The sequence below is a fragment of the Lolium rigidum genome, chromosome 7, assembly GCF_022539505.1.
Source record: "Lolium rigidum isolate FL_2022 chromosome 7, APGP_CSIRO_Lrig_0.1, whole genome shotgun sequence".
Taxonomy (NCBI): Eukaryota; Viridiplantae; Streptophyta; class Magnoliopsida; order Poales; family Poaceae; genus Lolium; species Lolium rigidum.
Genome location: NC_061514.1, coordinates 1,245,008 through 1,310,039, shown reverse-complemented (window position 1 = coordinate 1,310,039; position 65,032 = coordinate 1,245,008). Strand labels below are relative to the sequence as shown.

The 65,032-nt window shown below is 44.8% G+C and overlaps 3 protein-coding genes across 3 annotated transcripts; all 3 read right to left on the bottom strand.

Moving 5' to 3' along the window:
- Window positions 1-7,184: 7,184 nt before the first annotated feature.
- LOC124673830 (mannosyl-oligosaccharide 1,2-alpha-mannosidase MNS1-like) lies at window positions 7,185-13,786 on the bottom strand. The gene is made up of 14 exons (XM_047209865.1): window positions 13,624-13,786; window positions 11,435-11,482; window positions 11,146-11,319; window positions 10,942-11,054; window positions 10,136-10,201; window positions 9,828-9,999; window positions 9,448-9,537; window positions 9,037-9,161; window positions 8,761-8,826; window positions 8,539-8,647; window positions 8,337-8,435; window positions 8,166-8,246; window positions 7,887-8,057; window positions 7,185-7,798 (listed from the first exon to the last, which is right to left on the bottom strand). Exons 1-14 carry the CDS (start codon window positions 13,783-13,785, stop codon window positions 7,565-7,567), a joined length of 1,710 nt encoding a protein of 569 aa, XP_047065821.1. The 5' UTR covers window position 13,786; the 3' UTR covers window positions 7,185-7,564.
- A 1,783-nt stretch (window positions 13,787-15,569) lies between these two features.
- LOC124679269 lies at window positions 15,570-46,510 on the bottom strand. Its single transcript, XM_047215063.1, has 17 exons — window positions 46,436-46,510; window positions 44,933-45,457; window positions 43,984-44,834; window positions 43,689-43,857; window positions 43,290-43,614; window positions 42,791-43,046; window positions 42,479-42,699; window positions 41,580-41,599; window positions 25,742-26,091; window positions 25,048-25,575; window positions 23,460-24,663; window positions 22,992-23,345; window positions 22,505-22,742; window positions 18,212-19,232; window positions 16,762-18,133; window positions 16,520-16,659; window positions 15,570-15,897 (listed from the first exon to the last, which is right to left on the bottom strand). The coding sequence occupies exons 1-17, from the start codon at window positions 46,508-46,510 to the stop codon at window positions 15,570-15,572; spliced, it is 7,977 nt and encodes a 2,658-aa protein (XP_047071019.1).
- A 5,617-nt stretch (window positions 46,511-52,127) lies between these two features.
- On the bottom strand, window positions 52,128-53,504 carry LOC124678945 (venom phosphodiesterase 2-like). The gene has a single exon (XM_047214795.1). It carries the CDS (start codon window positions 53,502-53,504, stop codon window positions 52,128-52,130), a length of 1,377 nt encoding a protein of 458 aa, XP_047070751.1.
- Between the last annotated feature and the right edge of the window lie 11,528 nt (window positions 53,505-65,032).

Below are 65,032 nucleotides of genomic sequence, written 5' to 3'. Positions count from 1 at the left end.
TTTTCCGTGTTTGGATTATGGACAGTCTTCACTAGTGTAGCCCAGTTAGGGTAGATGTCATAAGCAAGATAATATGGCTTGTCATATTCATTTTTTATTGACCTCATAGCTCACCCAAGAAGTTTTGCCTTGCATAAGCCTGTTGAAAACCAGTGATCGGTGCAACACATTGGTGTCATTGTTGGAACCGGTCATGCCAAAGAATGAATGTCAAATCCATAAATCTTGAGATATGAATGCTTCAAGAACAGCAATGCATCCCATCCGCATGACCGTTGTATTGTCCCTGCCATCTTCTTCCACTTCTAGTGCATGCAATCTATGATGCCGATCATTCCTGAGAACCCTCTAGACTCGTTGATAGACAACAGCCGCGTTGTATCCTCAACTGTTGGCTCCCTACAGTAATGTTCTCTGAACACGGCAATCACAGCTCGTCAAGACCTGTACATGGACCCAAGGCAGGTGCTCTCACCCATTCAAAGATACTCTTTGAATATATCAGCAGCCATTTCATAGGATAGCATGCGAATAGCTGCGGAACATTTTTGGTACGAGGTGAAACCTAGCGCATATGCATGTTGCATCGGTCCTGCATTGGAAGTAGGGATTGTAGTCTCTGACGCCCCCTAGAATGACCATGAACAGGTCCATTGACATCCTGTACCGACGCCGGAACATTTTTTTCGGGAACACCGGATATGTGAGGTGGAAGTATTGTCCTTGTGGAGTCGGAGTGCCCTTCCACTCTGTTGTGCGGCGGTTTTTTGAGCGGCCCTTCATAGAGCCCCGGTGCACTAGCATCTGGCTGGCAGTGTGCTCTAGGAGGATGGAGGCCGCAGCAGTGGCCATGGTATGTGTCGTCTGATCGGGCTCTTTGTCGGAAGAGGAGTCATCAATGACCTCAGCGTGGAACTTCTCCAGCATCTTCCACATGTCCATCTGCGTGGGTAACAACTGCGGATCAATGATCGCCCATAAAAGCGTCCAAAGGATGAGTAAGAAACCTACCGGCGCAATTGACCGAACAGGTTGTGGGTGGTGAGGCCGGGTGGCGCAACCGGCAGATGTTTGGCCCCGAAACACGCGACAGGTGTGGCCTACAACCTACCCGACGCGGATCCTGTTCTCTGGCGCGGCGAGGACCGAGCAGATGGCGTGTACTGTGGCGGTGCGGCGGGGGCGAGGTTGGGGTGGTGCCATCGCACTAGGGTAGCAAAGAAGAAAAAAGGAAGCAAATCCGCGTGGTCGATTTCGCTGTCCCTAACGTGCGGGACCGGGTAAGTAAAGGAGGACCCTCGGCGTGACCGCGCAGCGTCCACGAAGACGAAACGCGCGCATATTTGGGCCGCATTTGCGTCACCGGCGGATGACCCGGTCACTATGCATCCTCGCTGAAACAGGGTCCAAACACATTTTTCGACCGTTTGTGTCGCCCGTTGGAGATGCCCTCAGTTTCGAGCATTGCTTTTGCTACGGAACGTATTATCAACAGAAATAAACAAAGTGGGTGTTAAGTGTAGAATTCATTGCTTCACCAAACTGCACATGCTAGTTGTTGACCTTTTTACTTTATGTTTTGAAATGTTCAAAAATTTGAAGCAAAAATTTCGCACGTATATCTTCATGTGCTACGCGCTTACAAAGTTATTTCGTGAATAATCAACTTGTCGTGTGGCGTGTGTAAAAAGACAAAATTCGGTGCTAAAACAAAGACTTGTCTAAAACTTGACGAACACATATATTATGAAGATGTACATGTAATTATTTTGTCAATTTTTTTAACATTTAGAAATATGTTTTTATGGAGAAGGATCATACGCACCCGGGAGCCGAATTAAGTTTTTGTGAATATAGTCGTTGAGAAACAAACATCTCTAAGGTGCATTATGGCTTCTCCAATGTTATCAACCTCGGTTCTCAGGCCTTCACCAAACTTTACATGCTAGCTCGATCTTAGTTGTGGAAGCAACAATATCTCGGGGAAAAAAAAACAATAGTGCGATAATACGGTCACGGACTTGAAAAGTAAAATGTCGTGTTCCCAATTCCTCTATCTATCGTTTCCCCACTCTATACGGTCATGGACTTGAAAAGTAAAATGTCGTGTTCCCAATTCCTCTATCTATCGTTTCCCCACTCTTCCTCATGTACACGTTCGTTCTTCTTGTCAAAATATTTCAACGCGTTATGGTTTGTAGCCTACGGGGCAGCGTAGCAGCAGACGCGCTACACAAATCCCAGTGACGCATGCTATCGATCGATGATACATGCATCAAATTTCTGACGGAACCTACTAGGGCTGCCAAGATAGTCGCATACACCGCGAATTTCCGTTTTAGGCCAAGGGCAAGACAAAAGGCCCGATCAAGGCTAGTGCGTGCATGTCGTGGAGCGAGCGAGGCGAGCATGCAGTTGGAAGGAAAGGAACAGCTACTGCGGTACTGCCTGGAAATTTGCATTGTTCGTCACACGGCAGCGAGCACGTTTGTTACAGCAGCGCGTTCGAAACGGTGTGAAAGCACTTCACATATTGTTGGTCTTATTGGGCGTGTTTGGTATCCGGGCTTCCTCTTGGCTCGATATCGGGTCATATTTTTTAGACCGTTTGGTTTCCTGACCTATCTAGCATTGTTGTATATTATATGGTTCTTAAAGCACTTCCGACTTAGCCGTTTTCAGCGAGCCATCTTCGTCTCTGTAAAAAGCGACAACGCCACATTCCCGTAGAGCCACTGAGGGGAGATGGCGCGAGTTCAAGGGGAACGGCGAAAAATCGACAATGATGAATTCGGTCACCGCCCTCAAAATTTCGTCATCGTATATAGGGATGGCTCACTCGTCGCCAATTCCAAATCCCCCATTCCCCTCACCCCCACCCATTTCGAGCTCATCCACCCTTCAAGATATAGCGACATGACCGACTTGTCCTCAACCAGAAGGTCGGCGAGGTTGGCGGCAGCGACTGGCCGCGGCTTGTTGTCTTCTTCCTCTGCGTCGATCACTTCGGTTGTTGTAACCTTCTGCAAATCTTAGCCTTAGATCTGTTAGAACTTGTAGGTACACTGGGAGATCCGAGAGCCTTCATTGTAGGACATTTCTTTGTCGTCGTCGTCGGTCTTGGGTTGGATCTGGCTCTACCATGGGGATGGTTGTCGTAGTTGGATCTGACTCTAGCACGGGGACGATTGTGTTGCCTGCTTCTGCGCCATGGTCTCCTTCTTCCATGATCTCGGTGCTGCGTGTGGATCATGTGACTGTAAGTAGGCTCTTTCTATTGTGGTTGTAGGTTATGGTGATTCAATGATGTGCAAATGCTTATGGATGGAAATGTCGTAGTACATTGATGTGCAAATGCTTACGGATGTGAATGTAGTAGTTCATTGATGTGCAAATGCTACGGATGTGAATGTGGTAGTTCATTATTCTGCTAATGTGAATGTGTTGTTATTCAGTTAGAACTACTGGGTAATCTCACCACTCAAATGAAAGGGGTTACCACAGCACGCTCATGTCTGCAACCAAACAAAACAATGGGGGTTGTCTTCCCTCTTCGGTGCAGAAAATACCTTCGTGAGCAACTAAACAACATGTCTTTTCTAGCTCATCGTATGGAACACGCAATGTGTTCCATCTCCCTAACGCAGTGGTACCCAAATCGGGCCCATGCAATCAAACGCGCCTCTTGTGCATGCGGCAGATCCACCACTTCTGTTAGTTGTGCATTCGCGAGCTAGAGAATTCATTGCACATGTTCTTCGGGTGTCCGAGGCAATAGAGCAGGAGACCTCCATTGCTGACATTTGGGGCGCGTTTGGTAGCCTGCATGAAAGTTGGTAGACTGCATGGGCTGAGAAAGATTCCTATTTCCGTGGGCAACCAAACAACAGGGCCCAAAACTACCTGCACAACACGAACCTTAAAGCAGTCAAAAAGGGTCTCGGGCCAGGCTCCACAGCTACGTCCGAATCGGCAGTTTCTCCGTGGCCTGGCCCGTTGCAAACGAAAACGCGTGAGGATTCCCTTGGTTTTCAGTGCCAGGTTGTTGGACCCTCAAATGGCAGCCTCACATGCATGTAGGATGCAACCACTACCAAACACCCAGCCCAAAATTTCTTCCCAGCCTAGGATACCAAACAAAGTGGGAACTACGTTTTTTGCACCGTTTCCACCCGGTCAGGCTCCACTGGACCAAGAACGTGCGTTGTTTCGGGTCTGGCTGCACGAAAACGTGAACCAAACGCGCCCTTGTGCTCGATGAGAGAGAGGCGGAAATATCTGGTCAAATTGCATTCATCGTGTGGCATCCTCCTGGTGGTCATACGCCGCTGCTGGCATGGTGGCATGGCGCCCCCGCCAGACCTTCCACATACCATCCACTGCCACCTCTTTTTCCTCGCTGACAAGCTCTGTGTCTGACGCGGACCCGTTGGCCACTGCCCACGTCAGCTGTTCTCCTCGAGCGCAGCGGAACCCCTTTCTGCTGGAGCTTGCACATGCCCGTGGGCCGCCCGATCGAGCGTGGTCGAAGGTTTCGCGGTCTGCACCATCAGCCCACCTATGGAAGAGTGGTGTGGATTCGCCCCATCCACATTTGTTCCATATGTTCATGTGTAGCTTCTTGCGGCATGACAATCGTAAGCTGTGAGCGGCACACGACCAACGTGGTTGCGGCCGACATCTTCCAGTCGACAGGGAAGGGGTGTGCATCGTCGGCTGCGCGAATTGGGAACAAACGCCGTCGGTAATCAGGACGAGACCGATGCGGTCGGTCAAGGAAAGAGGAGAATATTGGGGGGGGGGGGGGGAAGGTGGGACCCAACGGTTAGTGTAATAGTAAAAAAAAGGAAACAAAATTTAATCCTTCTCCTATAGAGGAGGTAAAATAGACTCCCAATTTCTTCTCTCCTTTCTCCCAAAAAACATGTTTGGAGTTATTTTTTCTCTTTTTTGCTAGAGATGCTTTAAGGATTCCAATAGAGCATCAACTAGAGGGACAACTATGTTGATTTTATGTTGGAGTTGTTCATGATATTTATCTCTAACTGAAATTTCCAATTCATCCCATTTCTAAATGGTGTGTCCGTTCCCTTACTTCTACATGCCAACGTTGTGCATCATTGCCTCACACACCTCAACTATTATATTTGAGCACTGCTTATGCCACACGAGAAAGCTGATTATTTATAGACTGGATGTTAAGTGAGACTTCATTGTTTCACCAAACTACACAAGCCATCTGCTACATGTGTATTTTCTTTCTTATGGGTCTATGGTCTAGTTGTTATCGATGAACTAACATCTTCAAGGTGCATTATGGCATCTCCAACATATGCAGCCTCACAGCCCTCCCTTCGTGTGTGCGCGACACCTACGTGACACGAGTACACGACGAACTTCATTTGGGCTCCTCCTTTTCTTTGACAAGCACTCAATCAGTATCACCGACATCGAACAGCCTCTCACATGTTCACACAACATCTAGGGAAGGTATGCTCGTATAAATGAAAAGGTCAGCTCATATACCCCACAAATGCATGTAATGTATATTCCTCCTTTGTAAAGTGTGAGGCATAAATAAATAAAGTGTGGCCCTTATCCACAAATCAGCGTGACATGACCGTGTGCATGCATATCTTTGTATCTATTCCAGTCCAATATCTCCTCTATGCATCCTAGGCTTCTCGAGAGGTTTCCACAAACATGATCATGTCGAGGACGCCTTCAGTCATTGAGGAAACAAACATCGAGAGAATAGTCTGATACTGCGAGGTCCGTGCTGATGTGCCGGGTTTAGCGCATGATGCATACCGCCGGCGTGAGGGGCAGCGACGTGGGGGTCAAGACAGGCAATGATGCCATCAACATACCCCATGAGAAGATGGTTGTGAAGGAGTGGAGTAACTTGCGCATGGCAGAACAGGTAATTGTCGCTCGTCAATCTGATGGAGATTAACGAGGCAATGGTGACGGGCAGCAGTATGTGGCTAGGGAAGAACACTTGCTGACTCGGTGGTGTCGGTGAAGAACCGGAAGCTAGTGTTGGCGTAGAACCATAGAGCGAGGGCGGCACCATCGGTGAAGGGTCGAACCCTAGCATGGGTGCCATAGGGTACCCGCTTGAGGGATAGTATCCGAGATAGCCAGCCATGGGAGAGTACCCCAGCGAGAGTGCAAACCCGGTGCTCCGTTCAATGGACGCCGCAACCAGAGCAGATCGCAGCGGGGGATTCTCATAGGACGTGATCGGATTTTCCATCTCAAACTTAAATTCCTAATGCCTCCCATTTCTAAAGGATGTCTCCATTTAACTACTGGTGCCGCACTCATTGTGTTGGCCACTTTTGCGCTCCTCTTAGACGTGTCCGTATTGCCACTATGCCTGATTACCTCACACATCTCAGTTGCAAGCACTGCTCTGCTACGTGAAGATGCTAGTTATTTATAGCACGGGTGTTAAGTGCAGACTTCATTGCTTCACCAAACTTCACATGCTAGTTGCTGCATTTTCTTATTTTCTTTCTTGTGAGTCTAGTTGTTGTTGAGGAATTAACATCTACTTATAAGGTGAATTATTGCATCTCCGCTATCTGTAACCTCGGGCTTGTCACAAGCCTTGTCACATCTTGGTTGTGAAAATAAACATGGTGTGATCGTGCTGTCACGGGCTAAGAATAAAATTAGCTTGTCCCCAAGTCCTTCCTTCTGTCTATTGTTTCCCATGTCTTTCTCATGTAAACGATTAGTTCTTCCTGTCAAAATAGTTGCATGCCCTAATGCTCTATGGGTACCCGTACGGATTTAAATGGCAGCAACACTAGGCCAAACCCTAAATGGCGTTGGATAGAAAAGAAGGGAAAGAAACTTTGCAAATTGAGTCAACAACGGCACTTCTTGGGGTCACTAATTTCCATCTTGAGCAGCCACACACAAAAAGTAGACCCATCAACAAACATGTGTATAAATCAACAAAATTTGACAAACCCTCATAGATTAAAAAAAAAATGTCTGTTTGCTTGATAACGAATGACCGCGTATGCATTTTAGTTCTTACCACATTTACTACATAGTATATATATATACGGACATCAAGTAGAGCTCCGAAGCATCTCCAAATACAGGATTCTGAAACATCTCTTTTGAATGCACTCACTGCCTCCAAGAGTCCTAACAAGATGTAGATGTTGAAAGGAAACGCAGCCTGTTTTTATATATCATATAACCAAAATAATGAGGATACAACTCCACAGAGCCCTAGGCAAGCAACAACATATTGACACTAAGATACATGTATGTTGCAAATCAATAACGCGGGGAGTGTAAGCAAGTTCAAAGATGAAATGTTCCGTGGGGCCGCTGAACCTCAATTTCACCCCCAACGGACCAGTATGCCCCAAGATTATCTCATCGTGCTCTATCTATGGTTTTGTAGCCTAAATTGCCTAATGCCGAGATTTGCAACCCTTGCCACTCCAGGAAACAGTTCCCCTCTTAATCTAACATTCTTTACCAGGCAGGTCAAAATCACATGGCATGTCAAAATCCGCTGCTCTACTATTCAGGCTTACCCCTGTTTCCCTTGTTTCCTCCCGAACGGTCGGACCACTGGCGTTGCAATGTCAGTTGAATGGCCTTTGCTATCATGTACGGGCGCAATTCTCAATGGGTGAGCCTCGGTGTTGAAGACCCACTCATCGAAGGATATGACTGACGGAGGGGAGAACAGCAGATAGAGGTACTTGAGCGTCTCTGCTAGGAAGAAGCTCTGCATCTTGTCGTCCTTTTCACCACTGTTCACCTGGAGACCAAAATGTTGCAGCAAGGTTTGTGTAAGTCTAGTGCTTTCAGTAGAAATTCAAGGACAGTAAGTCATCGTGAAAACTTACATCTCTCAATCCCACATATCCAGATTCTATGCGCGAGTTCTTCTCAAATGCCTGGAATATGTCCCATCCCCAATCTTGGTACGTTTTGTTCCCCGTAAGGCGCCAAAGGTACATAAGTGATTCAACGGTCTCTGGTCTCAGAATATTCCACGATGTGCCCACATTCATATCCTATAAAGTTAGAGTACAACTTAGTAGATGAAACTGTTTTACGAACATAATAGTCGATGGCGTGCTATGGAATTACTAGAAACAAAAAGGTAAGGGCTGGTAACCTACCTGTCCAGGATGGAAATAATAGTTCTCTCCAGCCAACTTCGTGGGAGTTGATTGGTAGAAGTTATAACAAGTTCGAGCAAGCTATAAAGAGAATGAACAAAGAAATCAGATTGACAAACATATAAAATACCAGGTGCAAGAAATTTAAAATTACAAATATAGAGGATTTACCTCTTCTGCAAGATTCATAATTTGTTTAGCTTTTTCAGGCCCATATCCAGAGGCTCCTAGTGCCAGCATACCAGGGGCAAAACATGCAAGTTCATCCATCTGCACCAGTTGCAAGTTAAACCAGTCAGAACTTTAGTGAAACAATGTAAGATAAGCTTCAAAAGGCAACCTGCTGAACAGTTGGCAAAATTGGGAAGCTTACCTTGTCAGACAGTGAGCCACCAGTCTTCTCGCAGATGTATGAATAATTAGAGGGTGTAGTTTTCTTGGTCAAGCTTATTAAACCTTCCATTGATGTTTCCCACATTTGTCTGTGTCAAGCACCACAAATGGAAATATTAATCATGTCAGAAGCAGAATGTATGGGCCTTTCACTAAGCATCGATGACAAGGATAATTATAGATTGTGAAGTCAGGCCTGAACCTGTAGTGTTTTACGCTCTCAGTTTTATTCCCCTGAATCCAGACCTTAAGCAGGTACTCGTAGAAGCTGAAAAGTGCATGCAAATGTTAATCCGCTGTTAGCTTTTGAGGACAATATCAACTAGAGTATCAATGAAAACTTAGCAATGGTCCAATAAGATAGGGCAAAATGGCTTAAAGATTTGCAACAAATTACATGGTTGAATGGCAAAATAGAGCACCACCATTTGAAGAAGAATATAGCCTGGTTCAAATACAAGAGGACAAAGAACATTACCTATCTCCCATAGCACCGAATGTTATTGTTGAGTATGATGATGTTCCTGAATGAGGATTTATGTAGATAGGCAGTAAGCCATCACTTGGATATATCTTCTGAAGCTGACGGATGACATTTTCTGCCTGAAATCATACTTTGGGAACTTCTATGAGAGATCAATACTAAGAAAAAGGGATCTAAAAGAAGACATCTACGACGGAATTGAATGTACAAGCATGCTAAAGATACATGTGGTTTTTACTAGCTAAGAATAGCACTAGATTGGGTCTATGCATCCAACAAGAAAACTTGTTATTCTTGAGTGCTAGGCCAGTAGCTATGTTTTGCACAAAACTAGTTACAACCCTCACCAACAATGAATTTATACAGCTAATTACATAATATTGGAAGGATGCATGAATTACTAACCTTCAGCTGATACTTGGGATCACCAGTTCTCTGGGACAAAGCTATAAATTCAAGTTGCTCCGTTCCAGAATCTGCAAGGATACTATCACCCTGCAGAATATACAAGCATTTGTTTCATCGTCCAGTAGTCCAGGTGAAATAACTTAGAAAAAAAAAAGAACCCATGATCTAGTGATTCTCAAGGGTAAGTTGTACTGCAGAGACGAATGCTCAGTAGCATGTTAATGATTTGTGTATTTGAGCATTGTGGCTTGAGATGTATTTCGAAGCCTTGGTATAAAAGTGAAGCTTAATGGGGATGCTGGATTGCTGGTAACACATTTCATTGTAAGTTGCAATGGCAGCAAGTGCTCAATAGAAAATATATATCAGTTACTCACATTGGTCCATCCAAAATTATGGGCTCGGCCATGAGCTAAGTTGATTGAATTAAATGGGATGCCAGATGTTGTATCCCAGGCAGGTAGCAATCGATCGGCAATATCCTTTGCCTTTTCAAGAAAAACTTTGTCACCCGACATATCATATGCACTGAGGAGACCTCCAACAACCCTGGATATGCACAGATAACAGAAGCTTAGACAACTTAGCTATTAAACCATAGCGTGATACGGCTACATGCCATATAGACCTATGCAGCCAAAAATCTGCAAGGATACTATAACAAAGATAAACCTTGTAATGCAACCTTATGGTCGTTTCAAAAACACTTGCGTCATAATCCTTGTCAAAGCTTAATGACTCTGCCACCCAGCTGTTATCATGAAACAGACACAAATCATGTGAGGAGTATGACATAAATCACAACAAGGTATTGAAATGGTCACAAGGAATACTATGATGCGAGGTGATACATAAGAAAATGAGAGTACCGAAGATAGTACAATAATAAAATAGAAATCCTTTATCACATGAATGGAACAGGTGAAAGCCATGAAACCAATAGAATGGCCAATAAAAAGAGAATCAACAGACTCTTCTAATTATCCTATACCATAGAGGAAATAAATGAGCATATGCATGGACAAAATATCTAAATGCCCAATGAGCCCTGTCACAGCCCTGCGCCTACCTAGAGAACGTATCCTGATTAGTTAGATCAATATCTTTATGTTCTGATGCTCCGGGTAGGATCTATCTTCATAAAATGGGTAGGTAACTTTAGACATTCTTGTTTAGGTGACCAGCTATACAAGCACGGGTTGCCATCCCTTTGCACCTCATGGTGCGCCTTCCATCAACAGGCCAACAAGCCACTTGACAACAAGGCCATCCAATTCTAGTATATAACGAGCTTACTTTCAAAATTTATGGAATTTATATTTATACATCATCTAATACAAAAGGTAATGATGGCACAGCTTTGGGTACAAAACTGAATTTTCACATGAGCAAATTAAAATCAAATAGTACATACTAATTTTGGTAATGGACCAAATGAAAGCACCAAGTGGGGAATTTTGAAATATCTGGTTAAAGACAAGTGGAACTCACTCTCTGGCCTTCTGAAACTCATCTTTTAGGCCCATTATATAGAGTGTATCAAGCGAGTCCACAAGTGTTGCCCCAAGACCACCAAAGCTATTAACACCATTCTTTGATTGCGGCTGTAAAGGTGAAGAACGAAAAACATCTTAGAGTTTGTCGAGACAAATTAGAAAAGGAAAAAAATGATAGAACAGAATTACTAAAGCAAACCTGAAGCTCATCCATGCCCCATGCATACTTTACATAGGAATTCCAGGCATGGAGCATAGCCTCCTTAACCTTTTCCCTCCTTTCAGTATTAATAGGATCGATTTCTGCAAGATCTTTTCTGAGCATTTCGCCACTTACTGGATTTTCGTCCAGATGAACCCCAGCCTTTCTTAACTACAGAAAAGGCGTGAAATATTAAGATCAAAATTTTCAAAGAAATAAAGAATAATATTGATTAAAATAAATAGGTAAACCAGTATGGACATCAAAAAACTGCAATAGTATTTACCTGACCATGCAACTGATTTATTTCATTCTCTAATCGGGAAATCTCAGACTGCAATGGAGAAAACCGGAAAATAAATTAACATAGTGAATAAGGTTGAAAAACTAGCATGAATAATAATATATAAAATCACAACTGTATATCTGCAATGCCTTTCTTCAAAAAAGAACAGACAAGCTAAACACATGTCCACAGTGTACAGATGGAACCAAATAAATGGAAAGATGAGAATGATTTATCAAGTGCATCATGAGACATCTTTTCATTATTCATTCCATTTAGCACCTATAGTATCACTCACACAAGCACAACTAAACTTGGCCACATGCTGCTTTTGAGTATTAGTTCTAGTTATGCTCAGGTTCTTAAGTTCCACATTTTGACATGGCATATAAATTTACTAGAGAAGTTCAGTGCTTTTCAAGATTGATCAAAAGTTGAAGAGAATATCAACAAACACATTATTGAATATAAAAACATTATGAAAATATATCTTATGGTGGATCTATCGATATTGATAGGTATTGTAGATCTTCATATTTTTGTATACATACTTGGTCAAACATAGAAAACATTGACTTTTTCACTAAATTTATACAGCATGTATTTGGGGACGGAGGGAGTATTGGTCAACTTAAATCAAATAATATGTCAGCGTAAAGCATTACACGCACAACTCCCAACTATACCCACTGATCACAGTATCACTGACAATGAACTACAACAATATAATGCACTATACCTTGTCATCTGTTATGACGTCAAAGATATGAGCCATTACCAAATAAAAATTCCTGAAAACTATACCTTCATTTACTCTCAGACAAGAAGGGCACTAGAAATTAGAGAAAATAAAAAAATTAAATTTGTAACCAGTTATTTCCGCTCATTTATTGCTGAGGAATTGGATTGATTTAACTAGTGAATCCAATAAATGGCACTCTATCCGTTCCCATGCAGAGGACCTACGGTTTTTTACCCAAAAGAAGGGTGCAGGGTGTGGTTTACAAGCTACCTCCCCTCTCTTCCTGTAATATCACGTCCTAGTTAAATGTAGCTCCGCTCCTCTCCTTTGTCTTCCGAACTCCCCATTACTGCTCCTCCCTGCAATTCCGCTCAACTCTCCTCTCACCCATACGAAAATGTCTAGCCCCCACAATTCCTCTCTCTCATGTACGAAAAGTGCAGCTTCATATTTACCGTTTCTCTTGAGCATGTCATGGCTGGAAAGCAAGAAGTTTTTAACTTCAGTATGCTAGCCATATTTCCATGTATAGTATGCTAGTTAGACTTCAGTTCTCCAAATAGCTGCACCTAGTTTTCCTGAAATATGGCAGGTCTGGACCATTCGCTCAAATTAACTAGCACAGGTAAGGACTTCCCGCCTTAGAGGAATCTAATAAGCTCATAAAAGGTACTTCCTCTGTTCCATAATTTTTGCAGCAGAGAGATTAGCTAGCTACACCGATATTCATCGCACTAATTGAAGAACTGGAAAGGCCCGCAATTCTTCGCCAAATTACAGTTATTTTCCGAACAGTTCTGCTACGAACCATAGCCACAAAGGTGTATGTGCCCTGTATTATGTTCTAACTGCTCCAACTGAGTTCCAAATGTACACCAGCAGTAATCTCCAAACATGGCAAGGTCTGGATCATTGGCTCATATATATTAACAAATAACTATACAACGGTTAAGCACTTCCCGGCAAGCTGATAAAAGTAGCTCACTATATCCATACTCATCCCACTAATTCTAGAACTGGTAAGACCCACAATTCTTCGCCAAATTACAGCCAAAGCTGGAGGGAAATCTAAAGCTAACAAGAACAATCGTGTTACACACACCAAGAGCTTTACTGTAGTCTTGTGGTCCATCATAAGATCCACTCGCTCAAAAGATCAAATCTGGAACATAACCGCCGAGGCTAGATTCTAACTGAATGCCAGATCCTCGACACGATTTTTCACAAATGAATCCCAGAGAGGCAGCTATGACTGCTAATATACTATCAGAGTGAGTTGCGGCTTCAGCCACGAATTCTCGCAATACCCAGAGACCAGATCCAGCGACCAACCGGCACGCAACGAACCCGAAGCTGCTACGCGGCAGCAGCCAAAACCAATCAGATCCCCGAAGTTCCAACCTGGATCAGGGGAGAATTTCCCGCGGGCGAGAGAGGGGGGGCGCACCTCGTACTCGCTGACGAGCGACTGGCGGTCCCAGAAGGCGAAGGTGGCGGCGACGAAGACGAAGAAGAGGAGCGCGAGGCGCTTGGGCCGCTTGAGGTAGTAGGCGGGGTTCAGGTACCGCCACGCCCCCGACGAGGAGGAGGAGGACGACCGGCGAGCCATGGCGGCCGATGCCTAGGGCACGGCGCGGCGCTGGCTCCGGCCGGCGAGGGGGCCGCCGGAATCGAAGCTCGTCGCCGTCTCCCTCCGGTGACGTCGTCGGAGATTCGCGCCTGCGGGCGGTCGTGTGTCCCCGCGTCGATGTGTGCGTTTCAGCGTTTCTGTGTCCGTCAGTGCTTGTTGGTCTCGGTCGTCGTTAAACGGGGCCTACTTCTTCTGGTAAATAATAACCACTTCGATAGAGTAGGAGTAGAAGAAGAGTGGTGAATAATGTCGATTTTCATCTCTCTTTTTTTTGGAAAATCTCAATGCTCTTCCATTTTGTGAGGGATTGTTCAATTAACATTATAGTACTGTATCATGGAAATGGAAATGAGCTCATGTCAAGCTAACGAAGTAACGAAGCGGCAACGAGTACACAATTATATTCATGGTATTTCTATAAAAGAAAATACACATTTGATGGTGAGAGTCGTGGATAGACCAACTCTAGACAGGGGGAATGTTACCTAACCCTGGTGTAGACGGTTGACGAAAAAGATTGTTGGTGATTCAAGAATGAGCTTCCCAATTATTTTGGTGATCGGTAACGAGGAATCCGTCCTCTTATGGAGGACAGATGGTTGGACGGTAAAGCCATGAAGGAGGTAGCGCATGAGTTGTATGCGCTGGTATCAAAGCTCCGGAGAAAGGCGCGTACGGTCCTCCAAGCCCTGGTTGACCGCATTTGGATCGCTGATATAGTTGAGACACCCAGCGCTCTTGCACTATGGCAGTATGTGCAGCCGTGGAGCCGGCTCCGGAATACCCAACTTTCGGCGGATCCGGACAGAATGCTTTGGCGTTGGACGACGGATGGCCAGTACTCTTTCGGTTCTTGCTATGACGCCATCTTTCAAGGGGCGATCATCGCAGGCTTCTGGAAGCTAAACTGGAAGTCCTGGGCGCCGCCAAGGCTGAAGTTCTTCTTGTGGCTGGCCTATCTTGACAGGTATTGGACAGAGGAGAGGCTGGCTCTGCGACCAGTCCACATAGACCATGCGCCACCTACTCACAGGCTGCTCATTCTCCAGGATGGTATGGTTTGAGGTCCTGTCGTGGATTCGATCCACTTCAGGCCCTCGACGGCTGAGAGCGACTTCGCGAAGTGGTGGTCGCTGGTGGTGCGGACCGCTCCTCGCCAGTTGCGCAAAGGTACTTCATCGATTATCATGCTTACGGCATGGTGGATATGGAAACACCGGAAAGCAGTGGTCTTTGATAACACACGATCTTCGGTGACATCCCTATTCAGCGACATCGTAGCGCAGGCGCGGCAATGGGCGGACGCGGAACCCGGGATGTGCCCATATTGCTCCCCTAGACTAGTTTTTTCTTTTCTTGGGTCGAGTTGTACGGTGTGACGTTCATCCGTCCTCAGACTTGTACATACAACCTTTTTTATGTATCAATGTATCCAAACGCGGAAAAGGTTTTTTCGTTTTCGTGAAAAAAAAATTATTTTGTGACGAAGGCTACCATGTGGTAGGAGGATATTTGGTGTCGTTCGTGCAACAAGTTGGTCGGATGGAACACATCAATGTTGGGTTTGACGTCCCGTCTTTCTTAAGTGTCATTTCTTTATCAAACAAACCCTACAGTACTCCGTCTAGGAAACACTGCATTGATTCAGTTCAAAGCAAGGGATTGGGATAATAACCGTCCTAACTACAGAAACGAGCCTAAAGGAGAACTAGTTTGACAGTGACAATGTGCAAAATAGAAAATACAGCACAGGCATTACTGGTTCACTTCTTGCCATGGCGCTTCGATTTCTTGGGGTTCTTCTTGCTTTTCTGCTTCTGTTTTGAAGCCTGGGCCACACCTGCTTCTTCCTTGGCCGATTCCACCACGTCATTTCCCCCAGCGTCGGCTTCCTTGCATGAACATCCACTCAACTCATCAGCTCCGCCAGCGTGCAGCTGGGCAACAGCTGAAGCTGCATTACTCGTGCAATCTTTTTTCATGGATGCCTTTTCAGAATGGAGATAGCGCATAATCTTCTGTAGTTTCTTCTCACCATCTTCCCATATTGAATAAAGATCATTGGCAGTCACACAAGCCCACTTCCCCAGCCTGTGTTTGATAAAAAGTGGTCATGCTCAAATTTGAACCATTTAAAAGATATAAAGATAAAGTACAGTTATTTACTTTCCACAAAAGAAGTATATATCATGCGCAAAAACAGGAGAAAATATCAGGTGGAAACCAGTTACCGGTGAAAACTGAAAACCAAGTAAAAATGTATTTAAAAACACTAAAAAAATACAAAAACATGCATTATGTTGAGGGAGAAGGTGATGTTCAACAAACATGTAGGATTTCAAGTTTTATAAAGCGAATTCATTTGGGAGGTACAAAAAAAAAACGAAATTCAGCACAAATAGTGACAAATAGTGGACATCACTATTCATCCATAACTCGTCTTTTTCTTATCTCTCAAGAGAATATGAGTTTGAACTTCGAATTTCATACGTTAATAGAACATCCCTTTTTTTAACATGCTGTGCTTTTTTTCATATTTTTTAGAACTTCTAAATGTGATTTCCACAGGATTTTCACCATAACTTGGTTTCCACTAGATACTTTCTCCAAAAGGAGACATGATCATAACATTCACATTTGTCCTATCGACTGGAATACTATATTTGTAGTCATTAACGTTTTGGAGTTGATGTCATTTTAACATTTTTTTTACCTAGCAGAACGCTCTTCAACCTCATTGCAGATTTGCCTGACATCTTCCTCCAACCGTGGGTCCATCTTTTTTAGTGGGCCTCTTCGCTCCAGCCAGAAAAGGATACTTTTGAGGAATTGTATAATAATCCATGCATCTTTCTGCAGAAGTTGACTTTTAGAATATATAAACTTGGCAGTTGCGAAGCATTGGAGAAAACTGGAAGGTGACCGAAAGAACATTACAACATATATGAAACTCACTTGGGAATGCTTGTTGACTCGAAATTCCTCAAACTTCTCCCAGAAGGGAGCACCCTCATCGTTTATGACATAATCTTCTGGACAAAAACGCCCAAGTACCTTCTCAATATCTTTCCAATCTGCTCTGCTAATTATGTCAGCATTTAAGTGTCGAAAGATTGGCCGGACTTTGCCTGAAGTCATAACTACCATGCGATTTCCAATTGCTGCAAGCGCATCAGCAAATACTATTCTGAAGTTGCTAAGTGTCTGAGAACTCATTTGCAAACAATATAGAATTTTTTGAGAGAACCCCAAATGTAAATCCTCAAAAACATGGTGCATCCGAAGGAAATCTGTGACCTCATAGCAATCTCCCACCTTAAGATTTAGAGTCACAATGTAAAGTGTGCTAACTAATCTCTGAAGGACTAGATTGTATGAACTAGTTGAAGTAGAAGTCTTCTCAAACCACTCTTGGATCATACGCTTGTTTGACAAGAGTTTCCTGACTGACTGAAATATGAAACGACCTGCTGACAATGGTATATGGTCCGGAACCAAATCTGTGCTAGGAAACTTAAAGAGGTATGTTGTGCTGGTACAGCACTTTAGCACCTTGACTAGAATAGATTTTGTGCAAAACACACAACCAATCGGTAAAGAATATGACGAAGCGAAGAAGCAAAGGAACTCTATGAGATCCACATAGCATGTTGGAGATATGTAGTCCGGCTCAGCCATCCAGTTTGCATTGAACGTAAATTCAAGGGCAAGCTTAAAGTTCAAGATCAAGGGGGATCTGCCAAAAAAACCACCAGCACAAATAAATATCTTTAAAGACTGGAAAAAGTTTGCCCACTCAGATCCTTTGTCCAGGTACTGCAGAAGACTTGAAAACAGCATATCATCTGACTGCCGTGATGTACACTGTCCTACATGTAGCAGAAACATGGTAACTCTCCCAAGATGCCCATGAGTCAGTTTCTTAGTTGTTGGCCTGAGATATGCGCCAAGAGAATCAGTAATCAGACCATATGCAGTTGGTAACTCAAGCATACACAAGAGGGGCTTCACTGTCCCATCCCTCCAAACATGAGAAACAAACTCAATGAAGCGCCTCTCGCACAGAGCGAAGAAGCTCCTCAACTCGGTACTTTTCGGCATACCAAACTCTGGCTCCTTCAGAAACATTGCAATTTCATACATAATAAGGATACTTCTCCCAAGGGCGTATGAAGATGCCTGCTCTGGAGAAAATTGAACGCAGGATAACTTATTGAGTACAGTCAAACTAATTGAAGATAGCTCATTCATCCAGAAATTCTGAACAAATGAATGAAACTGGACAGAATCCAGCCAACATCTGTTGCCATCTTGCTGCCAAGAGCTTCTGTCTAGATTAGAAAACCAACTTAAGTTCATGTTTAGAACCACCACATATCGGTCATTGTCGCCATCTTTTCTCAACCCGAAGTATCTAGCACAAAGATCATCATACGTAACTGCACAATCATTTGATTCTTGGCCATCAGAGTGACGAAGATGAGATAGTATGTTAACTATGATTGACCTCCAATGGTTCCAGACATACAACATAGTTTCAGGTGATATCTGGTCAGAAGCCAGCATAGCATTACAACACCTTTTCTCTTCCGATCCTTGCGCTAATCCCAAATTGTATCGAGAAGCTTCGGACTGGAGATGAACATCAAGAACCAAACGGGCAGCAACAAGTTCTACTAACAAGTTCCCACATGTTCTGCCCACGAGGAAGGCACAAGTTAAAATGGGGAGAGATTTAGGCACACATTTCAGTGTACATGCTCCGAAGTTATCAATGCAGAAGCAGCAAGCACTGACTTCCTTGGCCATATCATTGGCTTTTGCACGAAATTGTTCCTTCTCAGCAGTTCTGTGAGGAGGCCACCACTTCATACTCTTTGCATACCACAAAGATCTGAAGACGACAGTGTGGAGAACAAGCTGTGTAGCATCCTCAAAGTAACCTGTCATCTCAATCATGTCTGCCTCTCCCAAGATATCAGCTTCACTCTTTTCTATTCCTGCAGCTTCAAGGAATTTACCCATTTCCATCTCTAAGTTCAGCAGTTCATCACCGAGATTCCTAGAGCACAAATATGCCCGAACATGATCCATAGAACTAAAACACTTAACAAATGGCATCATGTTCTTGATGTCTCCACGCTCAAAATAGTGTTGGGCACAATTTTCTAGATACATCTTTCTAATTGCAGAAAGCTCGACAGACTTCGAATTCTCGACCAAACATTCGTCTTCCACCTTCAACCATTGTAGGAACTGCAATCCCAAAATAAATAGTTTTCCTTTCAGGCACGTGGAGAAACACTTGGCATAACATTTAGCTTTAAAGTAAGCTTCAGCTGCCTGTAACCAGCATTCAGTCACAGCATAACAGTCACCAGCATCCTCCAGCCTGGAAGTACCACATTTTTGCATATAGACCATTCCTATGGCAATTCAAGGAAAACAATGTTTAAGTCAGATAAGAGTTTTACAGTGTGCGAAGTTATGACCATCTTTGCAAAGGCTGGAAATAGGGACACGGTGCTTTGGCTCATTGGTCTAGATGCACCTATTATAAAAAAATGCATTTCAAATCCATTTCAAAATGTTATTTTTTTTATTTTGAAAAAGAATCCTGATTGTACATCCCGAAATTCTATGTAAAAAAGAAAAGAAAATGTCTTGTGAAAAGCTATTTTGCAGCGCCGAACCTGCATGGGCCACAAAAACTAACATTTTTTCGCGAAACTTCGTGTGCGATCCCGATTTATTTTTGGAATTTTTAGACAACTTGAAGTATATTTTTTAGGTAGAAGGTGCATCTACACCTACGAGCCAACATGGATTTCCGGAAAAATAACATCTATATAAGGACACAAGGGGTGATACACTTTTGAACCAACGTTTTGAAATTTGAAGGCCTTTATTTCTATGGTAACTCCATTAAGAGAAACTTGTCATCTATAAAACGTTATGGAATGATGAAATCCCAGTCATACTGGCACAGCTGGAAAGTTAAGGAGAGTCCACACACCTGCTGCTTCGTAGTCACCCAGTTTAATATAGCAAGTGGCAACTTTATCATACAAGCCAATAGACTCATAAATATCCGAGGCATTTTGCAATAAAGCTTGGCCAATCTCCAAATTTGAGGAAATGACATGGTCAGCCGTTGCTTCAAGTCCAGCAGCTCTTGCCAATTTCTCTCTGTGTATATCACCAGCCTTCTCGAAACACATTGTAGCCATCTCAAATTGCCCTTTATTGAATAACTACAAGAGAAAGGTGCACTCCTGATAATGAATAAAAATTATCGAAGTGCATTAGCACTACAAGTAGGTATGCAGACCCTTAGGGGTGGGAGCAGGCGGAGCTGCCATGTAAGAAATGGGGTCAGCTGACCCCAATGGATTTTATCAATACCTTTCATTACATAGTCCTACTCACTTTTTTACTTCAGAAATGGCAACTAGCAACAAAGCTGACACCAATGGATACCTTCTCTAGCTTCGCCCCTAGGAGCGATTGCCTTGTTATGGTCGCTATGGCTATGTAGAAATGGCATGGTTTTTAATGCTAAAAATTCATTTCCTTTGCAGGTTATTTTCAATATGCACACTATCTCCAGTCGTGGTCTATTGTTCATAGACCGGAACACCGGTCCCTGTTTGCAGAAATGTACTCGTAGTTGGAGCAATTGGCGAAGAATATTTTAACCACACATGGATGTCGGCATAGCCTACGGATTGGCCCTCCATGACCCTAGTCATAGTCATGATAGCGAAGGATGTTTTACCCTGCATGGATGGCAGCAGAGTGTACGGATCTGCCCTCCATCGCTCTAGGCATCTTATCGGCTGTGTGCACCCTCGCTCTGCAGAGGCCAGGTGTGGACTCTTTGTTGGTCTCACCTTGATGCGTACTATTGAGTTTATAATAACACCATTTGTCAAAAAGAAAGTGTGGCGAGCTTAGCTAAGAACTGAATCTGTGACATGTGGATCCTGGGGCCAAGGAAGTGCGGTAAACCACATTTTTTTCGAAATGGGTATCCCCAGCCTCTGCATCAATCGATGCATACGACCGCTTTTATTAATATCAATCCAGAATTATAACCAGCGAAATCTCAATTGCGGTAAACCACAATTGTAGTAGTCAACCAAACACTAGGCTAACTGTGTTAGGTATGTTGGCACCAAGTATGCCTGGTTATTAACCAAACACGCCCTTGGTGTTTGGCTCACTTAACCCTCTCATTCATAAAACTTTCAAAACCTGTGCACAGAACCCTCTAAAAGTGAACTTGCAAAGTAGTGTTGTCATGGTGGTGGTGGTTTTGTTAAAATGGAGCTCCAACATGGAAAAATGCCAACCTGAATCTCCTTGCTAGTTGGACCCCCGCATGTCATACATTTTCCCTCACTTTTGCTTCCCTCTTTTCTTCCCTCACTCTCTACATATCTTTTCCTCGGCTTGCCTCGCACCCTCTTTTCCAAGTTTCTTCTCTCTTTTTGGAATATGATAGCTAGGCACCACTTCCTGGCAACCATGTGGATGCCATCTGGACCAGGTAATTTGGAGGATTAAGTAACCCGTTTTTTTTAAGTTCTGAGAGTTGAGTGTCTAGTTTCATAGTTGAGTAAACTTTTTTCCTTTCAGGAGATTAAGAGCTCAACACATACTTCCCTAGAAAAGACCTCAAGACATCACTCACTAGACATATTGCATGGCACAGTGAAGTAGATTTCAAAACACTAACCTTGGTGCCCTGTAGCCCCCAATCATCAGTGCTGCTTCCTGTCTGCATTTTTTGAATGAGAGAAGAATCAAGTGATCTGACTTCTACAAGACGCAACTTCTTCCAGTAGTCAAATATTGGTCGACTGTAATCATTTGTATCCTCGCATATCCATAGTCTTTGCCTACTTCTTGTGATTGCAACATAGAGCAGTTTCAGCTCCGAACAGAGAAGATAAGGCTTGCTTCTGCCCGAACCCAGATGAGAGATCTCTTCAGATGATGCTATAATATCTTTTTCTTTCATGTAGTCATACACAAACCTCCATTTGTTTCTTAAAGGAGATGAACTGAAAAAGTTATATAACAGCACGTCCTGCACAATGTGTTTTTATATACTCAAACCAAGTCTTAACAGTACTTGAGATTCCACGTTTCGCTATATTTTTATTAATTTTTGCAAAATAAGCACAAATGAAGTGAACTGTAGGCTCATACCTGGAATTCAAGGCCATTACATTCAACAATAGTGAAAACAAGAGCCTGTTTACCAACAAGGTCAACAATATATTTTTTGGTAGCAACATCACGAACTAATACGACTTGCTCAGCACCAAACCCATGCAGGCCACCATGTTTACTTTTGTTCACTCCAAAAATATTCATAATTGCACTTTCATCATTACCAGACTCCAGCAGCACAGGAGCTTCTCCATGTTCAAGCCCAGTCTCTGAACCAAGCTTGTCAACACTTGATGGGAAAAAGAAGTGCAAAAGGTTCCTGATACTTCGAGCCATATGAAAGATGCTACCAGACTCTGCCTTGTCAAACATATCAACCTCTGGTAAAACATTCCCTTTATGTTTTGCTATACTTGCAGATTGAAGGAGATTACCTATTCAGCATTTATAAAACGTTATGGAATGATTAAATCTTAGATCCATTAATACAACTCGAAAATTATTGAGGTGCACCCACCTGCTCTTTCGTAGTCACCTACTCTGATATAGCAGCTGGCAGCTTTCTCATGCATGCCAATAGACTCGTATATCTCTGATGCTTTTTGCAATGAAGACTGACCCGTCTCCAAATTTGTGGACATGACACGGTCAGCTGTAGCTAAAAGTCCGGCAGCTCTTGCCCACTTCTCTCTGTATGTATCACCAGCTTTTTCGAAACACATCGCAGCCATCTCAAATTGACGCTCATTGAATAACTGCAAGAGAAAGATGTGCGCTTGTGACATGGAATAACAAATGTGTAAGACAAATGCGGTAAAACTGCAAGTAGGTATGTGCCATTTTTTCAAAAAGGAGTAGGTATGTGCCACAAGTCCCATCACAACACTAAAATACAATGTGATGGCATAGACCAATTGTCAGACTAAAATGCAATGTATTTTATGAGATTAACCCTAAAACAACATGGACAAAGAAACATAATGTATAGCATATACAGAATTAACCTTGATGCCTTGTAGTCTCCAATCATAAGAGCTGTTTCTGGTCTGCATTGCTTGAACAAAGGAAGAATCAAGCAATCTAACTTGTACAAGACACAGCTTCTTCCAGTAGTCAAACATTGGTCGACAATAATCATCAGCGTTCTCACATATCCACAGTCTTTGCCTAGTTCTTGTGACTGCAACGTAGAGTTGCTTGAGCTCTGAACAGAGAAGATAATGCTTGGTTCTGTCAAAACCCGGATAAGAGATCTTCTCAGATAATGGTATAATATCTTTCTCTTTCATGCAGCCATATACAACTCTCCATTTATTCCTTAAAGGTGATGAACTGAAAAAGTTGTATAATAGGACGTCCTACACGATACGTTTTCAAAATAAGTGTCCTCAAAGTATATCTTCAAAATACATTTATAATTAAAATATTTGGCAAAAAATGAGCACAATTGAAGTGAATTGATGGGCTCATACCTGGAACTCAAGGCCCTTACATTCAACAATAGTCAAAACAAGAGCCTGTTTGCCAACAAGATCAACAACTCGTTTTTTAGTAATGTCATCACGAACCAATATGACTTGCTCAGCACCAAACCCATGCAGGTTACTATGTTCACTTTTGTTTTCTCCAAAAATAGTCATAATTGCATTCTCACTGTTACCAGACTGCAGCAGCGTTGGAGCTTCTCCATGTACAAGCCCACTCTCTGGATTGAGCTTGTCAACACTTGATGGGAAAAAGAAGTACAGAAGGTTCATGATACTTTGAGCCATACGAAGGACACCACAATGTGTCCGAAAATTTTGACTAAGTTGGAACATATCTGAGAGATGAACTTGTTTTCCATGTTCAGTTCCTTGATTACATACTCCAGTATCCGAGAGGAATGTGGTATAAAAGAGCAAGCGAATATCTTCAAACCTAAAGTCAACACCCTTTGCAATTGTCTGTGCAGTGTCACCAGCAAAAACGAAACCTTCCTTGAAGTTCCGGCAGACATACTTAAGAAGTGCTATTTGTGCCATAGTAAAATCCTGCACCTCATCTATGTAAACAAAATCTACCATATCACCATTGTAGCCCTCAGAAATTAGACTGTTGTGAAGACTATTGACAAAATCTGACAAATCAAATTCTCTGGCAGTGCACTTCATACTCTCGTAATCAAGGAAAATATCATAAATCATGCATCTCTTCTCACTGTTCAGAGACGAGGATCTTCTAGCAGAGAGTTTCAAGTAATCCTGCCTTTCAAGTTTGCCTCCACTAGAAGGCCTGCTTGCTTGATATCCACCCTTTATATGAGAAATTATTTCAGTAAAGACGGTGGAAGCATCAAGTTTCTTGGTCAGTTCTGTATTAAAATGAGGCCAATAGGAAGAAACAAATTTCTCATAGGTAACTTCCTTCAACTCAATAAAGGTTTGCAGTGCAAGAGACTTTGAATGGCCTCCCTCAATGCTAGACTTTAAATCAGTATAAAACCCATCAAAAAATGATGTCCGGCATGTTCCATCAAGCATCATCAAGAACTTGCGATATGTTATAGTAAGAGGATAGTACTCGCAAGGTAGATCACCAAATTTGTCAGGTAGTTCTGCAAATTCTTCTAGGTCATCAATGACGTCATGCATATGAAGAATGCTAGGCTGATCAGACACATCACCTGAGCCAAATCTACAAGGATTGAAATAAATTGAAATAAATTACAACTCGCATGTAGAAATTGTTGATATAACTGATTAAATAATTAAAGTAAATATATTCCTTTTAGAGAAAATAACTGAACAAGGTTGCTGCGTATAACTCCAAATAAGAATCGTTAGGAAAAATGCAGTCCAATACTATAAAAAACATTAAACTCTTCTAAAGGCCATCCCAAAACGGGAGAAAGGTTAAAAATACGCTAGAATTGTTTGAGTTTGGTGATAAAGATTTTGACCCCATTTGATATATGCTTTTAGAGTGTAAATGAACATTCCAATAGATATAATAAAACAATTTAACAAATTGGAAACATCCACAAAACTATCATATAGTGCTCCGGTTCAACAGATTTACCTTTTAAGTCTGGAAATGTGATTCTTTATAGCTGAACATAGCATTGGGCTTACAGTGATAAAGACTTGTTTTAAAAATCTTTCTCGTTTGCTTGTGTCCTTCAATGGAATGATATTTTTATCATCAGCCCCAGGTAAATCAATTTGGGCCACATTTAGACCCTGGGATGCAATTAATGACCACTGTTCAACTTGAATCAGTTTCATTGTCAATATAGTGGTTTTCCCAGTTCCTGACCTCCCAAGTATAAAACTAGTGTGCGGAAATCGGATTATCGCCTCCTCTTCATCAGTAAGTTCAAATGGGATATTGATTTGAGACCCATCAGTAGCAGTTAGCAGATGTTTTGCCATTCCAGATGATAAAGAGTAGAACTTCATCAGCAAGAAGCTTTCAGTAACTTCTGAATTCTCCATAGCATATGCTTTATCCATGAGATCATGATCTTTTTTAGCATCGACTGTGCAATCCTTCTTATAACGAACAAGATCATGCTCAACATCCCAAATCAGAGGAACCTCCAATTTCCTGTAATCCACAGCAAAACAAGTGAGAAAATATGAAAAATATCTGCAAGTAGATCCATAAAATAATATTTTCGAAAATAAAAGAATATATGCAAGAAGTTCAGTGGTAAGAAATAACAGGAACTCGATTACCCGTGTATAACCTAGCAAAAACAAACAACACGTACCCACATGTCTGCACTCTTCTACAGTGATCCAAGTAATCATCTGTGTATATGGAAAACAGATTTTCAAGACGTTGAACAGTTCTTGCAAGATGTTGGTGTGACAGTAGATCCCAGATTCTTATTATCTGGATATACCTTCTCTCGCTTTTCTCCACGTCAGTACTCCAAACAAGATAAAGGTCCCTGACCTTCCATACTTTCGCAAGCTGGAAAGTGTCACATACACCAACGTTCTTAAATGTCGTCCTCCAACCAGCACCAAGTTTGACAAGCTTTTGGAGTACTTCCCTCCTCAGCTGCCGTGATTTTAGTTCGGTGAAAGACTTTCTGAACTTGTCGCTGAGAATGACCTGTTAAATTGGCCAATAATTGGAACCTAAGTGAAAATTTGTTCATGAAAAAAAAAGAATGACATCCTCTTAAGAAAACTAAGAGATTCCCCAAACGGCTTGTACAGTATACATAACAAAATCATAGCACTGTCATGTGCGCCTCTACACCTGATCCAAATGAGTTTACCACAAAAACACTCAAGCATAACTGCGAGAGCATGAAACAAGAGGAAAAGATGGGGAATACTGCACACGGCACACGCGGGGTTCATGTTTATATATCCAAGATGGACACAGTTTTGTAGAAAAGATGATTGGAATAGCGTGAATGGAGGAACGAAACTGTGTGTAGACACAAGCAAAGAACTAAACAACATTGACAGCGTTGGACATGCTTTTATCGAGGTCGCACCGAACGTTGAGGATGAGAGCGTGGTCCACGACGAGGTTGTTGATGTCGCGGAGGCATCCGTGAGGAACTTGATCTGCTGACAGTACGCTATGATGGAGAGAGGACCTTGGAGGACGTTATGGAGATCACCGAGGAGGTAGATCGCGCATCTTTTCTTGCCGCATAACATTGTTTGCGTCACGGTCCAGAGAGGGTCTAGGCAAGCTGATCCGGATCGATGAAGAGCTCGAGAATGTCCTCGGTGATCAACTAGTGTTGATTCTTGATTTCATGCACCTTTGGTACCTTATGGCTCATAAGACTCCAAAGAAACAACTTAGTATTCCAAGGCAACTTGGCCATTCAAATGTGCTTTTGGTGGAGAAGAGCAGACCCGATCTCTTTTCTACAACTAAAAAAAACAACGGAACTGATTTGATTTGACACAACCTAACAACACATCCAATACCAAATGATATATGCCTACGATACTATAATCCTAAAAAAATGACTACATAAGGAGTTGTCAATAAAAAAGGGTAATGACAGAGAAGAGTCAATCTCCTATTCAACAACTTCTACATGGATTTCGTAGAGTACTTACCCAAACTATTCGTGTGCGATGCCATTGTATCCGTATCATATAATAGGTTGGGTTGTGCAACCAGTGCCGCAACTTGATGGAGATTGTTGAGAGGGCGAAGCAAAGTTGAGGGGGCTAAAAAGGCAAATTACGCTTGAGCTTTCAGTAATCTTTGAAATCTAAGCCTAACAATTAAGCATATTCTTAACGACTTCTGTATAGGGCGGGGGGGGGGGGGGGGGGGGATGGCCCACTTCAATGCTATGAAAGGTTAGCCGTTGCGTGTAACTATGACTTTAAGATCGTTCCAATCGACAATGATCTTGACCCACTTTAACGCTCGGGAAGCTTTCGCCGTTGTGTGTAACTATGACTTTAAGATCGTTCCAATCGACCATGATCTTGGCCCACTTTAACGCTAGGGAATATTCGCCGCTGTGTGTAACTATGACTTTAAGATCGTTCCAGTCGACCATGATCTTGGCCAACTTTTACGGTAGGGAAGCTTCGCCAGCACTGTGTGTAATTATGACTTTAAGATCGTTCCGATCGACCATGATCTTGATACTTTGTAGATGCATGATCTTGGATAACACACTCTCGACCTTGTTGAAGGTGCTCCGAACTCATGAACTAGGCACAAAACCACAAACGCAAATGTCAAGCACTTGTCTGTCGCCATTGAGTTGTTCTTCACTGCCTCTAGATCCATGCGGACATTGCGATCGAAATCATGCATGATGAAACAAAAAATCAATAATGGAGTTCAGCAAGCATGACTACATCTGTATGATCCCTGCTCATAAACAACACGATTGGTCAAGTCATCCTCCTACAGTTGACCGAGCAACCATGTGGCACCGCAATTAACTTTTATGACTCAGTTACACACACACACACCCACCTCAATGCCCTATCTACGCTTGCACTTATGAATTTGTGGGCCCACATATATGTTGTCCTCACTTCGGTGCAATGGTTAACTCAGAGGTGTTGTGTACCACATGGGTATACATGTTGGACCAACTCTCCCTAAACTACAGACGTGGGGTCAATCCCACCAAACAATTACTCCCCACGGTCTTTTTTAATTGACTCGGATTTGTTAGAGAGATATTGTATATTGTATTATCCCCAGTAGTTAAAGGCTTTCCTGCATATTTCACCTTGTACATGTACTATATATTGTGTCCTTTGGCCCCTGGAATACAAGTTGCTCATCCTCCAAGATGGTATCAAAGCTAGGTTTAGGCTTTTTCCTGGACGCTGCAACTCGTCCTAATTTCTGGCCGCCACCGTCTTCTTCCTCTCATCAGTCTGCTGACGTCTAGCCGGCCGCCGTCGTCCTCCTCTACTCCGGCCGCCACCGCACCTCCTTTTCCGGCCGACGCTTGGGCTTCTCGACTACTGCAGGCCGCCGCTCAGACCGACTGCTACAAGCCGCAACCAGAGCCGGCGCCGCGGCCGTCCAAAATCCAGCCGCCGCCATGTAGCCATCTCCGGCCGCCGTCGCCGACCCGCTGTCTTCGGCCGCTGTCGCCGGATCCTCATCCTCCCGCTCGTGCCGCCCCCAGCACTACCTGTGTCGTTCCCGAGCGCATTGTGCTCGGGCACCGTTAATTCTCGATCTCGATCTGGTCGTGGTTGACCAGCGCTGTTCTAAAAAAAGAGAAAAGCATGCCTTCCTCGTCGGGCTATGTTGCGATTCCTCGCTGCCCCATGATCTTTGATGGCGCGAATTACCCTGATTTCGCTGCCTTTATGCGCATTCTTATGCGTGGTCTTCGTCTCTGGGGTGTGCTCTCTAGCGAGGTCTCTTGTCCATCATGCCCCGTTGCTCCTACAGCTCCTACTCCACCGACGCCACCCGTCCTTGCTACAAACGCTACTCAGGCTGAGAAGGATGCCGCCAAGCGTGCAGATGATGCGGCCGTTGTTGCGTATGATAAGAAGACCAACGAGTATTCTATTGATCTTGAGATCTACTGGCTAGATCTGACTGCTTACACCTAGTGGATGGAAGATGATGCTCGTGCCGCGGCTGTTCTCACCTCCAGTGTTCTGCCGCAGTTTGCTTTTGAGTTTATGGGCCTTAGTACTGTCGCTGACATGTGGGCTCACCTTCGTCAGGGTTATCAGCCGTGCTCTATATATGTCTGTGGTTCGTCAGGAGCATGATCTTCGCTAGGGTGACTCTACTAGTGATAAGTTCTACACACAAAGTGTTGCGATTTGGCGCCAGCTCGACTCTCTTGTTGTATGTGGAACCTACCCATGTTGTCAGACCGTGCGCGCTAATGTGGAGTTTCTGCGCGTCTACGAGTTCTTGTCTCGGCTCCGTCCGGAGTTTGACCCCCTCGTGCTCAGCTGCTTGCTCGTGGTCGTGTTCCCCTTTCCGAGGTGACGTATGAGCTTCATGCTGAGGAGACTCGCCTACGTGGTATTGGTTTACAGGATGTTCCTTCTGTGCTAGCTACCCGTGGCCCTTCGTCGTTGCCTGCTCCATCACCTCCTTCGAGGCCAGCTGCTCCGCCACTTTTACCCAATCTTTCGGCCCAGGGTCAGAGCCAGGGTCACCCCCGTTCTCACTGCACCTACTATGACATGGATGATCATTCTGAGTCCCGCTGCTACACGAAGGAGCGTGATCTACGTCAGCAGTCGTCTTCTCCTGGGCCTCGTGCTCCTTCTGGCCCATCAGGATCTTCTCCAGTTGAAGCAGGACATTGTGCGGCTTAGGTGGCTACTCGCCGCATCAAGGTCTCCCTCGACTGTTGGTTTTGTGACTGATTCTTTTGGCACTGCGCGACCACCATCCCCGTTGTTTCTGGACTCTGGACCTTTTCATATGACTTCTGATTCTTCTTGTTTGTCCTCTCTTCAACCTCTAGCTTCTCCTCTTAGTGTTCTTATTGCCGATGGTCTTCTCTTTCTATTTCTAGTTAGGGCACTCTTTCGACTCCTATTTTTGTTCCTGATATTTCTCATGTTCCACATCTTAAGATGAACTTGTTGTTTGCGGGCCAGCTTACTCTGGTGGTCGCGTCATTCTTGACATCAATTCTTGTTCTATTCAATGGCTCTAGTGGCTCGTCGGATGCGCAGTTTTTCGGATGTGACTTTTGATGAATCTCGTCCTTTGTATCCACGTTCGACCTCCTCAACCTCCATTGTGGAGGATCTATCTTTTCTGGTTTTTCCCGACTCTCCTCCCTCGGACCCACTTGTCTCTTCTTCTCCTTCTGTGTTGTCTCCTCCGACGTTTCCAACGACGTCTTCTCCTTCGTCTCCTCCGACTTCTTCGACGCCTCCTTCACACTCTTCACCGTTATCTCCTCTAGTTGCTTCTTCTCATCCTACTTTTCCTTTTCACTATACTCGTTGTCCACGTGTTATGCACGAGTCGACTGATGCACCCTCTACTTCTGGTGCACCGTCTCAGCCATCTTATTCCCTACGTACTTGGCCCCGTCCTCGTGGTTTCTATAACCCTGCTAGCTATAGTGTCTCAGCTATCCTAGAGCCGACTGCTTATCGTGAGGTTGTTGTTCATCCTGAATGGCAACTCGCTATGGCTGAGGTGATTGTTGCACTTGAGGGCACTGTCACGTGGGAGCTCGTTCCTCTTCCTCCCTGTGTTCATCCTATCACCTGTAAGTGGGTCTATAAGGTTAAGACCCGCTCTGATGGTACTCTTAAGCGATACAAAGCTCGACTCGTTGCTACAGGTTTTCAGCAGGAGCATGGTCGTGACTATAATGAGACTTTTGCTCATGTTTCTCACATGACCACTGTTCGGACTCTTCTTGTTGTGGCCTCTGCTCGCCATTGATCTGTGTCTCAGCTTGGTGTTAAGAATGCCTTTCTTAATGGTGAGTGGCGTGAGGAGGTTTATATGCACCCACCACTCGTCTTTGTCACTCTCTCTATAGCCTTAAGCAAGCCCCTCGTGCATGGTTTGAGCGCTTTGCTTCTGTGGTCACTGCTGCACATGATCCGACGTTAAAGATGCAAACGGGACGGGCACGGGACATCCCGCCTCCCGACTATTACACCCATCGGGACTTCACGTGACCGAGCGGGATATCAGGAAGCAGGAGACATTTGCCCAGTGGATCCCGTCAATTTTAAAACAGGTGGAGAATTCAACTAGTAGCTACTTTGACGCTGCCCAATTTAATTTTCCCACGCGTGGTCCCGCTCTTCCCGGACACGTAGGCTAGCAGTTACAATCGGGATTAACGGGACGGCAGCGCTAATCCCGCTGGGGTAGAGCGGGATCCCTCAGATGGAGTAAACTGGCTTTCCTAGCGGGACGGGAGGTGGGATTGGCGGCAGTCCCATCCCCCTTGCATCGTGATCCGACGTTGTTTTTTCACTCTTCTTATGTATGTTGATGACATGATCATCACTGCTGACGACCCTAAGTATATTGCCTTTGTCAAGGCACGTCTCAGTAAGCAGTTCCTTATGTCCGGTCTTGATCCACTTCGCTATTTCTTGGGATTGAGGGTTCATCCACCTCTGATGGCTTCTTTATATCCCAAGAACGTTATATTCAGAACCTTCTTGATCGTGCCGCTCTTACTGATGACCGTACTGTTGAGACTCCTATGGAGCTCAATATTTCTATTCATGCCTCTGATGGTGATCCTCTCTCTAATCCGACTCGACATCTTGTCAGGAGTCATGTCTATTTGGTTGTTATTCGCCCAAATATTTCTTAACTTGTCCATATTTTGAGTCAGTTTGTCTCTGTTCCCACTTCGATCCACTATAGTCACCTTCGTGTTCTACGCTATTTACGTGGAACGATCTCTCTGTCTCTTATTTCCTCATTCCAGCTCGTTCCAACTCCAATCCTACTCCGATGCCACGTGAGCAAGTGATCGTTCGGATCGCCGGTCCATGTCTGCATACTGTGTTTTCCTTGGTGATTCTCTCATTGCCTGGAAGACAAAGAACCATACCATAGTTTCCCGTTCGAGTGCAGAGGCTAAGTTGTGAGTTATGGCTCTTCTGACTGCTGAGGTGACTTGGTTACGGTGGTACTTGTAGATTCTGGTGTCTTTGATAGGACACCCATGACTCTCTTGTCTGACCAGTACACAGGCATTACCAAGCATTACCAAGCATATTGCACGTGAACCTGTGAAACATGACATTACCAAGCATATTGGTGTTGATGCTTCTTTTGTTCGTGCCAGTGTGCAGGATCAGATTATTGCGCTTAGTATGTGCCTTTCAGAGTTCCAGTTAGCGGATTTCTTTACGAAGGCCCAGAGTAGAGCGTAACATTAACTTTCTACTCTCCAAACTCAGTGTTGTCGATCCCCAGTAGTTACGAGGTATCCTGCATATTTCACTCTGTACATGTACTATATATTGTGACCTTTGGCCCCGTGAAATACAAGTTACTATTCCTCCAACAGGATTTAGTACAACTTTGTACTAAAGTTGAGTCAATTAAAAAGGACCGGAGGGAGTACTATCAACCACATGGGCATCCGTAGAAGATCAGATGTTACATTTAACCTCATTCCAATAACTCAGTATCCTCGTTGTTGAAATATATATATTACCAGCCCTTCTCTAACAGTTCAGACTTGGCTAGTGAATCAATCCAATATGGTATCAGGAGGTCTCAAATTCAAACCCTGACTAAGGCACAATTTAATATAAAAACAGTTGCAACCTCCCAATTATCCCACTTCTACGTCTTCAGGTATGTTGATCTCACGCTAAGGTCTTTCCATGCATGGCTACGATCTCTCGGTATGTCCAACCTAGACGTGAGGGGGTGTGTTGAATTATATATATTGCCAGCCCTCTAACCGTTTGAACTTTTGGAAAACTTGGCTAGTGCATCAATCCAACAATCATCAAAAACACAACCACATTGGGCAGATGATCAAGATCTCTTTGCTAGGCACATCCGCCCATGGCCGTGCGTCCAGGGCCAAAACATATGCCATGATTTTACTTTGTGGACACTTCAAGCCCGCACAAACCATGCACCATATGCCCGCTCTCCTATACAAGCATGTGTAACTCCGAAGGTATGCTTTGATTTTTTTTTCGAAATGGGTTTCCCCAGCCTCTGCATCAAGGTATGCTTTGATACCACATATAAGGAGTAGATATCTAATGCTACATGGCTTGTGTGTGCTACGTCATTCCAGCAAACTGGACCGTCCAATCTGAACCAAAGGATTAAACATGACTCCAGATGTGCCACCCCCAATGGCACATTGGCAAATTGGTCCCACTGTTTTCAAATCGCGCCAAAATGCAAGCTTGATTGGAGCAGCTCAGCACGCCGCTTCGAGATTCAGTTCGTCCCAAATCAAAGCTAGGTAAGTGTAGGGTAACTCATCAGGCAGCCGCAAAATCCAGTACGCTCCAAATCAAAGCTATGTGACCTGCCGCCGACAAGCATGGAGCTGGAGTAACCCCGGCGTTGTAGGGCTCCCAGCCGGCAGCTGCAACCCTGAGCAAGTTGTTCTTGGCACCTCCATCTCGTGGGCATGAGCAGACTTTTTTTTGACTGTGACTACGGCGGGCATAAGCCAGCCTGAACATATATTCAGTCAAGTTACCTATGAATCTTTTCAGCCTTTACAAGATGGGTCCAAATGAAACAAAGAGGTAAGCCCGAACCGTTTTCTTAGGGTTTAGGGGCTCCTGGCGACGTGGGTGGCGATCAGCAGGCGATCTGATCGCGCTCGACGAGTGGGAACGGCGATGCCGGGCTTTGGACCACCGATCGCAGGATCTGGTCGATCTCGACGATCGGGAACGGCGACGCTGGGCTTCAGACCACCTCTCGCAGGTTCTGGTCGAGCTCGACGATCGGGGATGGAGACGCTGGGCTTCGGACCACCTCTCGCAGGATCTGCCATGGCGGGTTCGGTGCCGGAGACTGGTGCAAGCACGGGTGCGGATGGAGGGGAAAAGGTGATCCTAGGGGTCAGGTCCAAGCTTTCCAAGCTGGGCCTCATGGCCAAGGAGAAAAAGATCTTGGTCATGGAAGATGATCCCGGATGAGGGAGAGACTCCGGTCAGGTATGCAGTGATGGGCAAGGTTCTCGCTGCCAAGAAGTTTCATATCCAGACAATTGAGAGTGCTCTTCGCCCGCAATGGGGAAACCCTAGAGGTCTGAAATTCACGGCTAAAGGGGATAATATTTTCTTAGCAAGTATGGACTTTGAGAACGATCGGAAGCGCATCTGGGAAGGAGCACCATGGACAGAGCACCATGGACAGTATCAAAACTTGCGGTGGTTCTGGATGATTTCGATGAGAGTATGAAGTCATCGGAGATTCAGGAGACTTCCGATGTGGTTCAGATGTGATGATCTGCCCTTCAACTGGATGAATGACACACGGGGGAAGGCTATTGCTAACCAAGTTGGAGAATTTATTAGGCTAAATCTTCATGAAAATAGTTCTCGATCTGGTTGGGGACAAAGTTTGAGAGCTAGAGTTTGGATTGATCTTGATGAACCTCTTATGAGGGGTTTCCCGATTGAATCCAAGAAGAGGAAGACGGTAGAATGGTACCCAATTAAATATGAGAGATTACCGTATTTCTGTTTCTCGTGTGGGAGGATTGGCCACTCTGAAAATTTTTGCCCAACTCCCGTTGAAAGAGATGAGAATGGGAAGTGTCCTTATGATGGCTCGCTGCGCTATCAGGAACCGTGGAAGCAAGAACCTCAATGGCAGCACCCTTTGACAAAAGATACTAATAAAGCGAGTTATCAAGCTAAGGAGGATGGTTCTAAAGCTAAGTCTGTTGGTGCTGAAAAATCTAATGGGAACACCAATCCTTCCACTAGCCATGTGCAGAATGTGGTTTCAAATTTTAATTTTAAAGCTCTTGGAGGTGGTCGGGGTGGTGGTGCCCAAGTGTACAGGAGGGAGACTCCCAAAGCATCGCTGGACTTTACTTTTCCAGTTATCAAAGGCCCAAATGATGTAATCATGTTCGAGGAGGATCCTGAGGGGTCAAAAAGAAATGCATTAGTCATCTTCTCCAAGTAAAATTGCTGGGGTTTCTGTCCCGGCAAAAAGAGCTAAGGGCACTGGAGAAGATGAAGAGCATCAATCTGATTCTGATTCTTTGGCGGCGGCTGAGAACCAGCCCTGCCGGGACCAATGAATTGTGTTAGTGCGAACTGCAGGGGGCTGGGGAACCACCCTGCAGTTCAAGAGCTTCGCGGTTTCGTGAAGCAATTGGATCCCACTCTACTCTTTGTAATGGAGACAAAAATTTCTGCGGAAAGAGTTGAGAAGTTAAAAAGCACTTTCGGTTTCTCTGGGGTGTTTGCAGCGAATAGCGATGGCCTTAGTGGCGGTGTTGGACTGTTCTGGTCATCAGCAGTGACAGTTAATATTAAGAGCTATAACTTACATCATATGGATGCAATAATTCACTGCAAGGATGGGTCTGTTCCTCCATGGCGTTTCACAGGAATTTATGGTGAATCTCGCAGAGAGAATAGATATCTAACTTGGACTCTGATGAGGAGGTTACACCAGCTCCGAAATCTCCCGTGGTTGTGTAGTGGTGATTTCAATGAAACGCTATACAACACGGAACATTTTAGTGAGCATGATAGAGATGAGTGGCAGATGAGGGCTTTCAGAGAAGTGACTGAAGATTGTGGTCTGATTGATCTTGGTTTCTCTGGTTTGCCTTATACTTAGGACAATAGACAAGAAGGTAGTGCTAATGTTAAGGCAAGGATTGATCGAGCTTTCGGTAATGATGGCCTTCTGAATCTATTTCAGGTTGTTAAAGTTAAACATATTAGTGTTGTTCAGTCTGATCACTATGATTCATACGGAGTTAAAGAAACATATCAGTCATCGTCCCTTGGGGAGGAGAGCTTTCAAATATGAGAATGTTTGGCAAACCCATGGTGATTATGACAAAGTAGTTGTGGATCTACGGCGAGAAGGCTGAAAGAGGCGTTGGTCTTGAGGGGTTTGCGAAAACTCTCTCAAGTATGCAGAATGGTTTATCATCCTGGGGTACAGCAACCTTTGGGGATTTCAAGAAAAAGCTCAGTAATTTGAGGAGGGAACTTGACAGGGTGAGGAGAATTTCCTTGGGTAGAGGTCCTTCGCCCGAGGAGAAGAAAATTATGGAAAGAATTAATGAGGCTCTGTTCCAAGAAGAGATTTGGATTAAGCAAAGATCTCGGGTTAACTGGCTAAGATCAGGTGATCGTAATGCTGCTTATTTCCATGCTTTTGCTTCCCAGCGCAAGAGAATGAACTCAATATCCTCTCTCCAACACGAGGATGGTACTTGGTGTGATGATGCGGAAGAGGTAAAAGATGAGGTACAAGGTTTCTATAAAAACTTGTATACTTGGAAGGAGCTCCTGATATGCAGGGACTTATCGATCTAGTTAATGAGAAAGTGGTGCAAGAGGATAAGGTCAATCTTGAAGCCGATTTTACTGAAGAGGAAGTCAAGAGAGCTCTTTTCCAAATGCATCCCTCTAAGGCACCAGGTGTTGATGGCTTCACGGCAGGATTTCACCAACGCCACTGGAATCTAGTTGGCCCGGAGCTGTGTGGTGCGGTGCTAGGCTTTCTAAATGGAGGGGAAATGCCGGAGATGATTAATGATACTGCCATAACTCTCATTCCCAAGGTGAGAAATCCCCAGCCCATTAAGCAATATAGGCCCATTTCTTTGTGCCTTTGTTCTTTACAAAATTGCAACTAAAACGGTGGCGAACAGAATGAGGCATGTACTGGAGTACACTATCAGCCAGGAACAAAGTGCTTTTGTGCCAGGACGATTAATTAGTGACAACGCTTTGGTGGCTTTTGAGTGTGTTCATGCTATGAAGAGAAAGAAGAAGGGAAAAAAGAGTCATTGTGCAGTCAAATTAGATATGATGAAAGCTTATCACCGTGTGGAATGGCCTTTTGTGGAGTCAATACTGACTAAACTTGGATTTCCACCTAGGTTAGTGCAGATAATTATGAAGTGTGTATCTACAGTTCGTTTTTCTGTTAAGGTGAATGGTGGGCTGCTCGAACCTTTTATTCCTTCTCGAGGAATCAGGCAGAGAGATCCTATGTCACCATATTTGTTTACATTACTACAATTCAGGCTTTATTGATAGGGGAGTTCGTGTGTGCAACAGATCTCGATGGATCTCTCATCTGTTATTTGCTGATGATAGTCTTATTTTCATCAATGCAAACGGGGCTAGTGCTACCAGGCTCAATGAAATTCTGGATATATATCATTTGGCGTCTGGACAAAAAGTGAATAAGGAGAAGAGTGCTATTTTCTTCAGTCCTTGTACGTCGGATACTCACACTCACAGGGAAGTGGTGAAACAACATCTGAATATTCATATTGAAGCCTTCAGTGAAAAGCATCTGGTCTGCCTACTGCTGTTGGCAAGTTAACAAGCGAGGCCTGAGTATATTACTGAAAGTGCAAGAAGTAGTGTGAATGGGTGGGCTGAAAAGAATCTATCTTGCCCAGGAAAAGAAGCTTTAATAAAATCAGTGGTCCAAGCCAAGCCGATCCATGGTATGAGTTGTTTTTTACTCTCCAAAAGTACTTGCAAGAAATTTACTTCTGTTATGGGACAATTTTGGTGGAGTGGAAATTTAGACATAAGGTCTATGCATTGGTTAGCCGATAAATTGGCTATTCCAAAAAAAACAAGGGGGTATGGGTTTCCGAGATATGCAGGCTTTTAATGTAGCTTTGCTAGGAAAACAGGCTTGGAGAATAATTATGAAGCCAGACTCCTTGTGTTCCCGGGTTCTTCGAACCAGGTATCTCCATAACCAGGAGTTGATGACTGCCAATGCTCCAAGGACAGCATCGAAAACCTGGCGTGCGATTCTGGCAGGAAGGGAGGCTTTGAAATTGGGTCTTATAAAGCGAATGGGCTACGGTCGGTCTATTTCGATTTGGGAAGATTGTAGGCTCTCTAACTCGCGACAATGAGACCAATGGGTCGTCCGAAGGAAACTGATCTTGTCATGGTAAACGAGCTTTTAAGCGCAAGTAATGATTGGAATGAGCCTTTGATCCGTGAGATATTTTTGCTCCGGATGTTGATTCCATTTTGAGTATTCCATTGAGGAGTACAGGGGGTGATGACTGGCTGGCATGGTCCAAAGAAAAATCTGGAATTTATACAGTTCGGTTGGCTTACAAGTCCTTGATGGAAGCGCGTCAGTCGAGGAGGCTAGGATTTATAATGGACATGTTGTGTCTTCGTCTGAAAATGATACTGATTTATGGAGAAGATTATGGAAACTGCCAGTAGTACCTAAGGTGCGTGTATTTTGGTGGCGAGTTCTTCGAGGAATTCTTCCTGACTATAGGACTTTGTCACGGCGACATATAATGGATAACAGCACATGTGCTCCTTGTAAAGCAGAATCTAAGTGTGATGCATGCTTTAATTGAATGCAGTCATGCGAAATTGTTTTGGGAAGCCGCAAAGGAAATTCTTGTAGTCAAATTGCCGAAGCTACATCCAGTGACATGGGCAAAAGATATCCTGTGTGGGCCTTTTTTCAACCAACATGAGAAAGCTATTATAACTTCAGTCATGTACTCGATCTGGTCATCGAGAAATAATCTGACTCATGGTGAGAGTGGTTTTAGTCCTGCTAAAACTATGGAGATGGTGAAGGAAACCTTGCAGACTCTTAAGTTACCAAGGGATAAGGGTGTTCCTAAATCTGCTAGGCCGGAATGTAAGTGGCAGAGACCACCTGATGGAGTTGTTAAAATTAATTCCGATGGTGCTGTTAATGTCAATGACAATCTGGCTGGTGCTGTTGCACGCGAGGGGGTGGTCTTCCGTGGTGCTACGGGTAAGACTTACCGAGGTGTGTCTAGTCCTTTGATGGTGGAGTCCCTTGCTTTTAGAGATGTTGTTGGGTATGCAAGAAGCAGGGGTTTCACTAATGTTGTTTTTGAAGTTGACTCTGAAGATTTGGTCCGACTTTGGAAAAATAGAGCTAATGATCTTTCAGTAGTCAAGCAGATCTTAGATGAGATTAGTGAGCTGAGTTTGTTGTTCACAAGTTTTTAGCTTAGTTCATGCTCGTCGCGAGGCTAACCAGGCGGCTCATTCTTGCGAAAAATATATAAGCCTACAGGATGGGTCGTTTTCCTGGGATGCTGAGCCACCTGCTTTTCTAGTTCACAGCCTTGGGGCTGATTGTAACTTGGTGTGATTTGTGGGCTGCAAGTTTCTGACGCACTCTTTTCCTTATCAGGGTACCTAAGTGGGCTGAAAGGTTTTTAATGAGGCGGCTTGCTAGCTTTTAATATATATTATCTTTCAAAAAAAAAGATGGGTCCAAATGAACCAGAGTACATAGGGGTTACAAGAAGAAAAAGAAAAACACACACCCACAACACACAAGACCGAGGAGGAAAAAGTGACCACCCCACAAATCTATGGGGCGGTTGGCCGATGAGAACTCATCGCAACCCAAGTACAGCGATCACAAGGAAGAGCCCAGGGATACGCAAGAGGGGCACCACAGCTCTAGTCCTCGCCGGAGTAATCGAACGACATTGGATCGCCGAGACCCAACAACGACACTGCACCGTCGACGTAATCGAAGGGAAGCGCGCATTCGAGACCACCCTACGCACTGACACCATCTGCGTCGAGGGGGTTGCCGAAGGGTCGCACGCGGCCAAGACGACGCCACGACGCCTGTGTGCCACCACCTAGAGTCGAAGGGCATCACCAAGCAGAGACACACCCATTGAGCACTTTCGCAACGAGCACCCTCAACGCGCCACAGAGCTCCAACAAGGACCCGACACCGGAACCCAACAACCGGCAAGAAGAAGTCACCACCACCGCTGCCAGGGCTCACCATTTACGATCAATCCAGGATAGAAAGAAACTAGAGATATCAGAAAGGTGCAAGAATCAACAAGAGGAGAAATAGAAAGGCAGTACTGTTATCTTGGATTGATCGTAAATGGTGCAAGAAAGAGACTAGAGATATCAGAAAGGATGGTCTCTGTGTCACAATGCTAAAAAGTAAAGGCACTGATATGCATATGTTTCATGGTAGGTAGCAGAACAAAAGCTTTGATCAATCAGGTCCCTTGGCTCAAAAGGGATGGCACGGATTGTTGTGAAATCAAGTAGCACATCAGACCATGTAGCACTAGATATATTCTCCACATATAAGATCCTGACACGAATCTTCTCAATACCAAGCCCACCACATGGAGAGCTTCATGTACGCATAACATCACTCTTGCACTTTCGTCCTCATTTCGTTCTACAGGGTTAACATGGACGTCTATGATTGGCACAAAAAAGGTACATACAAAAGAGATATATGTTTGGACTAACCACACCAAACAGATACTCATGGGCCACATGGACCTTACTAACTTTTCTCTCCCAAAAGCTTGGAAAGTGCTTCAGTTTGACACATGTCTTAGACTCCAACACTAGTATTCCCTCCGTTCTAAATTAGTTGATGCAGCTTTGGTCAGATTTGGTCTACACAGCGTATCTAGACACGTTCCAGTGTGTAGGTTCGCTCATTTTGGAAAAAAAAATCTGCATCAACTAATTTGGAACGGAGGGAGTAATACCTAATCACACATAAAATTGAGACCTTGCATAATTCCACATCTCCAAGTCCAACTTGTAAACGGCTCACACGCATATTCGACACAAAATCAACACATGATCTGCACAATCCTGTAGTACAAAACAAGTGGTTGCATGTGTTGTCTGGTGTCATTCCAGTGTCCCTATTGCCCATGCCACTACCTAGAAAGCAGCTTCCCAATCCCACAGGGCATGTTAAGGCGACCATGGCGCATGCAATGTGCATGCTGATTGCCTGGAAACTCAACTGGAAATCTTGGACGCCACCCCCGGGTGAAGTTCTTTATCCGGCTTGCTTGCCCGGATCGGTGCTTGAGACGAGTGAGCGTGCGGCGTGTCGGAGACTGCCCCACGCGACAAGATGCCCACTGTGCGACCAGTCGGTGGAGACTATGGCGCACATCCTGACCAGCTGCTCCTTCTCTAGGACAGTTTGGTTTGAGGATCTGTCGTGGATTCCATCCACTGTTGGGCCTCCTACGGTTGAGGGTGACTTCGTGGAGTGGTGGTTGCTGATGGTGCCGACCACCCCACGCCAATTGCGCAAAGGAACATCGTCACTCATCATGCTCACGGCGTCGTGGATTTGGAAGTGGATTTGGAAGCACAGGAACGTTGCGGTCTTCGACAACGCGCGTCCTTCGGTGGCCTCCTTGCTTAGTGACATCAAGGCCGAGGCGCGACAATGTGCGGACGCCCGGGGCTTCGCCAACTCCTCCCCTAGATTAGGTCTTTTGGGTTGAGTTGTACGGCGTGGCGTTGGTCCTACTTCTGGACATTGTACATACAAACCTTCTTTATCTATCAATGCATCGAAACGCAAGGCTTTTACGTTTTCGCGAATAAAAATGTGCATGCTGATTGCTGACTAACGAGTCGCGAGATGACCACGGCTATTCTATGTGATGTAGACAGTTATGATGTTACATAAAAGTGTGTTGGTTGCTTTCCTTGCAGGATCACGAGGCTAGTGATAGAGCCGTTCTCTCCACACCAGCTCTAAGGTGCAGCCGTGCGGTCTCGGCCACCACTACCCACACGGTCTCATGAGTCACAATTCTGGAGGGCCGACAAGGAAACACGAAGTAGGCAACACAGCAACTACTCTGGATCATCTGTGGCCTCATGGACATGCCATCGTCGTTCAATAAAAGAATGTGCAACGCTTATGATAACTTATACCTGGACTCCTTGTACACAATGTGATCTAAGCACTCGACTGCCTCATTAAGAATGTGCAAGTCAACAAGGGCACCAAGACGGTCATCAAGCATCACTGTGGCCATACACAAACCTATGATTAAGGTTACTCATCATGTCTCTAGCGGCATATGGCTGTGGTTTGCCATCATATCCAGCAGATTCCTATTTGTGTCTGTTCTAGAGGGAGCTATGGCACAAAATGTGACAGTGTTTCTTACACTACCCTTCGAGCCTATATCTTGAAGTTCCTATTTGTGTCTGTTCTAGAGGGAGCTATGGCACAAAATGTGAAGGCCAGCTGCCATGAGCTACATGACAATCTTGATATGAAAGCAGGTCTATGGAGTTAGTTTGGTTCATGGGCTTTGTGCGTATAGCAGGTGGGGCATTTGACCAAGCTTGCATCAGATCACGTTGGGACTTGGGAGTAATGTGTGGGAGAGTGAGTGTGACACCTTGTTTCCTCTTTAAAAGCTCGGAACTTGGAAATATTGAGTTCATTTACTTCTCGGTCACAATACACTGCCATGTTCCTCGAAGGAAAAAAAAACTAATCATCACTTCTTTACTTACCTTCCATCTGGTATTTCTGAAAAACACTGAATCGGCATTGAGAAGATCATCAAGTTCATCAAGATCTTTCTTTACTTTCAAAATCAGCTTACACATGGTTGCATCATTAGTTGCACTGAAAATACAGTTACGCCTTTTTGCATCATCAACGATATCTGTCCAGACAGTCCCACTTTTAGACAATGTATTAGCATCCCCAACAATCCAAAGACAGTGCCTACATTAAATAAAGCACCCATCAGATGGTTAGAAGTATGATCATTTCTCAAGTTTCAACAATTATAAAATAAAACAAAATGTAAATGCACCTTGCTCTAGTCAGAGCAACATTTGTTCTTTGGTTATCAGCAAGAAATCCAACAGCTCCTCTCCCATTGGATCTAACAGTCGATAGTATGATTACATCATCCTCTTGGCCTTGGAAACCATCAATGGACTTGATCCGCACACAAAACCCATCACATGTATCATACTTTTTGCCCAGCCTATGTTTAATTTCATCAACTTGAGAATTATATGGAGAGACCACACCGATGCTGAGCCCTTGGCCCGATCTTTCCCAAGCTGCAGGAAAAAAACAGAACTAGTATGTTAACTTACCTTTACGGATCAATTTTTGCGCAAGACCAGTGAGATTATAGCCAATAATTGACTTAACGCTGCTTACTTCACTAAGACAGAAAATTGTTATAGTAGATCCAGGTATATCAGCCAAGTAGCTTGTACGAAATATCAGATTAAGAATTAGCAAAGTTTTCAAGTTAGGATGCTCTAGTTAAATAAGGTAGGGTTTTAGCTTGGACATACATTTAAAGATGGTTTGGATCAGGTGCAGAACTACAGCAACTTCAACCATGTTCCTCCAACTGTTTCTAGTGCCCTCTTTGTCCTCTCTTCCATCAACTACGTTTATAAAAGTGTAGCTGCCAAAAGGGAGGCTTGTGTATGCCTTATTATAGAGAGGAGACGAGACATTTGGACCATCAACAATTTTCCTCTTATAGAACTGAGCAACTGGAAATAAGCTGATACAAGGATCCATGCGATACTGTATATTCAATAAATACTTCTCAAAGTTCAGCATAACCAATCTCTGGAAAAGACTTGTTCCAAATCCAGCTTCTTTGCATACCTGAAGATAAACAATGAAAGGCACAATTAAGGAATGAAAATATACAGTATCAAGAGGTCAAGGGAAAACCTTACTTGGCTTTTAACCATTGCACTCAGCTGGCAGTCATCTCCTACCAAAACAACATGTTTCATTGAATGCAGACGTAGTGGGATGACCAACTCACACTCCCACACTTGAGCAGCCTCATCAACAATTAGCACATCCAAGGGTGCGATATCCATGTTATGTAATCTATAAGAGCTAGAGGTAGTACAGAAAATAAGTGTTGCATTATGCATGCAGTATCTTTGGACCCATTTTCTGTTTACACCACTTGGTAAAGTAAGTGATTTTTGAAGATCCTTCAGCAATTTAAGGCATGCAGACCTTGCTCCATCTAGTTCCTTCTCAATAAAAGGAATAGGCTGCACGAAAACAGAGTTTTCAGTTGAAAATCCACCAAGGCCTCTTTTTAAGCTCTCATCAGTTAAATTTACATCGCACAGAAGGGCATCGATTTTTTTCAGAATATTAAACAATTTAGATATACTGCTGACATTATCACATGAGAAGCAACTTCCAGGAAGGTGAATCCACGAATTCATTATGCATCTTGAAAGAGCTTTTGCTGTAACATCAAATTGCTTCTTTAGAAATTCCGAAAAGCACATGTGATCACTACTTCCGTTATCCTCAAAAAGCATATCATACTGAGAACCAGAACCACAGTCTTCAAAAAAGGATACCATTGAAGCTAATCTGTACTTCCATCCAGACAATGGTGAAAAGCACCGAACAAGTTCTTCCACACGAAAATCCAAGAAAACTTCCTGGAGATCCTCAGTGATGTCCATGCTATACTTGTTCCCAAATAGCAAGACATCTCCAAGAGAAGTGGGCAGGCCCTTTTCATCAATATGTTCACCGAAATCCTTCAAGATCCGAAGGAAATGAGTGCAAACCCCAGTGACAGCAACATTTGTGGGAGCACATGTTAGAGTTCTGCATTTCAAACAAGCCAATGCCCACAATAAAGCACTGACCATCTTGGTCTTTCCTGCACCTGGTGGACCCCATATGAGCTTCATGAGGTTCATATGCTTACATTGTACAGCCAAGATGACAGATCGAATAGCATCCACTTGTGGTTGGTTAAGACTTATGGACAGTAGTTGCTCTATAAAAGAAGATAAACAGTCCCCATCCTGTTTAGCACAGATACCACAGACATCATCACCCTACAATCAAACCAACAAAGGGAAGCTCAAAATGTTAGGTACTGATATTAATAAAAGAATTAAGTGATATTCGAAGGCAATTATGCAAGTTATATTACCAGATTTGTGGGAGCTAACAGAGACTTGATAACTGTGAAGTTGTTATCCATGTGTGTATCAAAGCAAAGTGCTTTCCATATCCACATGTTTGTCATGATGTTACTGAGAAATAGTGCGTGCTTGAGTTTACTTGAGTCTTGCTCCAAATCAATGTCCTTTGGAACCTTAATTTTAAACCCCTTGCGGCAGTCATTGTCCACAGAAACCTCAGTAACCATTGCCAAGAAATAGATCACACCATAACGGCTGAAGTCCGTTGCAGCTTCAGGTTTCATGTTAGACAAGATAAATATGTCACCGTTCCTTGCAGTATAAGACTCGGGCCCATTGTCCATGAAATCCACATCCACGGAGTACAATCCTGATTTCCCTGCTGCCTCCACAGAAAGTATTCTCGAAGAGGGTGCTTCCGCGATGAGTTCAAGGCATGAGCCTAGATCTGACCTTGTCTCTTCAAGCAGAGGTGCACGATACGATTTTAAATAGTGATCAAGTGACGTGAAGGTGCAGGGAATAGTCTCAACCTAGAATTAAAAATAAACAGTAGATAAATGGAAAAAACGATTAAATCATCCTGAATGCAACAGCTTGAGAGCACAAAGTAATGGCGATGTGATCGAGCAGCAGAGAAAATCAAGCAAGTACCAGTATAGGAGTAAAGCTTGCCAATGTCACAAGTACTCAAGGAGGTTAGAATCGTAAATAATTTATAATTTCGGCCAACAACTTATACAGCAGGTAAATGACATGGAAATATATACAAATATCCCATTAAGCGACAGAAATAACATCTCCCAACAGCGCTTCAGAACCTGGCACAGGTATGATAGTGTTGTCGGCAGTTTTCTGGGAATCATCCACGGGCTAGATCATGGTAGTAGAGGCTACGAATGACATTTCACAGAATATCCGCGCATCATGTAAACAACAAATTTAGTGTGTAACCAAATATAGTGTGTAACTCTTGTAAACAACAAAGCACATCTCCATCACTCCATGAGTGATAATGAAATCGATTTTGGGGGAAATATTTAAACCATTTAGCTCGGCGGAATCAGATACATATGCCAGCAGCAGCAGCAGCAGCAGTATGCAATTTCCACACTAGTAGGCTAGCTAGCTGCATTTCCCAGCCCAGCTCGAGCAAACTCTGATAAAACGTGCACTACAAACCACGAGCAGTGAACAATGGCGGCATGGCGCAGATGCGAACCATTGATCGGTAGATTCAAACAGCTAAGCGGCCGCTCGTTTCTTCCTAGAAGAGCAAACCGTTGTTGTAACGTCCTCTTCCGCTCCTTCTTCTTCTCTCCTCCGGCCATGCATGTCTCCTCCCTCCACCACCGCCGCCTCCTGACCACAGCACATCGCCGCGTCGCACAAGCTCCGTTTCGACCCCGTCGACGCAAGCGCCCGGCCCGCGTAGAATAACAAGAAGCGTCCCGCAATCGGGGGGAAAACGGCCGCGCTCACAAATCAAGGCAACGGAATCCATCACGCACCTGCCCTCTGTAGAGGTCGTCGTCGATGATCTCCTGGACCGACCAGGAGACCACGATGTCGCTCAAATCCCCCATCTCCTCCTCCCCCAGCATCTCTCGCCGCCTCACGCACGAGCAACCGAGGTGCAAGCGAACGGCATTCTCGAGGAGGAAGGAAGCAGTAGGCCGGTCGCTTGCAGTCAATGCGGCCCGCTGCTAGGTCATCAAAAAGCAGATGGGGGGAGTGACCGCGCCAGACGTGCGAAAAGGTTTTTACTGTGGTGAAATCTTTTTTTTCTGGTTTGGCAATGGCGAAACCTTTTTTATCTCTAACGGTGAAATCGTTTGCTTCGGAGAGAAGGAACGTAAGGTCTACTATACCGTAGCCTTTGCGAGGTAGAGCTCCAGAGATTCCTGAACAAAACGTCTCGTCCATCTATTATTTATCCCTCTCTCTAGTCTTTTCAGAGCTAGTACAATAGAGTCTAGTCAGCTGACTATAAGACATTAAATAATATATTTTAGATGAGTTGGAGGAGAGAGAAGAGGAGAGAGAAGAGAGGTGGGCTACTATGCAATAGCCAGCTCTTGCACGTGCTCCTAGGCACCTTGTGAGAGTGAAATGTGGGCCATATATTAGTAAAGTACTACATTCTTATAGCCAACTATTGTACATGTTAGCTATATAATGACTATAAATGATATGACATCTTGTTATAGCCAACAGTTGGCTATACTATTGGAATTGCTCTCACCCACGGAGGGCGAATAGTCAACATGCATTGCCGGATATTTTAGTTTTGGTTTTAAATGCTGCATTTCTCTGTGGAAGAAAAAATACGAGCTGATTGCTTTGAGGCGGGAAGAAGGGGAGGCCAGCGCGGGAAACGTGGTAAAACGAGATGGCAGAACTTAGGTTACAAGGGCAAAGTAAGGCCCGCGTCGTTTGTCAAGTCGGCCCCTCACAGAATGTGAGGCCCGTCTCTCTCCGTTCTCATGTGCAGGATTTTTGCATCTCTGTCAATACCACTATGATCGGGGCCTAATTTTACAAACTAGGTGACGCCCAGAGTGATTTTTTGTAGCCTGAGCTACATGTAGCTACTTTTTTGTAAAATTTGAAAATAGAATTTTAAAGTTTTAAAAAATTCTAACAAAAAAATCTAGTTGTAGACAATGATGAGATCTACCAATCTGTAAAATTTAAACTTGAGATATCTTATATTCTGGGCCGCAGAAAAATGATAAATCTAACAGATTTTGAAATCACACTGTTCACTAATATTGATATCAGGATTTGTCATTTTTACACAAGTCTGAATATAAGGGCACCTCCAACGCGGCGATCCAAACGGACGCGCTGGATCGTCCGTTTTGGACCGTTTGGATGGCCGCGCGAACATCCAGACAGCGGCCCGCGTCCTCGTGTCTGTTTGGATCGCACGCTACGCCCAACGCGCGGACGCATCGCATATGTTAAACTAAAAAGAAAATAAATATAAAAAACAAAAACAAAGTAAATTTAAACTAGAGTTCATTAAACTTAGCCCTATTTTGGGCAATTTTTACATAAAAGAGAGCCCTATATGGGCTTTAAACTAAAAAAAAAGTGGAACCCTAGTCCAGGGTTTGGAACGCGGTGGCCGCCGGTGCGCCACCCTACTCCCAGTAGTACTCGTCGTCGTCGTTGATGAGGATGTCGCCCCCCGACGGCGACGCGTTGTTCCGGCTGGACACGCCGGAGGGCGCTGGGGACTCCGGCCAGGGCGACCACTACGCCTTTTCCCAGGCGGAGTGCGGGTCCGGAGGGCTCGCCGGCCTGCGCAGGCGTGCCAGTTGCGGCCTCCTTCTGCCACTGCTCCGCCGCAGCGGCCTGCAGCTCCGCCTCGTGCCGGAGCGCGGCCTGGAGCTCCTCCTCCGCCCGGAGCGCGGCCTGGCGCGTGGCCTCCTCCTGCCGGCGCACCATGGCAAGGAAGGCCCATGCCTCGGCGTCCTCCTGGCCTTCCTGGCCTTCTCCTCCAGTGCGGAGGCGCGCAGCGCCTCGGCGAGGTGCGGCCATTTGGCCAGCTCCTCGAGGTCGTTGAGCTCGCGGGATGCCGCCAGCGCGGCCTGCAGCTCTGCGTCGTCCTCCTCCTGGGGCTGGGGCTGGGCCTGTGGCACTTGCCCTGGCGCCGCAGCGGGCTCGTCGATGTAGAGGCAGCCAGGACAGGGGGCCAGCCCGCCTAGCAGGCGTGCGTGGCTGCACGCGATGCGGCTGCGGGCGAGGCCTCGCCGTCGCTGAGGTGAAGCACGTATGTCGGCGCGCATCGTGCTCCACCTCGAACCACAAGTCCTAGTTGGGACTTGTGTCGCCGTAGGCGGGGTCCTCCCGGAGGTCCGCCGACAGCTGCGCGTGGCGCCTCCGGATCTCCGCGATGCGGGCGCTGCCGGAGCCCGGGATCAGCGGCACCGGAATCCGATCTGGGCTAAGGTGCCAGCCGTGGGGGAGGTGCACGTCGCCCCACGGCATTGGGACACCGGCCTCCCAGAGCATCTGCGCCACCGCTACGGTGACGTAGATCCGGTCGCGGATGGGAGCCGGTGGCCCCATGGCGAACGCCGCCGGCGCGGGTCGCCGGCTTCTACCGGCCTCGTGGTCGTTCGCGGCCGGCGAGAACTCTCGCTTCGGGGCCATGGCGGCGCGGAAGGTCGAGCACGTGCGTGCGGACGGAGTGGAGAGTGGGGAATGGATAGGGACAGTCCCCCTCCCCGGTCCACATTCGGTGGGGACCGGAGCACCGACAGGTAGGCCAGCCACGCGAACCAGGCGGACACGCGCGGACGCCGCGTGCCATCCGCGACCACGCTAATCTGGCCCAGATTTGGGCCGGGTTTGGATCGTCTCGGACACCGCGGCCATCCGCATTTGCGATGCATGGCCGCGTTGGGACACGGATTTGACCGGTTGGACCCATCCGAACGCGCGGGCGCGGGATGGGTCGCCGCGTTGGAGATGCCCTAAGGTATTTCTAGTCGAAATTTTTCACGTTTGTAGATTACATTATTATCAACGTGTAGATTTAATTTCAGAATTTTATGAAACTTTGAAATGTTATTTTCAATTTTGCTGCCCGGGTGCAGAAACACCTTCCCGGTTTTGGCATCTCTGTCAATGCCACCCCACTCCTTTCGGTATTCCCACGCCAAAAAAAAATGTAAATTTTTACAGTATATTTGGAATTTTAGGGTTTCTTTACACATTTGAAATTCTCTTGATATCGTGATGTCGCCTAAAACTTCGTGGTCAGTGGGACCCGCGCGCCACATGGGGCGAGGGCCGGCAGTAACCCCTCTATCGCGTAATGGGGGCTTTTGCTCAGGGATTAGGCCGGTGGACTGCCAGCCCTTGGCTGCTGTCGGTGTAATGGGACCGGGGGTCTCCCCGATTACGCCTCGGCGTGCGGGCCTGGACCCACTGATCAGGGACCAAGCTGGTGCCAAGGACGCAAAGTGCATAGCAGGAGCCTTAGAGCAAGAACAATAACAAAACCAGTTATTGGCTATATGCCTCATCTAGAGCCATCGTAGAGTAAGCACCTGTACAATAGCTTGGCTATTATGTTAGGTCTTTTGAATATTTAATTCGGTTCTTGTGTTTGCATGCAAGACTATGGAGACATGCATTTAGTGCATGCAGCCTACCTATCTCCTTCCAACGAGCTGCAAGCGGGCTGTTAATTTCTTGTTTCTTGCCACAGCCGGCGATAGCTGAAGAGCCCGTTGCTCTCTCTCTCCTCCTTTCTCTTCCCTCCAACTAGGATTTTGCTGACATGGAATGGCTTGTAGCCTGCTGAGTAGACTCTATTGTACTTGCTCTTACAAGACAAACCAGGTATAGATTACGGTGAAACGGGTGTAACTTTGCTAAGATTTACCTTTGTCGTAGGCACCTAGGCGGCGGACAAACGCTACGGGACAAGGACAAGCCAAGACGATGAGTTGGGACAAGGAGAACAGGACAATGCAGAGCTGAGGGCAATCGTTGGGCCTCCTCTCGGGTTGCTCTGGAAGGAGACCGAGGTGCCGCCGGGAGGGGTAACCAAGCCAAGGCGTGGCCTGGATTGCCCCGTGAAGGACCAGAAGATCTTCTCTCCTTGGCCATGAGCGGCCCGAAAGCGGAAGTCAACCGAGTCTGACAAGGTGTGTCAGGCTCAACATACGGCACACATGCACCCCTGCACATCATCATAGCGCGAGCTGGCAGAATCATGCGTATCAGACATGAGTGATAGCTCGTTGGCCGAGCCATCACACCGCCATCAAGTACGTCAGCACACAGTCCGTGGTCGTTCATTGGCCATCAGCGCCACCCACCTGCTCGATTCCTGCGTGGCTCCGAGCGATCGAGCCCGGGAACGTCCTTGGGCGGTGCTCAGGCTGGTCGGTACAGAAAACCCTTGTGATGTAAAAGGGATTCCCCGGTCGGCGTGAGAGTTTCGATGGGTTACAACTAGGTATTAGTCGAGGCGCTAGCTTAACCAATTCATCTCAAAAGAAATACTCTGAAGCAGTTAGTATACCAACCCGTCTCTAAAAGACAAAATCATAGAGTTGGCCTCTTTACAAATCCGCCTCAACATTTAGAGATGACACTCTGAACCAGCTGACTCAAACATGAAACTTTTTTAAAATGTACTGTAAAAATAGCCGTCTCAGGCTTTTAAAAATTTAGAGACGGTTGGTAATAACCTCCGCTTGAGACTGGCATCCTTCTAGAGACGTCCGCTTATAATAAGCGTCTGAGGGTCTGCCGACTCTAGAGGTGGCGTAGAATTGTAACTGCCTCAGACGGTCCTAATATTAGTGGCAGTTTTTATTATGGATCGTTTGAGGTCTTCTTTGAGCCGGATCCAAAACTGTCTCAAGATGGCACGCTAGTAGACACCAAGGCTTTGAGCCGAAAAACAGAACCGTCTGAGAACGAAGGACTATAACCGTCTCTAAATAGTATGTCAGTACTAGTGACTATATTTAAATATGGACAAATGTTTTCTTATTTTCAAATCGTTAGCGATCATGTCTAGGATTTTTAATAGGACTTTATTTGCCAACAATCAGAATTCGTATTTTAAAGTTTTCAAAAAAAATTCGAACTAAATTTTGGAGATAGCCAATGATGTATGCTAGAATACAAATTAATTTGCATTGAGATTTTACACTATTTGTAGCATATATCATTGACTACCTCTATCACTTTATTTCAGATTTAAAAAAATATTTAAAATATGAATTTTAATTATTGTAAAATAAAGAGTTACATGTAGCTAGTCTATCAAGACGCCACGCTCAAACTAATATGGGATATATGTACACACGTTTTTCTTAGCCAACCATGTGCGATGTCATGGACTATGTGCGCAGGTTGAGGACCTACCGACGGTTTTTTATTTGGTCTGTAAGTGATCTTTTGCCGTGCACGTGCATATGGATCCTCAGATCTGGTCCATGTGAATCATGGACAACTTAGGCAGAAAAAAAGGAACTTAAATAAACTCTTGCACTGTACATTTACCAAAACATACTCTCAAAACGGTAGGCGTGATTCACATTACCACATGACATCCTTATACAGAAAAAAATATCCATGTCCAAATACAGATACAACAATCGAATGATACTACCATCGACGTACATTTTCCTCCTCCAAAACCACAGCCCTCGCATGCATCCATGCTCAGTCAGTTGGCAATAGAACCGATCCATGGAAAGAAGTTGAGCCGTTGTTTGAAGCTGGCCTCAACCCGAGGATGGAAGCAACAACATTGTATATCTCCACGTTCTCAAAGGAGGGCACCGTTTTGCCCCGCTGGAACCGAGGTCCGTGCGCGACAAACACGGTTCTCATTGAGAAGAAGGCATTGTCATACCCGTGCGCCCCTCCACACTCCCTTGCCTCAGATCGCTTTATCTCCACCTTATAACCTTCATCTACCAGCCCAATGATCGGTGGTATCCTGTAACTTTCCGAGTAGTGCAGGCGAGAAGGCAGGTCCTCCTTCAAGTAAACCTTGAGATACTTGCCATTCTTCACCTTCCCTGACCCTAGCCCTTGATTCATCCTGGCCACGACCTCGGCCGGTGAGACGCCATTTGTCGGCCTGATTGCCAGCAACGGCGTCGTCGATAGAACCCAATCTTCCTTGACCTCAATCCACGGAGCCAAGTCCTCGAGGGACACCAGCTTCTGGTCGCAGGTCCCAACAATCCCATGATCCCCGACCCATATAATGTTCACATCCTCAAACACCCCTCTGGCTTCCAAACCGGCGATGAGTCTCCCCATCATCTCATCAATGTGCATCACAGCCTCTGTGATGGCTGGGTCGTCCGGACCGACCTTGTGCCCGTGCGCGTCTGGGTCTTCCACGTACAGTGTCACAAGCTGCGGCATCTCGTTAGCCGGTAGATCAAAGTAACCAAGGATGGCATCAACCCTCTCCTCGAATGGCACGGAGCCATTATACTGGCGGCAGTACTTGCCGGGGCAGTCCCAGGAGCCCTTCTTTACCTCGGAGCCCGGCCAGAAGAAGGTCGAGGCCTGCAGCCCCTGGTTCGCCGCGGTGACCCATAGGGGCTCCCCGAGCCACCACTTGGGGTCACGGTTTGCTGTGGTGAATGTGTCCCCAGAGATGGGGTCGGGGAACATGTTGTTGATAATGCCGTGGGAGGAAGGGTAAAGGCCGGTCACGATGGAGTAGTGGTTGGGGAAGGTGTATGTGGGGAAGACGGGGATGAGGCCCTCCACGGCGGATGTGCCATTCGCAATGAGGCGGCGGAGGTGCGGGTTGGGGGCCTTGTACTGGAAGCCGAAGCGGAAGCCGTCTGTGGATATTAGGAGGACCACCGGCTTCGTGAGCTTGGACAACGGCCGCGCGACGGAGACAGTGGCATGAGCCGACGCGGTGGAGAAGGGCGGGAATAGGAGGAGCACGGCTGTGAGGAGGTGGAGGAAGCGGGAGGTGGCCGAGGGGGAGCGGACGAGGAGGGTGGCGGTAGGGAGTGGCATGTCGCCGGAGGAGAGGAGATGGGCGGAGAAAGGCGGAGATGCCATTGGGAGTTAGCTTGAGTTTTGCTCTTTGCTCTGACTTCGGGGGCTTTGTAGCCTGGTGTGATCCTCGGGATCTTCTTATTTTTTACAACAAAATCGCTCGGATCTGATTCTGCTGTCTCCACGAGTCTTGCGTGTTCCAGATCTGTTTAGCTAAGTATATTTAATTATTTTTTGTACGGTACTTACATTTAATTAATGGCCTAGGCTCTTGTTTTGGGCGGACAATCGCCTATGGAGACTCGCCTTTTTTTTCTCTGACATATACTACTCAAACCTCTCCATGTAAGAGCATCTTTTTTCTTTTTAGAATACGTAAGAGCATCCTAGTTAGCACATGTTGTCATCTTCCAAAAAAAATCAATTTATCACAATTTTATAAACTTTTACTATTATTTTCAATATCATACTAACATGTAGTGGCCTAGTGACAAATAATAAAAATTCAGAGAAAAACGTGGAAAATGATAAAATATCCTTTCACCCGATGAGAAACCGACAGTCGATAAATTGTTTGACAGATTCCTTCGGATCAAGGAATCCGATGGTCAAACCATGATAGGTACGGAGGTAGCCGCTGTGTTTTTGAAACGTCGAGTTCAGCCGATCATGTCTAGGGCCCATCCGATGTGGTTGTATTCGGGTCCCAAGGACAAGACTATAGTAAATATTGCTGAGTTATCTGAAAAGGAACTGCTTGATGAAGTCCGACGCCTTACTCTCTTTAGCCAGGAAGATTCAATCCCACTGATATCTTCCCAACCACCATTCGATGCTGATCATCTACCAACCGAGGTAAATTTTTCCCTCCGTGCTCTTATTGTGTTGTTCCTCTTGATCATTGTAACTGCCATTATTCTCACTTGTTTACTTCGACAGATCCCCATAGCTCCCGAACGTTTGCAAGACCTGTCGAACGATACTTCCGAGAAAAGGGATTCCTCAATCCCCGTAGGATCCCATACTGAAGGAAATGCAAGTCCAAAAGACGAACATGACGACCCAATGAATCCTGAAGCTGTTTTCATCAATCCTCAATCCTCAGCCGATGATATAAGTGACACAGCGGGGTCAATGCATGATGACGACGCTGATCGTGCTGCCTTTGTTGATGCAGCTGTGGAGGAGGCCGAGGCGCTGCCTTCGAAGAGACCATCCGGCGGCTTTGCCGACGAAGATGATCTTTTCGATCTGTAAGTCCTTGCTCCTTTTTTCCAGGGTTGTGTTATGTCTTTGCCATTCGTATTCTCTTTTGACTTTGCCATTTTTTCACTCTTGTAGTGACGAGGGTTTCATCGAGCCTCCGTCCAAGAAGGCTAAACCTTGTACCATCCTGCCGAATCCCGCAGCCCCCGAGGCTTCGACCCCTGCTGCAACCCCCACGGCCCAGATGTCGACAGCTTGTTCCCTTTCCAAGGAGAAGGATATTCCTTCGACTGCTGCAGTTACAGCTTCTCCTCCAGGGAAACCTGTAAGCCTTTCCTGCTTTAATGCAACATCTCCCGAGTGGACCTCGATCAAATTATTAGTTCATTGACAATTAGTTCTCCATCTGATAATCATGTTTCCTTATTTCTTAAGGATTTGCGAGCTGTCATCTCTTCTCTGGAGGCTTTCGCCTCCCAATATATTTCTCTGGAAGTTGACAAGGCCCAGTTGCAAAAGGAGGTCAAGTCTTCTTCCTCAAAGTTGGAGGGCGCAATAAAAATGGCTGCTGAGGCCCGCCAGGAGGTTGACTCCTTAAAGGAGGAACTCGAGGGGCTGAAGAAGAGGCTGAAGGATGAAGAAGCATCCAGGCTAGCTGCCGAAGCTCGGGTGATCGAGAAGGATGATCTTCTTCGCCTGTCTTCCTTGGCCTTGCTTAGTAATTCCCTTTTCGCTCTCTCATTGATTTTTGCTTTGCAAATTCAATTCTAAGTTAATGAACTCCTCTTATTTCGTTCTTTCACAGAGGCTGCTGACATCCCTGGCGAGGCTCTGGACAAGCTCCCGAGCAATTCTCCGGCAAATGCTCTGTCGATGACCCTCGCGTCTCACCAGCTCGTTTAGGACCTCCTTCAGAAGGGTAAGGGAGCCATGGCAAGGATGCACTCGATGATCTTCCCCAAGATTGATCAAAACAAGACCTTGGGGCAGCTGATCGACGCTTTTGCCATCAACACAAGGGAGGTTATCGAGGTATTCAAACGTACTCCGCGTACCTATGGTGCCCTCCTAGCCTTCCAGCTTATGATGGGTCATGGCTTCAAAGCCAATATTGAAGAGATGTCCAAAGAGCTGCCGAAAGAGCAAGATGGGTGATGTCTACGGGAGCTTCTATTCTTGTAGACAGTGTTGGGCCTCCAAGAGCAGAGGTTTGTAGAACAGCAGCAAGTTTCCCTTAAGTGGATCACCCAAGGTTTATCGATCTCAGGGAGGAAGAGGTCAAAGATATCCCTCTCATGCAACCACTGCAACCACAAAGCAAGAAGTCTCTTGTGTCCCCAACACACCTAATAGGTGCACTAGTTCGGCGAAGAGATAGTGAAATACAGGTGGTATGAATAAGTAGTAGCAACGGCACCGGAAAAGTGCTTTGCCCGGGACGATAAACAAGCGGTAGTAACACAAGCAGTAGTAACGCAGTAGAAACGAGAAACAAGCAGCGATAGCGATATTTAGGAACAAGGCCTAGGGAATAGACTTTCACTAGTGGACACTCTCAACATTGATCACATAACAGAATAGATAAATGCATACTCTACACTTTTGTTGGATGATGAACACATTGCGTAGGATTACACGAACCCTCAATGCCGGAGTTAACAAGCTCCACAATAATGCTCATATTTTAGTAACCTTTAGTGTAAGATAGATCAAAAGACTAAACCAAGTACTAGCATAGCATGCACACTGTCACCTTCATGCATATGTAGGAGGAATAGATCACATCAATATTATCATAGCAATAGTTAACTTCGCAATCTACAAGAGATCATGATCATAGCATAAACCAAGTACTAACACGGTGCACACATCGTCACCTATGCACACGTGCAGGAGGAATAAAACTACTTTAATAACATTGCTAGAGTAGCACATAGATAAATTGTGATACAAACTCATTGCAATCATAAAGAGATATAAATAAGCACCTCACTATGCCATTCAATAGTGAATAAGTATTCTGTGAAATATAGCATAAGAGACCCACACGGTGCACACACTGTCACCTTTACACACGTGGGACAAGGAGTCTCCGGAGATCACATAGGTAAAACTCACTTGACTAGCATAATGACATCTACATTACAAGCATCATCATATGAATCTCAATCATGTAAGGCAGCTCATGAGATTATTGTATTGAAGCACATAGGAGAGAGATGAACCACATAGCTACCGGTACAGCCCCGAGCCTCGATGGAGAACTACTCCCTCCTCATGGGAGCAGCAGCGGTGATGAAGATGGCGGTGGAGATGGCAGCGGTGTCGATGGAGAAGCCTTCCGGGGCACTTCCCCGCTTCGGCAGGGTGCCGGAACGAGACTCCTGTCCCCCGGATCTTGGCTTCGCGATGGCGGCGGCTGCGGAAGGTTTTCCGTATCGTGGTTTTTCGCATCGGGGGTTTCGCGACGGAGGCTTTATATAGGCGAAGAGGCGGCGCGAGGAAGGTCGAAGGGGTGGCCACACCATATGGCGGCGCGGCCGGGGCCCGGGCCGCGCCGGCCTATGGTCCGGGGCCCGGTGCCCCCCTCCGGTCCTTCCGGGTGTTACTGGATGCTTCCGGTGAAAATAGGAACACTGGGTCTTGATTTCGTCCGATTCCGAGAATATTTCGTTACTAGGATTTACGAAACCAAAAACAGTAGAAAACAGGAACCGGCACTTCGGCATCTTGTTAATAGGTTAGTTCCGGAAAATGCACGAATATGACATAAAGTGTGCATAAAACATGTAGGTATCATCAATAATATGGCATGGAACATAAGAAATTATCGATACGTCGGAGACGTATCAAGCATCCCCAAGCTTAGTTCGCTCGTCCCGAGCGAGTAAAACGATAACAAAGATAATTTCTGAAGTGACATGCCATCATAAACTTGATCATATTGTAAACATATGTAATGAATGCAGCGATCAAAACAATGGTAATGACATGAGTAAACAACTGAATCATAAAGCAATGACTTTTCATGAATATCACTTTCAAGACAGGCATCAATAAGTCTTGCATAGGAGTTAACTCATAAAGCAATAATTCAAAGTAGAGGCATTGAAGCAACACAAAGGAAGATGAAGTTTCAGCGGTTGCTTTCAACTTATAACATATATATCTCATGTATAATTGTCAATGCAAAGCAATATAACAAATGCAATAAGCAAGTATGTAAGAATCAATGCATAGTTCACACAAATGTTTGCTTCTTGAGGTGGAGAGAGATAGGTGAACTGACTCAACATAAAAGTAAAAAGAATGGTCCTTCAAAGAGGAAAGCATCGATTGCTATATTTGTGCTAGAGCTTTGATTTTGAAAACATAAAGAGAGCATAAAAATAAAGTTTTGAGAGGTGTATGTTGTTGTCAACGAATGGTAGCGGGTACTCTAACCCCTTGCCGAGACAAACCTTTAAAGAGTGGCTCCCATTTTATTTTATTTTTGGATGGCACTCCTTCCAACCTTTCTTTCACAAACCATGGCTAACCGAACCCTCGGGTGCCTGCCAACAATCTCATACCATGAAGGAGTGCCTTTTTATTTTAGTTTTATTATGATGACACTCCTCCCAACCTTTGCTTACACAAGCCATGGCTAACCGAATCCTTCGGGTGCCGTCCAACAATCACATACCATGGAGGAGTGTCTATTTTTGTTAATTAATTTGGGACTGGGAATCCCATTGCCGGCTCTTTTTGCAAAATTATTGGATAAGCGGATGAAGCCACTAGTCCATTGGTGAAAGTTACCCAACAAGATTGAAAGATAAACACCACATACTTCCTCATGAGCTATAAAACATTGACACAAATCAGAGGTGATAAATTTTGAATTGTTTAAAGGTAGCACTCAAGCAATTTACTTTGGAATGGCAGGAAATACCATGTAGTAGGTAGGTATGGTGGACACAAATGGCATAGTGGTTGGCTCAAGTATTTGGATGCATGAGAAGTATTCCCTCTCGATACAAGGTTTAGGCTAGCAAGGTTATTTGAAACAAACACAAGTATGAACTAGTACAGACAAAGCTCACATAAAAGACATATTACAAGGATTATAAGACTATACATCGTCTTCCTTGTTGTTCAAACACCTTACTAGAAATTATCTAGACCTTAGAGAGACCAATTATGCAAACCAAATTTTAGCATGCTCTATGTATTTCTTCATTAATGGGTACCAAGCATATGATGCAAGAGCTTAAACATGAACACAACAATTGCCAAGTATCACATTACCCAAGACATTATAGCAAATTACTACATGTATCATTTTCCAATTCCAACCATATAACAATTTAACGAAGAGGAAACTTCGCCATGAATATTATGAACTAAGAACACATGTGTTCATATGAACCAGCGGAGCGTGTCTCTCTCCCACACAAGCATGATGTAATCCAATTTATAAAAACACAAACAAAAATAGAAACAAACAAACAGACGCTCCAAGTAAAGTACATAAGATGTGACGGAATAAAAATATAGTTTCAGGGGAGGAACCTGATAATGTTGTCGATGAAGAAGGGGATGCCTTGGGCATCCCCAAGCTTAGACGCTTGAGTCTTCTTGAAATATGCAGGGGTGAACCACCGGGGCATCCCAAGCTTAGAGCTTTCACTCTCCTTGATCATAGTATATCATCCTCCTCTCTTGACCCTTGAAAACTTCTTCCACACCAAACTTTAAGCAAACTCATTAGAGGGTTAGTGCATAATCAAAAACTCACATGTTCAGAGGTGACACAATCATTCTTAACACTTCTGGACATTGCTCAAAGCTACTGGAAGGTAATGGAACAAAGAAATCCACCCAACACAGCGAAAGAAGCAATGCGAAATAAAAGGCAGAATCTGTCAAAAACAGAACAGTCCGTAAAGACGAATTTTAAAATGGCACCAGACTTGCTCAAATGGAAAAACTCACAACTAATGAAAGTTGCGTACATATCTGAGGATCACTCACGTAAATTGGCATAATTTTCTGAGTTACCTACAGAGAATTATACCCTGATTCGTGACAGACAGCAATGCTGTTTCTGCGCAGCAATCCAAATCTAGCATCAACTTTACCATAGAGACTTTACTTGGCACAAAAACATGATAAGGAGAGGTTGCTACAGTAGTAAACAACTTCCAAGACACAAATATAAAACAAAGTACTGTAGCAAAATAACACATGGGTTATCTCCCAAGAAGTTCTTTCTTTATAGCCGTTAAGATGGGTCAGCAGTTTTAATGATGCACTCGCAAGAAATAGTATTTGAAGCAAAAGAGAGCATCAAGAGGCAAATTCAAAACAAATTTAAGTCTAACATGCTTCCTATGCATAGGAATCTTGTAAATAAACAAGTTCATGAAGAGAAAAGTAACAAGCATAGGAAGATAAAACAAGTGTAGCTTCAAAAATTTCAGCACATAGAGAGGTGTTTTAGTAACATGAAAATTTCTACAACCATATTTTCCTCTCTCATAATAACTTTCAGTAGCAACATGAGCAAACTCAACAATATAACTATCACATAAAGCATTCTTATCATGAGTCTCATGCATAAAATTATTACTCTCCACATAGGCATAATCAATTTTATTAGTTGTAGTGGGAGCAAATTCAACAAAGTAGCTATCATTATTATTCTCATCAAGTGTAGGAGGCATAGTATAATCACAACAAAATTTACTCTCCATAGTAGGTGGCACCAAAAGACCACTATCATTATCATCATAAATAGGAGGCAAAGTATCATCAAAGAAAATTTTCTCCTTAATGCTTGGGGGACTAAAAAGATCATGAAAACCAGCTTCCCCAAGCTTAGAACTTTCTATATCATTATCAACAATGGTGTTCAAAGCGTTCATACTAATATTACTACCGAGCATGCAAATAAGATTTCATAGGTTTTTAATTTTCGCATCAAACAATCCATGTTTTAAATCAGGAAATAGAATAAGAAGCTCATTGTTGTCCATTATGCCAAACTAGTGTAAACAAGAAACAAAAAGATGCAATTGCAGGATCTAAAGGAAATAGCTTCGAGCACTCACACAATGGCGCCAGAAGAGTACTTTACCTGGGACCGGAGTATGAGAGCCTTTTTACCTTTCCTCCCCGGCAACGGCGCCAGAAAAGTGCTTGATGTCTACGGGAGCTTCTATTCTTGTAGACAGTGTTGGGCCTCCAAGAGCAGAGGTTTGTAGAACAGCCAGCAAGTTTCCCTTAAGTGGATCACCCAAGGTTTATCGATCTCGGGGAGGAAGAGGTCAAAGATATCCCTCTCATGCAACCACCGCAACCACAAAGCAAGAAGTCTCTTGTGTCCCCAACACACCTAATAGGTGCACTAGTTCAGCGAAGAGATAGTGAAATACAGGTGGTATGAATAAGTAGTAGCAACGGCACCGAGAAAAGTGCTTTGCCCGGGACGAGTAAACAAGCGGTAGTAACACATCGTAGTAACGCAGCAGTAGTAACGCGAGTAAAACGAGTAAACAAGCAGCGATAGCGATATTTAGGAACAAGGCCTAGGGAATAGACTTTCACTAGTGGACACTCTCAACATTGATCACATAACGGAATAGATAAATGCATACTCTACACTTTTGTTGGATGATGAACACATTGCGTAGGATTACACGAACCCTCAATGCCGGAGTTAACAAGCTCCACAATAATGCTCATATTTTAGTAACCTTTAGTGTAAGATAGATCAAAAGACTAAACCAAGTACTAGCATAGCATGCACACTTGTCACCTTCATGCATATGTAGGAGGAATAGATCACATCAATATTATCATAGCAATAGTTAACTTCGCAATCTACAAGAGATCATGATCATAGCATAAACCAAGTACTAACACGGTGCACACACTGTCACCTTTGCCACGTGCAGGAGGAATAAAACTACTTTAATAACATTGCTAGAGTAGCACATAGATAAATTGTGATACAAACTCATTGCAATCATAAAGAGATATAAATAAGCACATCACTATGCCATTCAATAGTGAATAAGTATTCTGTGAAATATAGCCTAAGAGACCCACACGGTGCACACACTGTCACCTTTACACACGTGGGACAAGGAGTCTCCGGAGATCACATAGGTAAAACTCACTTGACTAGCATAATGACATCTAGATTACAAGCATCATCATATGAATCTCAATCATGTAAGGCAGCTCATGAGATTATTGTATTGAAGCACATAGGAGAGAGATGAACCACATAGCTACCGGTACAGCCCCGAGCCTCGATGGAGAACTACTCCCTCCTCATGGGAGCAGCAGCGGTGATGAAGATGGCGGTGGAGATGGCAGCGGTGTCGATGGAGAAGCCTTCCGGGGCACTTCCCCGCTCCGGCAGGGTGCCGGAACGGAGACTCCTGTCCCCCGGATCTTGGCTTCGCGATGGCGGCGGCTGCGGAAGGTTTTCCGTATCGTGGTTTTTCGCATCGGGGGTTTCGCGACGGAGGCTTTATATAGGCGAAGAGGCGGCGCGGGAAGGTCGAAGGGGTGGCCACACCATATGGCGGCGCGGCCGGGGCCCGGGCCGCGCCGGCCTATGGTCCGGGGGCCCGGTGCCCCCCTCCGGTCCTTCCCGGGTGTTCCGGATGCTTCCGGTGAAAATAGGAACACTGGGTCTTGATTTCGTCCGATTCCGAGAATATTTCGTTACTAGGATTTCGAAACCAAAAACGGTAGAAAACGAGAGCGGCACTTCGGCATCTTGTTAATAGGTTAGTTCCAGAAAATGCACGAATATGACATAAAGTGTGCATAAAACATGTAGGTATCATCAATAATATGGCATGGAACATAAGAAATTATCGATACGTCGGAGACGTATCAATGGGATATTTGTCGACTTGGGTGCCTTTAAGACCTCGGCACTTAAGTGTGCTCGCCAGCTCCTTGAGCTGGTCTCGGCAAAGAAATCGTCCATTGGTCCAAGCTTGTCAAACCAGACCCAGGCCCCCTGATTTTATTCTTGTAATCTTGCTCAGTTAAAACAATGTCCTATCATAAGACTTCCATGGTTGTAACGAATTCCGTGCTGGCAATGTTGCTAGTGTATTCTTGCTATAACACTTTTATTTGCACGCTCCCGATGGGAGTAAATTCCAGTGTTGAATCCATATAATCCATCATGCCTTTTAACAATGTTTTGCAGGTTTTTCCTGTGCCTACATTTACCGATGATTCTTCGGGTGCTTGTTCTGAGAATGATCGACTTCAGCGCATGAAGGATCGAATCGCTCAGATGGAAAAGGATATGCGCAGTACTTACGCCTTGGCTGCTATTATCAGGAAGAAGAACGAGCTTGCGGTTGACGCAGAACGCTATGCTCTTGTTGAGTTGCATAGAGCCACAGAGAGTTTGAACTGTAAGCGCCCTTGTCCTCTTGCTCCTTGTTTTCCCATGAAAGGCACCTTCTTATCTCCCTTCATTTCTTTTTCTAGTTATAGCTCTGAACCCAGCTGAGGAGAACAAGCGGATTCACGAGCGTGTAAATGCATTGACTCAACTATCATCTTTAGATGAAGTTTTCTGGAAAGAACACTCGAAGGCTTCCACCGTCGCGAAGTTCCAAGACCGGGTTCAACAGGTCCACCGTTTCTTCAACAAGTGCTATAAATGGTTGAGAGTGATCTGGAAGACGATGTTCCCTTTGGACGCGGTCCCTCCCACGCTGTTGACTTTAATGTCAGAATTTAGTAACGCCAAGAAGATCCGAAGCTTGGTTCGAGCACAGCTTCTTGCAGGAGCTAGAGCTGCGCTCGCCCTCGTCCTTGTATGTCATCCTTCAGCAGACTTGCTGGCAATTGCCAATGCGATAGGTGATTTGGGGCCGCTTTACCCGAAGGTGGACCTTCCCGCCACCATCATTATTGAAAGGCTTGAAGGGACCTCAATGGCACCCGAAGAAAAAGAGACTCCACAGGAGTAATTCAAAGACATGCCCCTATTGTAAATAGAAGACTTCGTTACTTGCTACATCCGAATGTTCGGATGATTATGGTGAAACTATTTTTATCGGCAGGTGTATATACATGTACCTCTACCGTGTTAGTGCCGTTGGCAAATTTTGAAGGAGTAAATCTTAGTTACTCGTTTTTACATCTGTAGTGTGATGCATACGTATGTTTGTCGGCAGCAAATTATTTGAGTGATAAGCTCGTGTTAAAGGTCTTGCTAAACCCGTTGTATGTGCAACTTTGCTTTCAACCGATGCATGTCTTGACAACAGCTCTGCCGATGACTCCGTCGCTCTTTGATACTTATGTAGTTTAAAGTACCGAGTGTGGGTCGTTTCGTACGTGTTTCATGATCCTTGCTATCTACAGCACACTTTGAGGCATCTATAGCAAAGGAAAAGAGCAAGGTCCCCGTTGATTTTGCATCATAGCACTCGTAATTTCAGAGGCTTTTTTAGAGTGCAATCTCTGGGCGTTTTTTCCATCGCACCGATGTTCGCTGAAATATGCGAACAAAGTTCCTGACGATGTAGTTCGGGTGTCCCGAATTACTGCAATTCTTCAAGGAAACAAAACTTGAGTTTTCATTAATAAAGTAAGCGAAAAACTAAGGGGCAGAAAGGAGCCCTGCTGAAAAGCGAAAAAACTAAATGCTATCCGTCCTTTTAAGCAAGAGGAGGATTCTTCTTATCTTCGAGCTTGTCCATCGCGCCAGCGGTTTTGGAAGCATCACTGGTTTCATCAGGAGTTCTGGCGGCGATTGCCAGAGTTTTGTTTTCTTCTATAATTGTTGTGCCATCAGCTGCCGAGGTTTTCACTGTCGGAGCTTCCAAAGCAAGGTCGGCTGGCTTCTTCTTCATCTTCCTGACGCATTCATCTTCCTTATCATCGAGTGCTGACGATTTTGAAGGGAAGTCGACAGTTTCCTGTCTTAGCCCAAACTTTGCAGCAATCCTCTGAAACTCGCGATCACAATTATCCGAGCGTGAGAAACTTCCATAGACTGTGATGTTTGTTCCATTGTTCCCAGGCATTTTCAGCTTGAGGTATGCGTAATGTGGCACAACCATGAACTTGGCATAAGCTGATCTTCCGAGTATAGCGTGGTACTGTGATTCCCAGTTCACTACTTCAAACTCGATCTTTTCCTTCCTGAAGTTGTCGGGTTTACCAAAGACAACGTTCAAGTAAACTTTGCCAAGAGAGTACGCCGGTAAGGTGGGGAGAATCCCATGGAAACAGGTGTCTGTTTCTTCTAGCATCCTCGTTGTGATTCCCATACTTTTGATCGTGTCGAGGAATATCAGGTTTAATCCGCTTCCACCGTCCATGAAAACTTTGTCATCTTGAACCCTCCG

Excerpts from the sequence above, each read along its gene's own strand:
- LOC124673830 (XM_047209865.1), bottom strand. The coding sequence starts at position 13,785 with ATGGCTCGCCGGTCGTCCTCCTCCTCCTCGTCGGGGGCGTGGCGGTAC. Across the intron at positions 9,162-9,447 it reads ATCCCAAGTATCAGCTGAAG|GCAGAAAATGTCATCCGTCA; the intron begins GTTAGTAATTCA and ends GTATGATTTCAG. Across the intron at positions 8,436-8,538 it reads GTGGCTCACTGTCTGACAAG|ATGGATGAACTTGCATGTTT; the intron begins GTAAGCTTCCCA and ends CAACTGGTGCAG.
- LOC124679269 (XM_047215063.1), bottom strand. The coding sequence starts at position 46,510 with ATGGGGGATTTGAGCGACATCGTGGTCTCCTGGTCGGTCCAGGAGATC. Across the intron at positions 45,458-46,435 it reads ACGACCTCTACAGAGGGCAG|GTTGAGACTATTCCCTGCAC; the intron begins GTGCGTGATGGA and ends TTTTAATTCTAG. Across the intron at positions 43,047-43,289 it reads GATCCAAACCATCTTTAAAT|CTTGGGAAAGATCGGGCCAA; the intron begins GTATGTCCAAGC and ends TTTTTCCTGCAG.
- LOC124678945 (XM_047214795.1), bottom strand. The coding sequence starts at position 53,504 with ATGGCATCTCCGCCTTTCTCCGCCCATCTCCTCTCCTCCGGCGACATG.